General features: G+C 33.4%; 2 protein-coding genes and 1 long non-coding RNA gene across 3 annotated transcripts; all 3 read right to left on the bottom strand.

The window, feature by feature from the left end:
* Nucleotides 1–21,867: 21,867 nt before the first annotated feature.
* LOC137837530 (receptor-like protein EIX2) lies at nucleotides 21,868–24,393 on the bottom strand. The gene has a single exon (XM_068646548.2). It carries the CDS (start codon nucleotides 24,289–24,291, stop codon nucleotides 21,958–21,960), a length of 2,334 nt encoding a protein of 777 aa, XP_068502649.1. The 5' UTR covers nucleotides 24,292–24,393; the 3' UTR covers nucleotides 21,868–21,957.
* Nucleotides 24,394–35,715: 11,322 nt separating this feature from the next.
* On the bottom strand, nucleotides 35,716–51,164 carry LOC137838645 (uncharacterized). Its single transcript, XM_090301006.1, is given in 29 exon segments — nucleotides 35,716–37,376; nucleotides 37,455–38,672; nucleotides 38,759–39,687; nucleotides 39,786–40,224; nucleotides 40,324–40,377; nucleotides 40,453–40,599; nucleotides 40,719–40,808; nucleotides 41,035–41,223; nucleotides 41,484–41,672; nucleotides 41,782–41,856; nucleotides 41,977–42,144; nucleotides 42,802–42,888; nucleotides 42,963–43,007; nucleotides 44,416–44,446; nucleotides 44,570–44,657; nucleotides 46,302–46,405; nucleotides 46,500–46,862; nucleotides 46,944–47,090; nucleotides 48,680–48,844; nucleotides 48,920–48,997; nucleotides 49,099–49,278; nucleotides 49,363–49,483; nucleotides 49,683–49,837; nucleotides 49,914–50,046; nucleotides 50,119–50,203; nucleotides 50,286–50,407; nucleotides 50,480–50,576; nucleotides 50,731–50,911; nucleotides 51,006–51,164. Coding segments are annotated over 29 exon segments (7,500 nt in total).
* A 2,672-nt stretch (nucleotides 51,165–53,836) lies between these two features.
* On the bottom strand, nucleotides 53,837–54,265 carry LOC150028016 (uncharacterized). Its single transcript, XR_016520655.1, has 2 exons — nucleotides 54,219–54,265; nucleotides 53,837–54,090 (listed from the first exon to the last, which is right to left on the bottom strand). It is a non-coding gene; the product is annotated as an uncharacterized LOC150028016 (long non-coding RNA).
* Between the last annotated feature and the right edge of the window lie 17,824 nt (nucleotides 54,266–72,089).

The raw sequence follows: 72,089 nt of genomic DNA, 5'->3' as shown, positions 1-72,089 counted from the left end.
CCATGGTCTCATTAGCCACTGACACACTAACTAACCACTCTCTATCCACAAAAAACTTATTGACTTTGATCTATAATATTTTGTAGGACCCTCTTCAACCTTATAAATAAGATTTTTGCTACAATTTATATATGCACCCAACCAAGGATATAGGTTTTATACTTGTCCAAACACTAGGTTATCAGTATTAGGACTATGAAAGAAACATTACAACCTTTTGGCCACTTACATATGTCATGAAAATAAAAATTAATTGAGTTTTTTTTAAGATTGTCCGGAATTTTTTAATAAAATAAAAATTATATTCATCCGATCCTAGATTTTTACTACCTTCGCAATCCCAAACTTCTCCCCTCACCTCTTCCTCTGAACATATTTGTACTAAATTTTCATTCTCTTGTTTTGTGATCGTCTTGAAGTGCTCATTTTCTAATTTAACCTCAAACTGGACAATTTCTTTAAACACAACTAAGATCAAATGTACTATGAAGTTTTTTTCAAAAGGGGAGAATATACATTAGTACAAAAAGGTACATTAACGACGATTAAAAAGGATATATAAAGACGATTTCCGAACCGTCATTCGTTATAAATAAGTCATTTATAATGACGTTTCTCAATCGTAGTTATAAATGAATTATAATGACACGTGTAACCAACCGTCGTTACTTTGACTACTAAATAACTAAATTTTTTTAAAAAAATAAAGACAGTTCCTCTCTTAGAACCGTCGTTATAAGTGTGCCTTTTAAAAAAATGGATTTTTTAAGACAATTCCAGATGCAACCGTTGTTATATGTGGTTGTTTTTTTTAAAAGAAATATTTTATTTTATATATATACACCTCAAACCTACATAAAATATTCAACTTCCAAAAAATAAAATCATTTAAGATCATTATTTAAATATGAAAAATACATACAACAAATTATAACATTCTACAAAAAGTTTTTCTAATATATGAAAAAGTTATATGTCATTCTAATAATTTATCTATCCTAAGATTTTATACATGGTTACAAAATACTTTGACCATGTCGTCCTCATATACTCCAATGCTTTCGAATCTAGCAGTTATTGGTCATTGAAAAATTGTGATACCTCGGACTCAGAATCAACGCGTTCAATGTAGCTGAGGAGTCAGGCTACATTTCTACCCGATCAGATTTTCAAACAGAGTAAGTTCATTTTTACTCTAAAAAATTATTTTCTATGTTTTCTCTATGATTTAGTCATCAATCTTAGTGGGATCAGTTGAGAAAACTGTTTCTCTCAACTTGATTAAGCTCATACTAAAATTTGGTAATATTTGGATAACTTGCTTTTGGTTCCTAAACTTTGGACTGGTTCCCCTCTATTTGAGGTAGAATCTCCATCAATGAAATTTCATGTATGGGAAGATAACTTTAATTTTTGAATTAGCACCCAAGGCTAGAAGATTTGAATATGGAGGGGACGTGGTCCCAACTTTCAATTTCTCTTGCAGGGATGTTATTTGATAAAATTGTTTGATTTTATGTTGGGTGAACATGTATAAATATTTTATTTTGATAGTTTGGAAGTTAAATATTGTTTTTGATGTTGTAAAGGTTCTTAAATGTTATGGATTTTTAAATGTTATGTGATTGAATGATATAATCATATATGAATGATGAAAATTGTATGAAATTGATATCATACATTTGGGATAATGTATTAGTTGTTGGTTGATGGTACATTAAGTATGAAAGCCTATGTTTAACAGAGATCATCTAGCTCCACTGATTATCTAAGTTATATAGACTAAGATATCAGGTGGTGAGAAACTGAGGGAGTTCATACACATTGGGTCCCGCTGTAGACACTTGGTATTGGATGTTTGAACTTACCATGATCCTTTCTCTTGGATTCGCCGGTAATCTTTGGATCAGGTGTTAGTCTCTGGTAGGGGCATACTTAATGAGTCTTCCGGAAGACGATGGATTCATGTGTAGTCATTGAGATTGAAATGAAATTCAATGATTGTGATTGAAAATAGATCCATGTATGGTCTATATGATGAATGATGAAATTGGTATTGAAATTTTATATGACAACATTTAAATAAATGTTTATAAATGATTAGTTTGATTGGTTCTTTTTACATGAATTAGATATGTTATGGAATTTCTTTTCATTAACTTACCCTTTTTTTCTTGTTGGTTTGAATTGCGATGACTGTACTATGTACACAAGCAGATGATCATACAGATGTCGAGGGTCTGGAGGGCTTTATGATGTAGTTTTGAATTTTATATTGTTAATATTTGTGTTTCTATAAGTCATAATCTTGTAATAAAAGTATTTTGAAAATCTCAAAGTATGTCTAGAAATCGGTAGAACTTGTATCGTAACACTTAGATGTATTTTCTGAGATGTTACAATAAATAAAATACATAAATTATTTAAAATTATAAATAAATACAAATCCTAAATTATTGAATATCATACTTGAATAAAATTTTACAATACATAAAATTCCTAAATTATTTAAAATTATAAATAAATATAAATCTTAAATTATTGAATGTCATACTTAAATTTTTTATACAATAAATAAAATTATTAAATTATTCAAAATTTTAAACAAATACAAATCCTAAATTATTTAATGTGTTACTTAAATAAAATATCTGAAATAAATAAAATTTTTAAATTATTCAAAATATAAATAAATAATAATTCTAAATTATTTAATCTCCTACTCAAATAAAAATTTGAAATAAATAAAATTTCTAAAATATCCTAAATCCTAAATAAACACAAATCCTAACTTATTTTATGTCAAATAAAACTTAAAAGTTTTTAAAAATCGTAAATAAATACAAAAAATAATTTCATTCTTAAATAAAAAATTAAAAAATTTCTAAATTATTTAATTTAATTTTTAAATAAAAATATAAACTAAATAAAATTTCTATGTTTTTAAAAATCCTAAATTATTTTATTTCCTACTTAAATAATAATCTAAAATAAATAAAATTTATAAAATCCTAAGTACATACAAAACCTAAATTATTTAATGTTCAACTTAAATAAAAATCTAAAATAGAAACCCTAAATATTTAATGTCATACGTAAATAAAAATACAAAATAAGTAATTTTTTAAAATTATTCAAAATCTTAAATAAATACAAATCTAAAATATTTAGTGTCCTACACAAATAAAATCTGAAATAAATAAAGCAACAAAACATGAGCGGGATGGAAGAATTTTTGTATGTTAAATGACTTCAAAGAAAACGATAAGATTGTTTTTGAAGCAGGGGTTAACATATCAAATAATGAAATTCGAGTTATTCATCTTTCAGGATGAATTCATTTTTTACATAACTATTTATTGTTACTTACTTTCCTCAAAATTTGTGTCAGTTTGTTGATAGTTGAACAATTTATTTATTTACGTGTATTATTTATATTTATGCATTGTTTATATTAATTTTAGTATGTTTAGTTTTTCATTTATTTATTCGTATATGCAGATGTTTATTTCTTATATATTAATATTTGCTTTGTAACTAATTAACTTATTTTCTTATTTACATTTACATTCACACACACATATACATATACATATATATATATATAATTATATAAATTATATTTTTGTACAAGATAGTGAAAGAAAACGTGCCAAGTAAATGAATAAAACTTGGAGCGGGATAAAAGAATTTATGTATGTTAAATGACTTCAAACAAGGTGATAAAATTGTTTTTGAAGCAGAAGTTAACATATCAAATAATGAAATTCTAGTTATTTGCCTTTAAGGATGAATCATTTTTTCTACATAATTGTTTATTGTTACTTATTTTCCTCAAACTTTGTGTCAGTTTGTTGATACTTAAGCAATATATTTACTTATGTGTATTATTTATGTTTATGCATTGTTTATATTAATTTTAGTATCTTTAGTTTTTTATTTATTTAGATATGCAGATGTGTATTTATTATATATTAATATTTGTTTTGTAATTTTTTATTTAATTTCTTATTTACATTACACTTATATATATTATGTAAATTATATTTTTATACAAAATAGTGAAAGAAAACGTAACAAATAAATGTACAAAACTTGGAGCGGGATGGAAGAATTTGTGTATGTTAAATAACTTCAAAGAAGGCGATGAGATTATTTTTGAAGCATAGGTTAACATACAAAATAATAAAATTCGAGTTATTCATCTTTTAACATGAATATTTTTTTTACATAACTGTTTATTGTTATTTACTTTTCTCAAAATTTGTGTATGTTTAATACTTGAACAATTTATTTATTTACGTCTATTATTTATCTTTATACATTGTTTAGATTAATTTTAGTATGTTTAATGACTTCAAAGATGGAGATAAGACAGTTTTTGAAGAAGAGGTTAACATACCAATAATGTTTTTACATGATTGTTTATTATTACTTACTTTCCTCAAAATTTATGTTAGATTTTTTATATTTGAACAATTTATTTATTTACGAGTATTCTTTATCTTTATGCATTGTTTAAATTAATTTTAGTATGTTTAGTTCTTTTATTTATTAGTATATGCTGATGTTTATTTCTTATATATTAATATTTGCTTTGTAATTTTTTTTATTATTTACATTTATATATATATATATATATATGTATATATATATATAATTATATAGATTATATTTTTATACAAAATAGTGAAAGAAACGCGTCAAATAAATCAACAAAACTTTGAGCGAGATGGAAGAATTTCTGTAACTTAAATGACATCAAAGATAAGATTGTGTTAGTTTATTTATACTTGAACAATTTATTTATTTACGTGTATTATTTATGTTTATGCATTATTTATATTTATATTAATTTTATTATGTTTAGTTATTTAATTATTCGTATATGCTCATGTTTATTTCTTATATATCAACATTTGCTTTGTAATTCTTTTTATTCATTTTCTTATTTACATTTACATTTATATATATATATATATATAATTATATAAATTATATTTGTACACAGAAAAGTGAAAGAAAACACGTTAAATAAATCTACAAAACTTGGAACGGGATGGAAGAATTTCAATATGTTAAATAACTTCAAAGAAGACGATAAGATTGTTTTTGAAGCAAAAGTTAACATACCAAGTAATGAAATTCGAGTTATTCGGCTTTTAGGATGTGTTCTTTTTTTACATAACTGTTTATTGTTACTTACTTTCTTCAAAATAAAATTGGTGTCAGTTTGTTGATGCTTGAACAATTTATTTATTTATGTGTATTATTTATCTTTATGCATTGTTATATTAATTTTACTATGTTTTGTTTTTTTTATTTATTTCCATTTACTAATGTTTATTTCTTATATATTAATATTTGTTGTGTATTTTTTTTATTTTATCAATTAAATTTAAATATATATATATATATATAATTATATAAATTATATTTTTTATACAAAATAGTAAAACAAAACGTGTCAAATAAATAAATAAATAAAAACTTGGAGTGGGATGAAAAAATTTATGTAGGTTAAATGACTTCAAAGAAGACAATAAGATTGTTTTTGAAGCAGAGACTAACATACCAAATCATGAAATTCAAGTTATTCGGCTTTTACGATGAGTCATTTTTTATATAGTTGTTTATTGTTATTTTCTTTCCTCAAAATTTGTGTATTTTTGTTGATACTTGAACAATTTATTTATGTGTATTATTTATGTTCATGCATTGTTTATATTAATTTTAGTATGTTTAGTTTTTTATTTATTTATTCGCATATGTTAATGCTATTATATATTAATATTTGATTTGTAATATTTTTATTTATTTTCTCATTTAAATTTACGTATATATATATATATATATTTAATTATATAAATATATTTTTATACATAATAGTAAAACAAAACGTGCAAATTAAATCAACAAAACTTGGAGCGGGATGAAACCATTTTTGTATGTTAAATGACTTCAAAGAAGACGATAAAATTGTTTTTGAATCAGAGGTTAACATACCAAATAATGAAATTCAAGTTATTCGCCTTTTAGGATAAATCATTTTTTTAGATAACTGTTTATTGATACTTAATTTCCTCAAAAATTGTGTCAGTTTATTGATACTTGAATTATTTATTTATTTACGTGTATTATTTATATTTATACATTGTTGTATTAATTTTAGTATGTTTAATTTATTTATTTATTCATATATAATGATGTTTATTTCTTATATATTAATATTTACTTTGTAATTTATTTATTTATTAACATATTAATAATATTTCATAAATAATTAATAGCATGCATTCTCGTGCAAGGCACGAGTTTAAAAGTCTAGTATGTTAACAAAAACGGTACATAGGTAGTTTATACCTATTCATTAAAAACAGACTAAAAGGAACTTATTATACCAATGAAATGATTCTCTATGAATAAATCCTAAACTAGTCAACTTATCAGCATACACATTCCCTTCACGAAAAACATGAGTAAACCTAAATCTGATTTTGCCATAGTAATTAAGACAAATATTCTGTCGATTCCGAATCATCCATGGTACATTAGTCATAACAATAAATGCAGGACAAAGCAAGGCAGAATAACATTCAAGCCATACACTAGTAAGCCCCATCCTTTGAGCTTCCTCCATAGCATATATAACTCCATAAAACTCAGCAACCAAACCAGTCTGAACGTCAAGAAATGCAGAGAATCCACCAATAAACTCCCCCATACTCCTACAGAAAATACCGCCACAAGTAGCAAGACAAGGATATCCCCGAGCAGCCCTATTAGTGTTAATTTTAACTCAGCCTAGTGAAGGGAACTCCCATCTAACAGGAAGAGGACGAAGAACTTTACCAGTACGAGTATTAATGCCAAAAAACTTAATGACATTGAAATCCAACATATTATTCTTCATTGAAGTTTTAGACAAATTTTCCACAAGACAAGTTAAATCTTTAATCACTGAAATAGCCCTAGAAACATCAATCTTATCCAAAAGTCTAGCATAATTCCTCATACGCCATATCATCTAAATAGAAAAAGTTATCACAACAAGCTTAAGGAATTTAACCAAAGGAGAACCATAACTCTTAATAAAAGAAAGAAGATAATCCTTATTAGAGAATTGAGTAGTAAGAAAAATTTGTCAAACCCAACTCCAAATACGCAAAGCAGTAGAACATTAAAAAAATAAATGCTAAATAGATTCATCATGCTTTCTACAAAGTGTACACGTAGAGCATATATGCAAACCTTTATACTGAATATGTGATCTGTAGGAAGTCGCCCATGAAAAACTTTCCAAAGTACTAGAGTTTTGGAAGGCGGAATAGATGAAGACCAAATGAATTTACCCCAACCACAGGGAACTACTGGTTCCAAGAAAAAAGTCCTAGCAGATTTAAGAGTGAAATGACTAGACTCATCTAGAATCCATTTAGGAATATCCTGTTCCTCCCTAATTATGATATGATTAAACAAATGAGGCATCTATGGTAAAGACAAAGGAATATTCCAATCACAACCAGTCCAAAACTGGGAGACTGTATCTGGAATGCTAGCATCATCAGATAATCCTGCAATATTTTCTAAAAAAGTAGTAGAACACCATTTGTTATTCCAAGAATTAATAAAAGTACTTGTACTAACAATCCAAAAAGTATTATCAAGTATAGTAGAATAAAACTGCTTAATTTCAGGCCAAAGAGATGAGGATCTATAAACCATTTTAAGCTCGTATTTTGATTTAAGAACCCTTGCTTTCAAGAGAAAATACTGAGGCATGTTGCTATAAGCAAAGTTCAAAGCAAGCTTAAGAAGATACACATTATTTTCATGATGAAGGTTAATAATCTTCAAACCTCCATTCTCAAGAGGAGAACAAATTGTAGCCCAATTAACGATAGTTATGCCTTTTTTCAGAATATCACCAATCCAAATAAAATTCCGACATCATTCTTCAACTTGCTTAAGAAGTGAAACAGGCCATTTATACATATTAAAGCTATAAACTAGAAATCCAATAATCACCGTATTGACCAACTAATTCCGACCCATCATGCTAAAAGATTTAATTTTCAAGATGCTAGCTGTTTTTAAAAGAGGTGCAACACGAGGACTTCCCAGGAGGTCATTCATCCTAGTATTAGTCTTGTCCAAGCACACTTAACTAAGAACTTATTTTTTATGAGATTATTGACATAATTAACGTAGAAAATGTGAAGTTACATCAAAAACCATAATGTGTAACAATAAATCACCACTTTCATGATTTAATATTTTAGAGATATAATATTTTATAATAAATAAATAATGAAATACTTTAAATTTTTTCTATTTTTTTTTCAAAATATATTTTAATTTTTCACTTAGTTTAAATTCTATTTTAAACTCAAATAAATATGGTCTTACCTAGGTTTGCAAAGAAGTATTTATAATTACTTTTAATAATTACAAAGTTATCTTGCCGATTGACTCGCTCGCCGGTTGACTCTAACGAAGATCACACGCCTGCTTATCTCCGCCTAGGTTTGTGTTTTCCTTGGATCGAAACACTCTATACCTGCAAAGACAAAGGGGCGCCCTAGAGGCCGTTTTTACTCCAACGCTCAAGTCAATACTGGGGCCAAGAAACAAAATGTGTGTAATAGTTATAGTCTCAAGAACTGCATACCTTGTGGATTTTCTTACTACCCTTTATATAGTCTAGGGTTTCTTCTGTTTCCGTTACCCGCCTTTAGGATTTCTAGGGGAATGCCCTCGCGCCGCTATTACCTAATCTTAGTGCAATCTAGCGCGTAAGGCTCCCTTACTAGAGTGCAACCTCTAACGGAATGGCCACCTGGGTGCCAACTTGTGCACCAAATCTCTAGGGCCATCCGTTCTTGGGGTGTCCTAACTATCACGTGCCATGCATGCAACCTCCCTTGGAAACCCTAACCCTAACAGGCTTTCGTGGCTTCCAAGGCTCTTTACTTGTGCCACGCCCAATGGCGCAATCCACACCACATGCATGGGCCCCTTGTGACTTAGGCTTCCCCCTATTGATAACTGGTGTGTTTTCTGGGACCCACCTTTCATAGTCCAATTCTGCTATTTGAATCACCGATGCCCGATGTCACATCAACCTTACTCTGTTGCCGAAAACACGTTGGGACATCCTGGTGATCGACATCTGACCACTAATCGGCAGTCTCTGGCCCATGCCGCTTGTGGGACTCAGCTTACGTGGCCCACCATTATTAGCAGTCAACGATGTCCGAGGACCGGTCGGTATACAAGCCCCCCAGTCTCGAGCTGTTAACTTGTTTAGCGAAGAGACTAAGTCGTCGCCCTTGGCGACCTACGTGGCATTGGGTGAAGGGATGTGAACAGTGTACCGAAGTGACGTCTCTTTGTAGTTCGTTTTAATCTGCGCACACGTGGCTGGATCAACGACTAGAGCTTATTGTCGTTTGCGCTCCCTTGTTTACGTTAAACCCTTTCAAAAGCCCACGCTTCACCACTATTCCATCACTTCACTTACTCTTTCTTCGATCATTCGCTTTCTCTCGATCGCTCTTTCTTCTTTTTCATCACTCTCAACTTTCGAACTTCAACTCCTTAAAGGTATGATTTTTACTTCATGACTTGCCTTCGTTTCACGATTCCGCTGCCCATAACATGCGATAACAGCTCTGGGTTTGTTTAAGATCTCTGCACTTTAGGTTTTTTGCTTCTACACTGTTTGTGTTCTTCCTTTTGTTGAGTTTCTATTTTTGTGGTTCATCGAGTCACACTGCTTCTTCTGAACCTTCATTTTTCTTCCTTTCTCTTCTCCCTTTTTAGCTTCCTTCAAGATGGCCCGAACCAAAACCACCTCCAACCCTCCTCCATCCGTCAATTACAAAGCCCTCTACTCTTGGGCTTCTGCTGACCTTCTCGCCGAGACCTCCAAACTCACTTCTCTTGAGGATGTGAGGAAACATAGAGAGGATGAGGTTGAAGTTAAAGGTCGTGCGTTTGGGAGGGAGTTTGACGCTTACGTCTCCGTTCGACCCTGCGCGGAGGGCGAACCTGTATGCGTTGACGATTGCGCCAACGATGGGAAACCCTTCTTCTTCTTATATGCCAGCGTCTTCAAGCGGATCAAACTCCGTTTATCGCTCTTGGATTTCGAGTGGGCACTCCTAACTGAAATCAATGTGGCCCCTGCCCAACTGCACCCCAACAGCTGGGCCTTCGCGATCATGTGAAACCATCTTGAGCACCCTCCCTCCGTGGACGTCTTCCTTCACTTCTTTGAGGCAAAGAGTCCAGGAAAGAAGCTTTAGGTAAGCTTCAATGGGGTGGCGGGGAGAGTTCTCTTAACTCTCTTCCAACAATCTTACAAGGGCTTCAAAGGGAAGTTCTTTAGGGTATGCTGCAGCGCCTATGACCCCACCCTGCTAGATGGGTTCCCCCTCTATTGGGTGGAGAAACTAAAGTTAAAGAAGCCAGGGGGCTTGAGGAGCTGACCCCATGATCGTGACTTGTGCCAACTTCTCTCAAGCTTGGGGGTGGTGTTCAACATCGCTCAACTGATCAAGTATGAGTACAACGCCAAAGCCCTCAAAGGCTATATTGGTATTAGTCCCTGTCTTTTACCTTGTCTTTGCCTGCATTCTTGTTTTACTTCTTCCTAAATGTCCTTGTTGTTGATTGCGTATTGTGTAATATTATCTTCTTATGCTCATTGTCTTGGTGCAGATATGGTGCTCAATGAGGAGAAGAGGAATAAATTAGCTGAGTTGATTGTGTGCCGCCAAGTGGCACTTACCGGTGCGGGTGGCTCAGCCCCCACTGGTCCCCTTCCCATTGTCGCTCCTTCTCAAGACTCGCTCGGTCCAGCCCTTGGTGATAAGCGAAAAGGGGTGGTAAGGGCGATCGAATCTGAAGACGAGAACACCGATACAGGCCTTGTCTTCAAGAGGCCAAGGGTGGGTGTCACGACGACCTCACTCTCTGCTACCGATGGCCATGCCCATTCGTTTAGAGATAATCCCCCCCAACGCCTCCTCTCCTCGCGGACTTCTCACGCTTGAAGGCGGTGGGGAGAGCACTCCTGGGGGTGACCAAGTTCCTCCGGCCCCTGAGCTCCCTGCCATCCTCCAACACGCCCTCAGATGCTTCAAAGAGAAGGAGGCAGTGGTGGCCTTGGGCGGAGATCTAATGAAGGATCACATGGGCCAGAGCCTTGGGGAGTTCCTTGTCAACTCCCTCACCTTCGTGAGCCAGGCGGAGGCAAGGATGAAGGGGGAAGTTGCCCTCCAAGCTCAGACCTTCGCCAACCGTGAAACGACCCTGAACCAAGAGCTGAACAACCTTCGTCAATTGGAGAAAGAGACCAAGAAACTGCTCTTTGACAAGGGTCAGGAGGCCTTTTAGCTGGAGGCGAAGATCCTGCCTCTGCGAAATAAGGTGATCGACCTGGAAGAGCAGGCAGAAGGGGCAAAGGCCAAGATGGCCAAGTTGGAGGAGCGGGCCACCCAACAAGAGGTTCAGCTGGGTCGTGTGGAGGATGAGCTCGCCCAAAAGATCAAGCTTTCAGCAAAATTGAGGTGGAGCTCACCGAAGACGCTGTTGACACGTATGGAGCAGGGTTCGAGGATGCCCTCGCTCAGATTGCCTGTGTGCACCCTGAGACAGACCTCTCTCCCTTCGCGATGACAAAGCGTGTCATTGATTGGCAGCTCGCGCCCAGGGAGTAGCTCTTTTTTGTTGTAACTTAAGTCGTTGATGAACAATTCGTACCTTGTATATATACTTTATTTTTGTTTGTGGATCTGTCTGCTTTAAGTTGCTTTCTTTATCTTGGTTGTTAACTGTCGTGTTTCGCACTAACATTGCTAACAACGCGTCTGACGAACATTCATACTCTAGGTAGTGCGCTTGTCCACCACCTGCTCGAGCTTACCTTCTTCGATTTAGTGGCTTAAGGTAGAGGTGATGTGCACACAAACCCTTAATTGGGCTTATCTTGGTTACACCAAGATAAGGGTATTCTTCATTGCTCTTCGATCTTGCCTTACAAGACAAGAGAAAGAAAGAGAGATCCACTAACTGACCTCGCTCTTACTTTACTGAGTAAGGAGATGTCTTCCTGATGTCGTTGGTGAACCATGTTGTCTTCGCCTTGGCATTCTCACTCAAGAGGGAGGCGTTCTCTGCGTTATCCTGACTTTGAGTCTTCTAACCCAAGGAGAAGTGCGTACCTGACCTCAATTTAACCCCGCTAGGGTAGACGAGGGTTCAACCATTGGACCATACTGTCTCCACCTTGACGCTCTCACTCAAGAGGGAGGCGTTCTCTATGAACCACCCTACTCAGCCTCAAGACTTATAGCCCAAGGAGAAACTCGTAACTGACCCCGCACTTACCCCATAAGGACGAATGAGGGTTTAATTGGCGAACCAGATTGTTCAACCCTGGCGTTCTCACACAAGAGGGAGGTGTTCTCTACAAACCGTCCTGCCCACTCTTGAGACCTCTAACCCATGGGGAAGGTTCATAACTGACCTCGTCCTTGTTGTATGAAGTCAAGGGAGGGTTTTACTGGTGAACTCTATTGTTCAACCTTGGTATTTTCACTCGAGGATGGGGGAGGTGTCCTCTGCGAACCTACCTTCCCCGGTCCCGAGACCTCTAACCCAAGCGAACGGTTCGTAGCGGACCTCATCCTCGCGCAAGGGCAAGGGAGGAGGTGTTCTCTGCGAACCTACCTTTCCTGATCTAGAGACTTCTAATCCAGGTGAATGGTTCGTAACTGCATTGTGTTAGAATAGATGGCTAAAACAAGAGGGAGGGAGAATTGTTTCTAAAACCTTTTCGCAAATATATGATTAAGAATGAAACTTAATCAATCAATCACAGATAAGCAATTCAGAGAGTCAATTAAACAAAGATTCAGAAAACAGTTTCAATATTTTAATCGGTTAAAAACACGATATAACCGGTTGTTTATGTTACAGATACAAAAGCAATTTGTAAGGCAAGAATTTCAACCGGTTGAAAATACGAAATAACTTGTTGTTTATGACAACATATCAAACAGTTATGAAGAGAAGAGATAGAGAGATTTACACACAAGGTTTATACTGGTTCACTCAATCCTAAAGCTACATCCAGTCCTCAGTCAAACCACTGAGTATTTCACTATGTAATCAATCACAGATTACAACAATACACACCACAAAGAGGTGACTTTGGATCCCACAAAGCCTATTCACCCCCTTTGCACCAACACACACCTCAAGCCAAGAATCACACTGACTTTATAGGATTTTACAACAACGTTTACAGAAAGTAATTTGAACAATTACAAGAAACTAAGAAAGGGTAGAAAACATCTGGATTACAAAAGACCAGAAACCCTACGATCAGTTCTTGAATCACAGCAAAGCTTAAAAGCAATCTTGCTAAACTTGGAAAACTTCTTTTCACAAACAGTTGGTAATCTCTCAAATCAATCTCAAATCAGAGTATAAAACTTCTCTCTTTTTCATCATCCAAACATTCAAAGGAAGACTATACTTATAACCTTTGAAAAGCTACCGTTGAAGGTAGATTTGAACAATTGAATAAGTTAAAAAAAGGTTTTCAAAATACTGTTATGGAAACTAACATTTAATCGGTTAAAATTGCGATTTAACCGATTGAATGATTTTGACAGTTATACAGCTGATTCAAAAAACAGTTTCAAAAACTCTTTTGCCAGCTAATTGACAAACAACCGATTGTCTCGAAACTTTAATCGGTTGTTTTTCCCTTTGCATGGAAAAACACTTTAATCTTTAAAACATATTAAAACAGGCTTTGTTTGAGAATCAAGATTGATCTTACATAAATTCTAAACACTCTAAACTACACCCAAACCAAAAGCAACAAGGCTTCAAGCTTCATCTTGAATTTGATACATCAAAGCTTCTATCTTCAACACATTGTACAAAATATTTGAGAATATACTTCAACCGAAACTTTATTGGGTGACCTCGTTAAAAACCCTTGGAAGGGAAAAAGAGTGTCCCCTAAACACTGCGTACAATGCTATAACTCAACTGAAGTAAAATTTGAGGTTGATCGCGTTCCATGTACGAGGAATCGCGCCGCCCTCTAATGTCTCAAGCCTATATGCCCCATTCCCAAGGGCCTCTGTCACCCTGAAAGGACCAATCCACTTGGGGGACAACTTGTTCTCTAGCTGGTATGGGTGAGCCTTTCGCATCACCAGGTCGACGACCTGAAACTGGCAAGGTCTCAGCTTGGAGTTGTATTTGTACTCCACCTTTCTCTTCAAGGCTTCAACTTTGATTCTTGCTTCCTCCCTTACTTCATCCAGTAGGTCCAGGTTCACCTTTCTCTCTTCATTGGACTCTTCAGCTACGAAGTTCTGGAAGCGTGGAGAGTTCTCCTAGATCACTACGGGAATCATCACGTTCGAACCATACACCAAGTTGAAGGGTTTTTCTCTGGTGGTGGACTGGGCAGTGGTGTGGTAAGCCCACACAATTCTAGGGACTTCTTCTGCCTAGGTCCCTTTGGTCTTCTCCAGCCTTCTCTTCATACCCCTCAGCAGAACTCGGTTGGCAGACTCAACCTGCCCATTCGTCAGGGGGTGCTCGACTGATGCGAACACCTGCTTTAATTCAATTTTTGTACACGGCTTTCCCAACTCTTGGCTTGCGAACTGGGTGCCATTATCAGACATCAACCGTTTCAGTACTCCAAAGCAGCATAGTATGTTCTTCCACACGAAGTGCTGAATCTTGTGGGTCGTGATGTACGCCACTGGCTCTGTCTCTATCCACTCGTGAAATATTCTATGGCTACCACGAGGTACTTCATTTGCCGTATCGGTAAAGGGAAAGGTCCCAGTATATCAATTCCCCAGGTATGGAACGACCAAGGGTTGTAAATCGATCTAAGCTCTTCTGGTGGTGCCTTGTGCCAGTCAGCGTGTTGCTGACATTGCTTGCACTGTTGTGCGTACCTCGTGCAGTCTTCCCTTATGGTCAGCCAATAGTATCCCACACGAATGGCCTTCGATGCTAGAGATCGACCACCAATGTGACTCCCGCATATCCCTTCATGGAGTTCTGCCATTATTCGTGCGCATTGCTCGCCACTTACACATACCAAAATAGGATGGGTGAACCCGTGTCTGAACAACTCTCCGTCAATGAGGGTGTACATGGTCAAATTTTTCTTTATTTTCCTGGCCTCTGTGGGTTCCAAAGGGAGTATCCCATCAGCCAGGTAACGCTTGTAGGGCGTCATCCAGGTTTCTCCTTCTTCAACCAGGCAGACCTGCAATGACTCTTCCCCAAGAACTGGGTATGTGCTTATCTTGGGCGTTTTCAATGTCTCCTTGGTGGGATCATATTCATATATAATAGTAGAATCCCGTCTCCTTAAATGAAAGGAGCGATCTCACTCCTCTTCCTCCCTTCCGACGTGCTAACTTGATGGATTGTCCGCAGTGAAGGTTCGAGGTGTCTTTAGGGTTTCCTGGATGACTGTCCTCTCTCTACCCCCCTTGCCTGAATTGGCGAGCTTTGCTAGCAAGTCAGCTCTGGCATTCTGCTTTCTAGGGACATGTACCAACTCAAACACCGCGAATGAATTCTTCAAAACTTGGACATATTCTAGATAGGCGGCCATCTGCGGGTCCTTGGCCTAGTATTCTTCTGTTACTTGGCCTGTAACCAGTAGAGAGTCACTCTTCGCCAGCAAACTTTACGCACCCATCCCCTTGGCTAACAGTATTTCAGCGATCAGAGCTTCATACTCTGCCTGGTTGTGCTGGCCTTGAAGGCGAATCGCAAGGCCTGCTCGATCAATAGTCCATTCGGCCGTTCTAGGATGACGCCAGCTCCGCTGCCTTGTTGGTTAGAAGAACCATCTTCAGAGAGCACCCAGCAGAAGTCGGATTCTCCGTGGTGCGCGTCTGCCGAGGAGAGCTCTACCACGAAGTCAACATAAACCTGGCCTTTGATAGGGCCTCTGGGCTCGTACTGCACGTCGAATTCTGATAACTCTACCACCCAACGCACCATTCTTCCTACAACGTCTGGCTTCTGCAAGACCTTACGAATGGGAAGGTCTGTCATCACCACCACGATAAAGCTCTGGAAGTAGTGGCGGAGTCTCCTCGCTGAGAACACCACTGCCAGGGTTGCCTTCTCTAGGGCCTGGTACCTCACCTCGGGCCCCTGCAATACTTTGCTCACAAAGTATATTGGCTTTGCGAACTGGTCGCCCAATCGGTGACCGCAAATTATAGGCGAAGCAGTGTACCCAGCTACAGTTTGCATATCACTGGGGGACTAGCCAAGTACTCCTTCAGCTTGAGGAACGCCTCTTCACACTCTCTGATCCAGATGAACCTACTGTTCCTCCTTAGGCATTGGAAATAGGGGTGGCCCTTGCCCCCTCCAGCTGATACGAATCTGGACAGAGCAACCATCCGCCCTAGCAACAGCTGCACCTCCTCGACTGAGATCGGGCTCCACATTGTGAGGATTGTGGCGCACTTCTCAAGGTTCGCCTCTATCCCACGCTAGGGGAGTAGGAAGCTTAAGAACTTACCCGCTTCCATCCCGAACACACATTTCTCAGGGTTCAGCTTCAGTCTATATTTGGTTATTGTGGTAAACAGTTCTTCTAAATCAGCGATGTGTTGATCCTTCACCTACGAGGTCACCACCATATCATCCACATAGGCTTGTACGTTCCGTCCTATCATGGGCACGAGTACCCTTTCCATCAGCCCGTGGTAGGTGGCACCTGCGTTTTTCAGCCCAAAGGGCATCACTGTGTAACAATAGCAAGACAACTCTGTCATGAACGCTGTCTTGCACTCGTCCTTGGGATGCATCTTGATCTGGTTGTACCTAGAAAAAGGCATCCAGGAAGCTGAGCAACCTGCAACCCGAGGCGTTGTCTACCAAAGCATCGATGCTTGGCAGGGGGTAGGAGTCCTTCGGGCAGGCCTTGTTAAGGTCGGTGAAGTCTACGCACATCCTCCACTTCCCGTTGGCTTTCTTCACTAGCACCATGTTTGCCAGCCACTTGGGGTACTAAATCTCCCTGATGTGGCCGGCGCTCAGCAACTTTCATGTTTCTTCTTTGATGATCTGTCGCCTTTCCTCGTTGAACTTTCTCCTCCTCTGTCGAACAGGTCAAACATGGGGGTTCATCGTAAGACGATGGCATAGGAAGTTGGGGTCTATGTCGGACATGTCCGAGACGGACCATACGAAGGCATCTAGGTGTCGTGCTATCACTTTGGCAATTTGGTCCTGCGTCCCCTGGCTTAGAGACTTGCCCAGCTTGAACATTCTACCACCGATCTCCCTCTCCAGGACGTCTCCAGCTGGTTCAGGTCGCCTTTCCTGGGCGACGCGGGCGACCCCTTCTTCACTTGGGGCTCGGGTGGTGACAGTGAACACCCCTCTCTTTGTTTTGAGGTTATTCTCGTAGCACCTCTTAACCTCCTTCTGATCTGATATGATGGTGATCATTGTCCACCCCAAGGAAGGTAGTTTCATCTTCACATGCCTTGTCGATGCTACCGCCCTCAGCCTGTTCAGGGCAGGTCTGCCCAAAAGTATGTTGTAAGCTGAGGGAGTGTTAACAACAAGGTATTTGATGTTCTCTGTGCGGGAAGCTACACCGTCTGTGAAGGTGGTCCTCAACTCTATGTGTCCATACACCTCTACCTGGTCTCCAGCAAATCCATACAGGCAGCCAGTGTAAGGCCTCAACTGGCCGGGAGACAACTGTAATTTGTTAAAGGTCGACCAGAACATCACGTCTGGCGAACTTCCTTGGTCCACCAGGACACGGTGCACCTTCCTCCCTGTGGTCACTACCGAGATCACCACTGGGTCATTGTCGTGGAGAATGACATCTCGGAGGTTGGCCTTGGGGAAGACAAGGTCGATGTCAAGGGCCTGGTCTGCCTCTTGCACCTCTACCGTCATCACCGCTCGTGCATACTTCTTCCGCTGAGAAGCGGTGCATCCTCCACCTGAGAAGCCCCCTGAAATGGTGTGAATTTCACCATGAACGGGCATCTCGTGCCCCTGATCACCCCGTGGTGCTGCCAACATCTGGACCCCCTGTGGCTCCTGCAAATAGTCCTTCAGGAAACTGTTCTTCACCAATTCGTCAAACTGGTGCCCTAGTGATAAAAAGTTGCGTATAGGGTGGCCATACGCTTGGTGAAACACCAAGCATTCTTGTGGGAACTTAATCTCTTGTCAGTTTTCGTAGGCTTCTTCAGTCTCTCCGCTATGTTGGGAATAGCAATCAACTTCTTCAATTCCACCAGGAAGTTGTGCCTTGGGGGCACATCCTTCCTCGCACGCCCCCTGGTTTGGGGCTTCCTGGGCTCGTAGGGCTATTGCTTTGCTGGGGCCTTCTTCTTTATCGTCACCTCATGTACTCTCATGGGCTGAGGTCGACTTGGCCCTCGCGGGCGGATGTGGACAATGCTTCCACGCTTCTCGGTGAGTTCCCCTTCTGCGACGATATGGGTTACCGCTCGACGACTAATCTCGCATAAGGTTTTGGGGCGACACCTGATGATTGACTCAATGAAGGGTCCTGGCATGATTCCCTTTCTGAAAGGGTGCACCATCATATTCTCATCCTTGGTGTGCAGCCTTACCACCTGTGCTCCAAAACGGTTGAGGAAGTCCTTCAAGGACTCTTCCTGATACTGTCTTACATCGAAAATATCGTAAGAGACTAGCGGGGGAGGCCGATTGGCTATGTATTTCTCCCTGAACAGCGTAGAAAACTGCACAAATGATGTTACATGCCCGTCAAGGAAGCTGACGAACCAGTCTAGTGTTGTACCTGTCAGCGTGCTCATGATTAGCTTGCAATGCACTGCAATAGAGCCCCCATATAGCATCATCTGGGTGTGGAAGGCCGTGAGATGAGCCTCTGGGTCCTCTACACCTGTAAAGGTGGCCTTAGGACCTATGAAAGTGGTTGGTATTACAACATCCATGATCGCCTACGAGAATGGCATTGGGAAAGCCTTGGGTGCTGCAAATTCCTGCGCAATTCCTGCGCAGCTCTTCGTTCCTTTCTTGCTACGCAACCAGATCAATCTGGATGCGTTCCTGATCCATCCTGGATGCCGCCACCATTTATTGAAGGGCGCGCATCGTCTCCATGATCTATTGCATGGTGATGTTTTCCCCTCCGTTTGGTGCGACGGATCCTTGTCTCGTGTTTCTCATATTTTTGGATTTGTGCTTTATTCCCGTGAATGGGACCAAATTTTAATCGGGCCCCACGGTGACTCGCTCACTGGTTGACTCTAACAACGATCACACGCCCGATTATCTCCGCCTAGGTTTGTACTTTCCTTGGATCGAAACACTTTGTACCTGCAAAGACAAAGGGGCACCCTAGAGGCCGTTTGCACTCTGACGCTCAACTCAATACTGGGGCCAAGAAAGAAAATGTGTGTAATAGTTCTAGTCTCAAGAACTACGTACCTTGTGGGTTTTCTTACTACCCTTTATATAGTTTAGGGTTTCTTTTGTTTCCGTTACCCGCATTTAGGGTTTCTGGGGGAATGCCCTCGCGCCACTATTTCCCAATCTTAGTGCAATCTAGCGCGTAAAGCTCCCTTACTGGAGTGCAACCTCTAATGGAATGACCACCTGGGTACCAACTTGTGCACCAAATCTCTGGGACCATCCGTTCTGGGGGTGTCCTAACTATCACGTGCCACGCATGCAGCCTCCCTTGGAAACCCTAACCCTAACGGGCATTTGCGGCTTCCAAGGCTCTTTACTCATGTCGTGCCCAATGGCGCAATCCACACCACATGCATGGGCACCTTGTGACTTAGGCTTTCCCCTACTGATAACTGGTGTGTTGTCTGGGACCCACCTTTCGTGGTCCAATTCTGCTATTTGAATCACCAATGTCTGATGTCACATCGGCCTTACTCTGTTGCCAAAGACACGTCAGGACATCTTGATGATCGACATCCGACCACTAATCAGAAGTCTCTGGCCCATGCCGCTTGTGGGACCCAACTTACGTGACCCACCATTACTAGCAGTCAACGATGTCCGAGGACTGGTCGGTACACAAAGCAAAAGGAGGACTCTATATTTAAAACAATCTACATATTTTGCCAAAAATCATGGAAAAATAAACTTAATTTGCCTTTATATAAAACTGCTACAAATAGTAACAATTATAAAGGCTTCTTCAATTGTTTAGCTTTCCAAATTGGATGTGATTGCATTTCTGTCCCATTTAAATGCAGAAATAATTTTTATAAAATGAAAAAACAGATAAGGCCATTAACTAGAAACAAGTGGGTATCTTCAATCATAATGCGAAAACTAGCAAAAGTGTGGTTGAAAATAAAATATAAAATGATCACATTAAGATCTTACAATTCTAAGGTATTGAATCAGAACGAAACAACGTTACAAAATGTATTATGCAAAATAACTGAATCAAATCATAGTCTGGAAACAAGATTTTGAAAGACATTACTTACTATAAAATACTAAATAACTATCCTTCGTATGGCAACCAATGATGCTTTCATTCATCCAGATCAATCAGAAGTGCGTAGCACAAATAACCTGCAATTTTTGTACAACCATTCATGTGGTTTATTTTTGTGGTGCCTAGGTTTTGGAGTTTGGGTATGTTATGAAAAACTTGCGTGCAATACTAAGCCTTTTGGTACATTTGTTTGGTTTATTTAGGTGCAGCTTTTGTAAGCCGTTTTTGTAGGAGTACACTATAGCCTTAGTTTTGTTCTATTTTACAATTAGCTAAGGAGCCGACGATTCTCTACTTTTCTGTTTTTGTGATTTGTATATGTTAGAGATGAACTGTCTATAAGGTTGTGATACCACAAAAAGAAATTCACTTGATTTATTTTATTACAAGATAAAGAAAGACGGAATTATATCTTTCTTGTGAAATTGTAAAAATGAATGTAATTAGACTATACTTCTCCGAATACAACACATAATTAAACTCAAACTGTTTCAATAAATTATAGTAAGCATTACCTTCGAGGGTAGAATTCATGTAAGATAAATCATATCTCTATATTCCATTAATATCGCTAGTTTTTAACGTAATTTGCTCGTTAAGTTAAGAATTAAAATCAGCAATTTCTTATTATCTTTCTTATTAAGTTATGTTTTATAATAATAATAGTGAAACTATAAAAATTACGTTTAAATTATTAAAAAATAAGAGAAATATATCATATCGCGGCCATCACATATGGGATGAGATCTTAATACCAAAAAACTAATATTAAATGACTTTATATATGTATAAAAGAACATTAAAAAAAACTTAATATCTTCACACTATATATTGTAAAATAAGAATAATTATATTATAAAAAAATTGTCAATAGATGGATAATATTCATTTTACAATCAAACATAATATGAGAATTTATTTTTTCAAATTAAAATAAAATATTTTTCTAAAAAATTATATTATTTTTACTAAATCATTTAATATGATGCTAAATTAAAGTTTTAATAATATTTTTACTAAACAAATAAAATTTAATCATTTTTAAAATCATAATTACGAAAAAATCATCACTCTTCTTTTAACGTAAAAAATATTACCTGTTAAAAGTTACATGATTTAATACAAATAACTATTTCATCATTAGATTATAAACTTAAACACAGTTCAGTCATGTAAACTTTTTTTTCCTCAAGTTACACTGCAAGTGAAGCAATAAGTATTATAGTAAGGGATGATTACTAAATCTGTTTTAGCTAGGATGAACAAAATTCAATACTACTCCTAACAATTGGATCACATTTAGTTGCAGCTTTCTGTTCAAAATATGTATTCCACTTTATTTGTGAAGCAAATATTGATATATTTGACTAACATACTTTTTCGTGCAATCAACAACACTTGCCACATTGTTCATAAATACAGTCTGTGAATCTGTTTAGAAAGGTGAGATAAGCATTTCTGGAAGAACGTGAAAGTAGTATTGGCCCTAATAATCCCCAAAATCCAGTGAAGTATCCTATCCCCATGCTCATGTACAATGCCTCATACCAATCACTCTCTTCATCACCATTCATTGCTTCACCTTCTCCAACCTTTTCTCTTCTTTCATCTCCATCTCCATCTCCAGGACAACTTCTATTCACCTGCTCACCACAAAGATCATTGTTTCCTTCAAAACTAGAGATATCAAAGGTCTCAAAATGTCTTCCTGATGGGATTCTTCCCGAAAGAGAGTTGTGTGACAAATCTAGTTTACCAAGAAAATCAATTTGAGAAAGTGATAAAGGAATTCCTCCACTGATATGATTTCTTGATAAGTCAAGGGACTCTAGTGAACTTAAACTCCCAATCCCAGAAGGAATTTTTCCTCTCAGATTATTTCTAGATAAATTCAAGGAAACTAACCCAACCAAATATCCAATCTCTTTTGGTATTTCACCCGTTAACTTATTATTTGAAAGATCGATGCTCTTAAGCTTCAACTCTGGATCCTCGAACCCCTGTTCTACACCTTTCCACATCAAGCTTATGTTAAGGGTGTAACCTCCGGTATAAAAACCACCATAAATTTCAAAATAAGTACGATTTCGAGTGTCACTTCTGTTGATACTCTTTTGAGACATTGCAGTCAAATTCTGTAAGCACGATGGAATTCCTTTTGATAACATATTCCTCGTAAGATCCATGAACTGAATATGCTTCAAATAACAGAGTTGAATAGGAAGATTTTCAGAAAAGTGATTCTCTCGCATGATTAGAATTATCAACTTTTGCATACTTTCTCCGATCCATGGTGGTATTGGACCAGACAACACATTTTCACCCACATCCAACATAATTAAATTGATGCACTTCTTCAAAGAGGAAGCTAATTCACCCACTAGGTTATTGTTTCGTAAGACCAAGACTTCCAATTCAACAAGGCTGCCCATGGACACAGGAATCTTCCCTGACAATTTATTGTTGCTTAAATCAAGAAACATTAATAGATCTACAGACTTCCAGCAGTCTGGAAGGTGTCCCTTCAATTGATTATTTGATAAATCTAAAATGGCCATTGGAGAGGTTATTTGGTCACATATGAATGAAAAAAGATCTGAAAATTTGTTGTTAGAAAGCCTCAGCTCTAAAGCTTGTAGTAAAAATGATGGAATTTTGCCTTCAAAGTGACTTGAATTCAGAATTATAGACGGACTATGGAGAAGCTTCACTGAAATATTAGGCATTGCACCACTGAGATTGTTGTAAGACATATTCAACATTCCCATATTTTGCAATATGTTCCAAAACGATTCTGGTACTGACCCATTAAGCCCATTATCTGAAATGTCGAGTTCATATAACCAACTTTGAGTCTGGAGCCAAGGAAAAGTGGGGCCCAACTTGCAAGATCTTAGTTTAATTTTTATTATTTGAAAAGGAGGAACCCAGTTAGGGACTATTTTTAGAGACAAAGAGTTCTCTGACAAATATAAGTACCTTAATTTGGAAAAATTGGAAAGATGGGATTCAGTGATGTCACCCTCCAAATGATTTCCATCCAAGTACACATCCTCCAACTCAGATAACAATCCAATGCTTGCAGGTAGCATGCCGGTAATCTGGTTATCAGATAAATCCAAACTCCGAAACACGTGTCTGTTGCACCATGAAGAATTTTGAAAGAAGTTAGAAATTTCTCCACTCAACTTGTTATTTGAAAGGTGTAACAACTGCAATGTGCACATGTTTCCAAAGAAAGATGGAATCTCGCCTTGTAGTTTGTTAGCAGAGAGGTCAAGAACTTCAAGAGAGTTCATTACTTTTCCAAATCCATCTAGAATGGGACCTTCTAACACGTTATCATTAAGGTAAAGCGCACGAAGATTGGTAGTGGAGTTGAAGAGCCAGTAAAATATGGATGATGATTTGAATAAATTTGAGGAGATGTCAAGGGAGACAAGAGAAGGTGAAGAATTTGTGATTGAAAAAGCTGACATGAGAAAACTATCATCCCTAAGACTACAATTTTGCAAATAAAGATTTTGAAGTTTTGAACTGAAGTTGAAACTACCTTGAAAGACAAATGATGTCATATTATTATAAGAAAGATCAAGGGCCACAAGAGAAGGAAGATTTGAGTGGAGAGGAGATGACAAAAGAATGTTATTATGAGAAAGATAAAGTTGTTGAAGATTAAGGCTAAAGTTTGACAATAATTGAAATGTTGAAGATGTAAGCATATTATAAGAAACATCAAGGATGGTAAGAGAAGTTGAGAAATTGGAATATGAATAAAACAAAGATTGAGATGTCTTAAGATGGTAAGTGAGCCCATGAGTTGTGGTAAGTGAGCCCAGAGAACTGCATAAAGATAATAAGAAGGCATTCAGTGGCTGACATGAAACAATTGCTCAATTATTGATGACAAAACCAACTTATTGAATTTATATATATACAGCTCATAATATGGCTAATGGACATACCTGTTAGGTGAGACATATATTCTAACACCCTTTGCTTTCTATAAAATGTAAATATAAATATCGTATACGAAATCTTCTTATGTTCGTAAACTAGTAGGTTGACCAACGCACGTGACTTTTTCGAAATTTTTATATTTAAATATTAATATTAAAAATAATAAATTTATTTAGATATATATAAATTATTAATTTGATGAAATGAAATTAAATATATTGCAATAGTATAAATTTATATAATTTTAGTATATTAATGAATTTAATATAATGTAACATAATTAAAAATTCATGAATATATTTTGGCCATAATAAATACATTACAATATCAATACAATAAAATATTGTAGTCCTCTCATTTTGAAGTCCTCTTCACCAACCTCATGCTATCTTCAACCTGTAATTTAATCTGCAAAAAAACTCTCCAAAAAATCTTTGCAATTAAAAAATAGAATAAACTCTCCAAAAAATGTTTACAATTAAAAAATAGAATTCAGGAGATTATACCAAGTACAATTATTACAAAAAAACTCTCAGTAAATGTGTGTTTCTTCAAGAAACAGATTGTAGGCAAAATCATATTAAATTATGAATTCACCTTTTATGATCTAAATTAAATTAAAATGTAATGTAATATAATAAAACTAAAACATAATGAAATACTATTATATAAATAACTAAAGATCTTAAAAACCATACAACAATAATAAACATATATACATCATCATGTTTCTATATAAAAAAAAAAGCAACAATTAATACTTGAATGACTAATTAATAATAGACAATATACAAAGAATAAAACGAATATAAGCATTCTCTAATATTAACACAAAATATATATAATAAAAAATATGATAAAAGATTTTTCTGACTTTAATATACTGGCAATTGTTATAGTGTTAAGCATATGTAATAATGTCAACCTATTATAAATATACCAGATAATGAAACAAATTTATAAATAAACAGATGAACAAATAGAATATGAACAATACTAAACAGAAACATATAGTGAATATAATATAAACATAAAGAGTACCTAACTGTTCAGTTTTCCAAAAAAGTCCAAGCAGAAACATAAATATGTATGAGCTTTCTTAGTCTTTGGTAACTATTATGCTATGAGAATAATAACCGAAATTATGCAGGATAACTTAAATTGTGAATAGAAGTAAGTAACAAAACCCTGATATGAGAAGAAGGATTTCTCGTATTGTCTCCTTCACGAAAAGAATGAAGACTACAGAAATTCTTCCACCCTTTTCCAAGTTTAATCCGTCTAAAAGGAGGCTTCCCTTTCAAGATCTTGCATTCCACATTCATTAGTAGACCATGCAGAGTAACCTTGTTTAATCTCCCTTGTCGAATATATTGTGAAAATTTAGCAGGAAGATCCTACAACAATATCGAAATAATAAGAAAATAGAAATGAAGTAGAATAAAATACAGAGCATTTTGAAATAAATCAATTTTATACTAACCAGATAACTGAGTTGGATACTTAATCGAGACAACTTTATTGAAAAATGATCAAAGGGACCAATGCTTAAGGGTTCCTTCCCTTCAATTTCTTCCAAATAACGATCTACTCCACTCTGAGGGACGTCATCCATATAAACAGTTATATGGAAGGCGTTGTGACCCACATAACGGAATAAAATGTAGTTATCATCTATGAAACCATAAAAATCAAATAAATTAAACCATCCACTCAATATTTCCGGCGACAATAAATTTTCGTTATATTCCACTATATGGACGTTTCCTTCTGAATCAGCCAGTGTCCACTCCTTTCCCAGTTCTTTTTGAAACTCGATGGCGAAAGCCCGATCTACATAACCAAGCTATTTTTTATGAAATAAAGAAAAAAAAAGGTCAGGAAATGAAGACAATGTTGAAAAGAAGAAATTTTGGAAAAAAAAATAAATATACATACTTCACCACGGCTGTTCATGCACCAAAAGACTCCTCTTGTTTGAAGTCTAATGATTTCTTCAGCAGTGGGCGCCATTAAATGAGTAGTGGAGAAAACACCAAGAACTCAGTAGAAGAGAAAAAGAATAATAGAGAAACCACCAGAAACAAAGTAGTAGAGCACCAGAAAAAAAGTAGGGTTAAGGATATTTTATAGAAGATTTGGTAGAAATGAATACGGTTGTTGGGAAGCGAAATATTTAATGTTTAATGTTGAAATGATTATCTATATCTACCAAATCTGATAGGGAAGAGGAATCAATATTTTGAGAAATGTGTAAGAGAGATTGCATTAGCCACGTGTATCTGTAAAAATACAAAATCAAGGAAGTCAGACTAAATTAAAAAAAGTACAATCTGAAAAATTGTGAGTTGATTGCTATCAGATACATGGAAAGCACGCATGTATCAATAAATAAAGCCTTTAAATATTTTTTTTGATTTTAAAAAATTGTTTGATTTAATAAATATTTTTGAATAATGAATTTGTTCATTTTTAAGAAGTTTGATGATGAGAAATATAACATAAAAAGAATTCGTCCCAAAAAAAAATCAATTCTCACAACATATAATGATTTCACATAAATAATAATAATAATAATAATAATAATAATAATAATAAGCATGTAAATCCAACGGTTAAAATTTAAATAATTTATAAAATAAATGATTGTTTAAAAAAATAAATTTTGAAATCCTTAAATTTGGAAATTGGGATGAAATGATTACCTGCTTCACGAACTCTGCATAGGAAAAAGCAATTAAATTTCGAAAAAAGTTCTGCACAGGAAAAAGCAAATAAATTTCGAAAAAAGTGTATCAGGAAAATAAAAAGGGTACACTCTATCTCAAAAAGAATAAAATAAATTATTGACTTAATTAGTCTGATACCTATTTAATGCAACCATTTATCAATAAACAAAAAGCTTGAAAATAAGAAATGATCTACCTTTTATCTTGTTGACCATAATGTTGATATAATATGAGCACACTAACTTATATAATCATTTAAGGTATAAGTTATGATTTAAGATATAATTTGAGCACAGTAACACATTACACAAAGAAATTAAAAGTGTCCAAATAGTAAAAACGCTAAAAATTAATAAAACACATAGTTATTACTAATAAAACAAACTATTAAAATGTACACAAAAATGATGACAATACCTGTAAAGGTTCTTGAAACAAATAACTCACCTGAAATATTCTAGATAAAAAAAATTTATATCAGTTATAAAAAAAAATACTGATTAAAATAAGATAATAATAAAAATTTATATATATAATATATAAACGTATTCACTACAAAAAAAAGTGTATATTGTGGCGGTTTTTTTCGTATAAAGTGGCGTTTATAACCGCCACAATATACATTTGTGGCGGTTTCCCAAACCGCCATAGAACTGGCCGCCACAAAGTTTAATGTGGCGGTTTTATGTTACCCGCCGCAACACCCGTCACTTTAAACATAGTGTAAGTAGTGGCGGTTTTTATATGTAACTAGTGTCAGTTATAACTGTCGCAATTTACATTCACTGAAGAAGATTCTGGCGCCATAATATACGTAAATAGTGTCAGTTATAACTGTCGCAATTTACATTCACTGAAGAAGATTCTGACGCCATAATATACGTAAATAGTGTCAGTTATAACTGTTGCAATTTACATTCATTGAAGAAGATTCTAACGCCATAATATATGTAAGTAGTGACGTTTTTAACTGACGAAATTTTAATTCTGAATAAATAAAATTTAACCACCACTTTTTTACATTTTTTTTTTATAATCGCATTTATACAATTATAAAATTTAACTACCACTTTTTCATAATAAAATAAAATAATGTATAAAGTTATAATCATCCATTCATTTTATTGAAAATTAAAGCACACATAATAATGTTCAAAAGTTTATATGTAATTGAAAATTAAAACACATAAAAAGTTCATACATCCCTAATAAGTTTAAAATTAAACACACATCCCTAATCAGTTTTGTTTCCAGCACTTGATCTTATTACTAGATTCTATTATTTTATTAAGTGATGAAGCACCACTTCGAGTATCTGATGCCTGAAATGAAAAGATCTGAATGAGTTCCTATCTATGAACTTGGGCCCAGACTAAACCAGCCTACTTCGTAATTTCAGGATAATCTTGAGAAGCCACAACCTGCAGTTTTAACACACCATTATTATTTAAATAGCTAAAGAAAATGTCGATATTTCTCCCAAACACTTTTACATTAATTTTCAATGCAACATTTGCAAGGTACTGCTTGCTCATTTTAAACACATGCTTAGTCAAACAACATTGTGAAACTAGTCCAAGATCTGTCTAATATACATTTAAGGTCACCTACACAAAAAATAATACAAAATTAAGATATTTTCACATATACGTGTGCATAAAAAAAAACAAGTTACAACGATCACAGTCAATGCACCAACCATAGAGAGATCCATTATTGGCAAAATAACAATGAGAAAATCAAGCTCCCCTTCCCTGAAGCTTATTCTTTGCATCATGATAACAGGTTTTCAGATCTTTCTCCGATGGGACAATTGGCTCGGGATTAAATGTCTGATCACATGAAACAAATGAGTCAAGCAATCAAGAAATCAAGAAAGCTGCATGCAAAACAAATTGATTAAAGATATATAGCACATCTGAGCAAGTTCATAGCAAAAGCCACAGGAAACACTATCTTGAACACTCTTTGAAAAATTTATGCAGAACCAGTTGTTAACCGTACCCCATCCTCCATTTTCTGAAAGAAATAGAAAATTATTATTCATAAAAACAAAGTTAAGAAATAATCTAATTGCAAAAAACCAAACCTAATAAAGTCATTCAAAAGACAAACACCTTGTAACCATGCATGTAGTACCACATGACGCAATTTATTAGAATTTCACTCAAACTTAAAAACTAATGAACCTAATACGGTTCACATCTTTAAACCATTAAAGATAAAAAAAAAACTCACGTTTTATATTATTATCATATAATGTACACAAGTACCTTGTTCATCATGTTCGATTGCCCAACTTGAGGAAGACAATCCTTCTCTCTACCCGTTGAGCTGAAAGAAACATAAAATCAATGGTATTATGAATAATTTATATTCATCTCTTTTTCAATGGAGTATACATGATAAAATAAGAGAGGATAAGGTGCAAAGGGGAATAATTTACTCTAAACTAAAACTATACTAAAATTAAAGTTGCTTCTAGATATTATTGATGAAGAACTAACCAGTTTCCAACTACAATGCTCTTTATAGACTTATTAAGAAAGATGGATAATGAGATTTTGTCATGTTTCTCGAGGGCCATCAAATGATTGTGTCTTTCTCAAATTCCAATGGAGGCCTTCATGAATGCTGCGCAAGAAGTCATTAGTGGAATCATCCAAACAAATTATTTCTAATATAAAAATTCTTTCTCCTTATATTTCTATCATAAAATAAATAATTTTAAGTTAATAATTTTCAATATTTATAATTATAAAATAAAAGACACTAATAAACATAAAATAAAAGACAATGAAAGATATATCAAATTGAAATTTACAATTACAAGGGAATACCTTGTTGCAGATGATAAAAGACCAAGAAATGCAGAAACAGCCTCATGTTCACTCTGTTCTTCGTATGCCATAAATGTTTCACTAATACGGTTGTCTCTCCTTCTCACTTTTTCTCCCAGAAGACTTGCATCATCCACTTCTTTTCTATCGCTCAACCATCAATTAGAAATAACAGTTGACTCCAAAATTCCCATCAACTTCTTTAAAAATAGACACAAACTTTATTATTTATATCTTTATTTATTCCCATTTGATATATAATTTGGAAGAATGTCTCCCTAGAACAATTAAACTAGGAATTAATATTGTAAGCAACGTGTCAAAATTAGACTTACCAAGCTACATCACCACCTACCTATTCCCTTACCCACCCTTCTTCTTCAATTGGTTACATATAATAGCTACTATATATTCTTGTTTCTCACGCTCACTATAATTTATGTTACAATACTTCAAAACATTCATAATCTTTAGAGAGGAAGGTACTTAATGTAACTTTTTACTAAATTAGTTACATGATGAAAGAAATATATATTAATATCATGATTTCTCATACTTGTTCAAGGTATAGTCAAATTAAAAATTGATCTATATGTATTTTATTTTAAATCGGTGTCCTTCTGAAAGAAATTTGCATTTTTTGAGTGCTTATACAAAAAATGTTAATTAACATTTTAGAAAAAATACTAACCTTATCTTATGTGTATATCTATAATGCAATATGTCATATTTAAGTCATTGAATATTGGAAATCCAAACATTAGACAGGTAAGCATTGTCCTAACAAAGTTGTATGGCTCTAGACTGAAAATTTAAAGTGTAAGGTATGTTATAAATAATATTTTGGGTAGGATTGTATGCAGTAGAGAATATTATAGGTTGATTAAAAAAAGAAAATAATATGAAGAAGGTTATATTCAAAATATCTAAGAATATGTGCTTAAGCATGATTGTTTTGTATATTCAATTAGGTAGGGCATTAAGAAGAAAGTGAAAAACTGTGTGCAGGGACATTGTGGGTAAAGTTGATGAAGGGACCCATGTTCTTCCCTCCATTGTGTCCACTCTCTGAGTCAAAGACATAGTCCTACAAAAAGATTCCCATCGTATTAAAAAAATGTTTGGTTATTCCTTTTAGTTATTTTCATCGAATCCAACATGAATTATTAGACTTTGTTCTTATCTGCACGAGGAAACCGCATCTTTAGTTACTGTGGATCAAGCAGTGTTTTCAAGTATATTTTTTCACAAAATTTTGTTAATTCTTCTAAGTTCAAACATCCAATATATAGTACTACCTGATGTATGACCTCGTACTGCTTCCCCTACAGCCCCAAGCAACAACTTATCATGTGATATAGAAGTCTTGCGTCCCTATTCCTGGTACAGCTCTATAGCAATATGCCCATGCGACAACCATTCAACAGAAGCTACATTAACAGCCTCAACGCAACTGAAACCGCAGTTGAACCCAGAGTGGGAGCCTCGAGGAAATGTCAGAACAAAAGTCCCCAGGGTTTTGGACACACTTATAAACTGGTACTCCTTTAGACTTAAAGATAGAAGGAGAAAGCTGAGTGACCTGCAACAAGTTAGAAATACAAGCAACAATCCAAAGAAATAAACAAGATCATCACTAGTTACCTACTTAATAATAGAAATATGGACAAGTGGGTAGAAGAGAGAGTTTAACTGTTTTGAAAAACTGTTTATCATTTATCATAAACAGACATGACTACGCATCCAATATCCAATAGGTTTAGAATAAACCATGAGTACATTTAGCAAAAACACTTAAATAAATTGTCAAAGTCTTTCCTAATGCTAACGGATAACAGGTAAAAGTAAGCTACTAGACCTTCTTTTAACAACTTCACCAGCCACAAGCAATCTAATGACATTCACATCGCAAATAACGACCAACTAGCAGCAACCAAATTGAAACAAATGCCAGAGACGAAAGAAAGAATCTCACATCACCAATCTATCTTCTGAAAGAGATGGAAGAATACGTTTAACAGCGACTGGTGTTCCACGCCAATGGGCTTTTAAAATCTCACCAAAAGACCCCTTCATGAAACATAAAGATGATATACACGAAAAGAAATTATACCATTGTCTTGCTATTTTTGGTATAGATCATATATATCCTTCAACAAATAAAATCTTGATCAATCCAGGTAAGATTACTATGGACGATAAAGCTCTCCTCCTAGTATTTAATGTATCTTTATACTGAGGACTCTAATTCGAGAGAACTAGATAAGCTGAAACAACCCCATGCCAATTAATCTGTTTTCTTAGGAGAATATATTATCCCTCTCTTTTTCTAATTAATTTTAAAAGCAGTTTTCCTTTTTTTAAAATTTGTTTGTCTGTTGAGCACATTGGAGAGAGTTTGTCTCTTGAGCATTTTTTCCTTCTAAAACCTTATCCTCTGACTGAACACATAAACAGTGCATTTAAAGAAAACAAAGAGAAGACGATGAAAAAACACTTTTCAGTTGTTGCTGTTATTGGATTTTTTACAACAGCTGTTTTGAAAAAAAAAATCAGTACTTAATTTATTTCATATGAGAAACTGATTGATCTTTAGTGTAAAATTGTTTTAGAAAACAGCTTTTAACACAATAAGTCTGAGAGGAATGAAACAGAACAAAAATTTGTTTCCTTTTTTCCAGAATCATCCATAAAAAAGCTTGAAATGCGACGATCGTACTTGGATGATGATTACGCAGCAAACACTTCAGTCCACTATCAAACTTGCCACTATAGGGACTAAAGCATAGCACAACATCAACAAATAGCCACTCAACACAACAAATAGTTCTGTTGTGGTTTAGCAAACAAATCTGGGCAAAAAGATGATACCTATACTATGTGTCCCCTTAGTCTCACACAAATGCACATCCTTACGTCCTTTCCATCCTGAAAAAGCATTTCGAAGACAAAAAAAAAAACACATGTAAATATATTACAGATATATTTCAGGAGATCTGATACAAATTTGATTTAGTTGACTTTATTTCTATTTATATCAGATTTTATTTGTATTACGCAGACAACCTATTTTGGGAATATTTGCTGTAAATTATTTTGACAAGAACCATGGAAGAACTCCACCACCAAAAAAGCTAGCTGCAGTAGTAGTTGAAGAGTCGAAGACCTTATAAACCTCACACTAGAATCTCATACTACCTTATCTACTGTAGTATTCTTCAATTAAAATTAAGTTTTCACCATCACCTCAATCAATTTTTATTCACGAACTATTAAGACAAAACTACTTCATGGCATTCTTCCTAAATTAAATTTTGTTGTTAAGTTGCACATGCAAATGTGGTGATTAAAGAGTTAAAAGATGTACTTACTCTGTTTCACTTTCTCTCTTTCTCTCCTGCGGAGAATAAGAACATTAGAAAGTTGGGACAACTGCATATTTATGATCACAACTCTTATTGTATGTGGCATTGGGAGTGTCTAGTTTTTTCAATTAGAAATGAAGTATTTTTTTCAATCTTTTTCTTTGGTCTCAAGCATTGTAAACACAAATTGTGATGAATTCAATGAAATACATGCTAGAAAATAAGGAAACTATGTAGTTCTTACCCAACAAAAGGAGGAAAAGCACATTCCAATGTACAACCATGGCACTAAAACACTAGATATATCACTGATTTCATAAGAGAGAAGAGATCCAGGAAGCCTTGCAAAGTTATTTAAATTCCAGCCAGACTTTATGTACTGGTCATGTGAAGCAGAACCTATTTGACTAGATTTCCTAGGGAAACCACTCCCAAAAAATCCAGTTTCCAGATCAGCTCCATAAAGCACCTAGAAGTGATAGAAAATTAAATGTAAGTAGAGTAGCATATAAGGGCAACAAATAGATAATAGTTTCGTGCAACCAAAAATTATTGAGTTTCTACAGAATGTGACCTCAATTTCTTCAGTAGGAAATGTTGAGTATTAATTGTATTCAAAATCAAGATATAAATCAATATGACACGGACTTGATCAAGCCACCCACAGTCAGAGTCTTCATCTGAATGGTCCTCATATTGTCCATAATTAATCCATGGTCTTCGACGAAGGGATCTAGGAACCTTTGCAGTTTCACGAACTTGAACATCATTTTCCACCTTAGATGTAAAACAATAGCACTCTAAATACACACTAGAACGCAAATTAAATTTAAAGGACCATACACTAAAATTTGTTCATAATAGATTTCACAAATTAAGAACCAGCACATGACAAAGGAAATCAAGCAATAGATTTCGAAGACAAGTTTATAGAGCACAAACCTGAACAAAGGTGGACAGAAGTTTGAAATCCTTACGAGGAGGAGGCAATGGCGGACAGTGAAGGGCACGAGATTGAGGATTAGGTTTAGGGCGCGAGAGTGAGGGTTAGGTTTTGGGGACGCGAGAGTGAGAAGACATTGAAAGGAAGAGTGAGTGAAGGCTAGAGTGAAGAGTGACATTGAAGGGAAGAGTGTTTCGTGAAGAGGTGAAAAAAGGGATTCGTTCATGAAGATGAAGAGAGGGTTTGTGAAGTGTTTGCAGAGGGAGAGAGGGAAAAGTCTAGTTTCTGAAGTTAAGTGTATTCGGTTTCTAAAGAGTGAAAGAAGGTTTTCAAAAAAAATTGGGAATATAATGAGAAATGGAATGGAGGGGTTTTCATTTTGAATGGATAATTGTGGCAGTTCAACTCAAGGATAATTGTGGCGGTTCAAACTAACATATTTTGAAGGATAATTGTGGCTGTTACTGAAATGTCGTATTATACAGAAATTTGTGGCGGTTATTAATAACTGCCATATTAAAACCGCCACTTCATACATGATTTTTTGTAGTGATTGAAATTTAAGAAATTGTTTTAACTCTAATATTAACAGTACCTGAAACATTGTGTCCTGTGGTGAGACCAAAACATTATACAAAGAAATGTGCAATAGTAATTCTACAAATCATCAAAATATAGTGTGAATATAAATTAAATAATAAGCAGAGAGTAACGAATATACTGCAAAACTGTCCAAGCAGTGCTAATACTACATCAAATTTCTTCATTAAAATTACTTCCTTTTGAATCAATGTTGATATTTGTCCTTAATATCTTGAATGAGATATGATCATCCAGTACGCAACCCTCAATAGAATTTGACTCCATAAATCAAGAATTTCACATTGCCTTTCAAGAGCCTGAATAAAAGATTAAGTACACAAATAGGTACACGAAATTTGTAATAGTAATAATAAATTATGTAATTAATAATTTAAGTAAACATACGTCATCAAGTGCTTTACAGATTCATCATTTCTGAACTTTAATTTTACAAAACCGTTACTTCTTATAAGTAATTCCTGTAAAACATTAATTAAATTAAGCAACCTTGACAAAGATATGTCAAAATAAAAGATACGTACCATACTTTCAAGATGACCATGAATAATTGTGTCAAACAAAAGCATTGATCAAAACCTATAAGAGATAGTGTATATCAGTTCTTAAATTGTTGTTCATATATTACAAAAAAATATGATAAATAAAAATATATTTCAAATAAATAAAGAAATTTCATACCTCATATGTAATGCTGTAAGTTAATACTTCAAACATTTTCGAATATTTCTTTGTAAACCACGTTAGTAGTGAAATTTGTGGGAATACCATTATCATCCAAAATCAATATCTTCAACCCTTTCTTAGATTTTACTCTTGAAAGAGCAACATATAATTGTCCGTGTGTAAAGACTGGACGGGATAGATATAGACCAACTTTATTCAGAGTTTGACCTTGACTTTTATTTATTGTCATGGCAAAACACAAAGATATTGGAAATTGCCTTCTTTGAAACATAAATGGCAAACCTGTTTCCGAAGGAGTCAAGTTCATTCTGGGAATAAATATTTGATCACCTATATTTTTCCCAGTAATAACTTTGGCACCAATAACATTTTTCCCCAAGTGAGTTACATGTAATCTTGTTCCATTGCAAAGTCCATTGGCTTGATCAATATTTCTTAGAAGCATTATTGGAACTCCGACTTTTAATTTAACACAGTGATTGGGAATTCCAGAGCATTTGATCTCATTGAAAAATTCAGTTGTAAACCACTCAGCTTGAGCATTTTCTTGTTCTTCACATTCGCAAGGACTGTCTGAACTTAAATAAGAAACTTCAGATCCTGGTATTAATGATAAAATGAATTCATTCACTTGATCCACACATTCTTTTGTTGGACATAATATTGCACCATCATCAAAAGAATCATCAGATGTCACATTGTTTATGTAGGAGGGATAAACAAACTCAACCAACTGCAGTAAAGGTTGTTCAACATCTAAAATTAAATTCTCTTCCGGTATTTCAATCATTCCTTGTCCCAACTCATTTAACTCCATATCTCCATCTCCAATGTGAAGTATCCAATCAGCAAACTCTTTTATTTCTGTTTTACTTTGAATTGATGTATCACTCTTTAATCTCATATTCTCTGTAAGTTTTAAGATTTTGCAATGTTTCCATAAGTCAGAGTAATTTACTGTTTCCTTCACAATGTCATACTTTGATCCATTTTTGACAACAGGTAATATCTGACGAAAGTCTCCTCCCAATACAATTACTTTACCACCAAAAGGTTTAAGAGCATTTTCTTCACTTACAGCTCTCATGACATCCCTTAAAGTTCTATCTAGGGCTTCAAAACATAACCTATTAATCATTGGGGCTTCATCCCATATAATTAATTTCGTTTTGATCAACAATTTGGCCCTAAGACTTCCTTGAGGAATATTGCATGTTGACTCTTCATTTATTACAAAAGGAATGCAAAAGGTAGAATGAGCTGTTTTTCCCCCTGGAAGTAACAAAGAAGCTATACCGCTAGAAGCTACATTTAAAACAATAAACCCTTTTGATCTAAGACCAGTGGACAAAGTTTTCCACATGAAAGTTTTTCCAGTTCCCCCATAACCATATAAGAAAAAAAATCCACCAAGGTCTGACAGGACTGCTGTCATTATATTCTCATAAACTTCCACTTGCTCAGGAGTAAGAGTTTGAAGAAGAGAACAATGCATTTCAGACATTTGTATTTTGTCATAATTCAATTCATCAATAATGAATCTATTTTAATAAATAAAGGAATCAGAATGAATAGGTTCTGGCAGACTTGGAAAATCTTTCAAACACTTACCATTTGAAATTAATAACTCTTCTACTTGTAGAAGACAAAGGTTTTGAATTTGAGCATCTTCAATTCTAAGACCTAGGAAAGAAATTATATGTCATATAGCAATTATAAAATTATAAATTATAAATTTCAAATAAAATAATAAAATTATACCTGGTAGGACAAACTCCTTTCTTTTTTGGTATAAAATATCATCTGATAACAACTTCCATGTTTTGTTCCACACTTCATCTGGTCTACACATAGTATTCATCATTAAAAGGGTAACAAAGAGTCTTCTCAACTGATTTCCTGAAGCAAGGACACTGCACTCTATAATTGCATCAATAAACTCTTTATCATCTGCCAATAGCCCCATTGCATAGCATGCCTCTTTATATGTTTTGTGAATGAAACCATTAACAGTTTTGATATTATCATAGCTACAACAACCCTTTTGATAATTCAACAATAACCTCAGATAATATAATTCCCCTGACCCTGCAGGAATATATGTTAACCTTCCAATACTAAGACCATTTTTTCTTGGCTTCCACTCTCTTCTGTCTGCCATCCAAACATAAAATCTAGGGTATTCACAGTAAGTCAAATTTTTTCCCAGTGGATAAATTTTATTAGCTTCAAACCAAGCTAAAAACATTGTTGTTTTATGTTGATTGAAGTTCAATATTTCATCAATGTCTTCATTGTCTTTAAAAACAATTGGTTGCTCATACAATAGATGAAAAGTTAATCGTTGAACTGGAGGCCATCTATGATGGATATCAAAGGCAAATATTCTCCACACAGCTTCACATGGAGATATGTATCTACAATCATAATACTGTTTAATTTCATCAATAACTGGGGTCTCTGTAGAGTCTTTATCAGCAGTAGTAATTTTCAAATTGGCTCTATCTGGACCCTTGTTCACATATTTAAACAAATACTTGATTGAATTTGATTTGTTGCAATATTCTGTGTTAACATGGGCTTGATACCTCAGTAGTAGCAAAGGGCAATATGGCACAACATTTCTATTGTCCAACTTAATTCCATTTTTAAGAATGAATGTTCCATTATCTTGACGTTTATAACATGCATATCCATCCTCATCAATAGTAGTCAACAGTTTAAATTTCTTTGGGTAAAATTTTGAACATCTACCATTAATCATGCAAGGTGAACTTATTCGACTTACCCCGCAAGGGCCATGTATCATGTAGGTTGTCACTGCCTTTGACAATTTAGGATATAAAAATGCATCGGGTAATTCTGCAGAAATGACTCCATCAATATCTGTTGGATTTCTTAACTTATTCTCTCCATCCAACCACAGTAGTATGTGGGCATGAGGTAAACCCCTTTTTTGAAATTCCACAGTGTACATACCTGAAAGAATATGAAAAAAATTCTTCAAAATGTAATACATAATAATAAATCAAACAAACTGTTAAATATGGGTTAATGTGGATTACCTGCATTAACTTTGCCAAAATAGTCATTTTTTTTGAAGTCAATCATCATTTGATCTAATTTCATCTTGAAAACTCTACAAACAATGTCTGGCCTATCAGCAGCAGTTAATCCTTTTGAGGTAACAAAGTCACGTATTTCTGACCAATTTACGTTGCAGGTAATAGTGATAAATAAATCCGGATATCCAAATGTTTTGCAAATGGCCATAGCATCTTGGCAATTGTTGAACATATATCTCATTCCTCCTGTAAAAGATGAAGGTAAAACTATCCGCTTTCCAATTGCAGAAGAATTTGTTTCTCCTCGATTCATTGCTTCTTGTACGCCTTGCAAAATATCACAACGGATTGTTTTTTGGTTTAGCCTTATAAAAGACAATCTTTGAGCTTCAACCATTGTATATGCATCAACCAAAAATTGTTGAAACAATCGACGTGAATGGACTATATTCCCAAACTCCACATTTCTTTCTTGAATTCTAAATGCAATAAATTCCCTTAATGAAATACGACTTCTCTTACGTTCTTTGCTGTTACTTCCAGAATTCCGTATTGGAATATGTTCTTGATACCCATCCTCTCCAAAGGGGAATATTAATCGATATTGTAATGGAATAAAGGCTGTATGTGTTTCATGGAGTCTATACATTTGTCCTGAATATTTTTTCACTATGATATCTCGCCCTACTTCCATGTTGCTCATATCACCCACAATTAATGCAGCTATCTCATCTGTTGTAGGGGTATTGTACACTCTTGGATCTTTGCATCGGTGTCTAAATAACCTCAATGCAAAATCTGAATTTACATCATCATGTAGAAATTCTCTTACTCTTCTAAAAGTTTTGGCCAAAACATTGTTGTCATCAATCATCTTGGTAAGATCTTCAATTAAGGATTTGTCAAACGTCACATTTTTCACTTTTGACCTACATGCAATTTTTAAAAATATATCATTAAAAATAATCTTTGAATTAATCCAGTGAATAGAAAGTAAGTCATTAAAGTAACTAAAAATAACACATACCCAAAGTGAGATAATCTATTTGACACTTCATTTTGAGTGTCATATATGTAAAGTTGTGCAAACTTAGGAGATGATCCACTATTGGGGAGCAAGCTTCCAATCCTATGATAGTTTTGTCCATGCAGAATAAATTGAGGAGGGCCAGATCCATCATTTATCGAAGAGTGAATATTCCCTCCAATTGAAGTAAATGAAAACATACTATTGTAACTTCTAATATTTTGTAGATAGTGTTGACTTCGACTATCTTTCCCATTTAATAAATCTAACAGCAATTTAGGAGGTTTTTGTAAGAAAGGGAGTTGTACTTTTCCCTTTTGACAACAAATAGAAAAATCAACCTTAACATAAATCTTAGATTTCTGAGATCTTTCTTCATACCAAACCTCGCCCACGCAGTATTCACATTGAATAGTAGGTTGTCCAAATTCAACAGTAGCTATTTTCAGAAAATTAAGAAAGGTGATCTATTACTTTTTTGATATAAATTGATTTAGTTTGATGAAGAAGTGAAGAAGTTATAGTTAAAGATATGCACCTTCATTTTCAGCTTTTGAATATAATTCAGAACTAAAAACTTGTCTGGTGTCATCTGAAACAAAAAATAATAAAAGAAAGTGGTTGTTACAAAATTAAAAAAAAATTATAAATTAACAATTTTTAGTACCATTATTTTCTTCATTTTGGATATCTTCGTCAAAATTCAATCTCTGAGTCACTGATTCAATGATTTCAACACTGTGTGTACCGGACTTGTTATGTAAGTTTAGTGTGTTACTAAATACATACCCTAAACTCCCTGCAACTGAATTACCTGGAGAAAATATGTTCCAAAGCAACAAATAATTAGTACTAAAACATGAGTATGATTTTGAAATTTAATTGACAAAAAAGATAAACGAAAAATCATTTACATTGGTTTCCTGAACTAACCTTGAAATTTAGGGGTAGTACAAATTGTTTGTAAACATGACAATGATTGAGAAGTTGCATTCATCACGTTCACATGACTCTTAGGGGTCACTAATTGCAAAACACAATGATTTTTGTTAAAAAAGTGTTTTTCATTAAATGAATTTTCATTCAGTCTATATTTCTACTACCTCTAGCTTGATCACCCTTTTGCAGCTTTACCCAAATGTGCACAAAATCAAAGATTTTTTTTTTCAAAAAATAAAGAAATAAAATTATAATGTGCCATTGCTAGATATTTTAATCAAATATAACGAATCATTGGTCGTAAACTAACCATGAGGAAGTTGAGTGAGGGTAATGTCTCCATGAGTAATTGTTTGCATTGATGACATTGCTTTGGTAGTAGAATTCATCATGTTTAAGTGATTTCTAGGAGTAAGCTGATGAGAAGAAAGGAAATTTGAGCCTGTAATTCCAGATGTCTGAGAATCAAAATCCTGAATTGATTTAAGAGTACTTTGACCTAAAACAAAAACTTTCAATGAGTGATCGAATAAGATAAATCAATTAACATCAGTATATAAGAACTTATAAATTATTTTACATTAAACTTAATCTTAGAAAAATGATTTGAAGAACTTTAGCATTTGAGTGTGTTTGAACCATATATATATGATAGTTATTACTACTTAATGATTTCAGTTGATTTAGAAAAAATATAGTAAAACATAAATTAGTACTATAATTGTAATGAAAACAGTTGAATTATCCATTAAAACTAACCATGAAGTTGCACCGTTAGACCAAATTCTTCATTACTAACTGTACTCATTGATGATAATACTTTTGGAATTGAATGCATGGTGTTGAATTCATTGTCAGGAGTCAGTTTTGCACAGATAGAATCATTTATGCTTGTATTTTGAGAACTTTGACACAAAAATTTCTTACTTGAGTTCACAATAGTTTGACCTACAAAAAAATAAATTAGGCATAAGATTTGACTTTAGTAATATAATTACAAATTTCATTGAATGACATATTGCGAGAGTTAAATGAAATAAAATGTCATTGTTATTACCTCTTGTTGGATTAACCTTTTCTCGCTGACCATAAATGAAGTTTCCCTCTTCTACCTTTGCAGATTTGGCAACATCTGATTAATAATAAAAAAAAATGATTCCACAAAAACAGTATATATAAAAATTCAAATGTTTATTGATGTAGTATTAGTTTAAATTGTTATGAATAAAATTTATAATACGTTTTCACTAACCTTGAAGCAATTCTAAATTCCTAACAGTACTCATTGATGACAATACTTTGGTTGCTAAATGCATTAATTGATTGTTGGGAGTAAACTTCTCATAAACTGGGATATTTGTTATCATAATTCCTGATGTTGGAGAACCAAGATCTTCACATGAGTTAGGAGTACTTCCACCTACAACAATAAGTCATAATTGGTGATAAATAAGGTAAAGGGATGACAAATAATGCTAATTATATTTTAAATCTAAATTTAAATCTAAATGTATATAAAAATAAGGTATTTAGGTTTCACTACCTGTTGTTTTAACTTTTTTGCTGCGCAGTTCATATAATATATTTCTTCTTTTTCTTCTGTTATATTTTCCATTATCAGCATCGAGAACTAAAATAAAAAAAAAATTACAACGAAAATCATATATAAATAGGATTAAGTACTTTGAAAGTAAAGAATATTCTTAAAGTTATACTTACCATTGTTCGAATCAGATATGCATGTTGTGTTTGGATTTTGATTCTCTGGAGAATAAAACCCATGTAAAATAATAAGCTGTTAAAAACTATAACATGCAATCTATTTTTTATATATTTTTACCATAAATTGTGTTGAGAGTTGATTCACTCTTACATCATAAGTGATTATTAACTTCTTTTATGAACCTAATTTTTAAATATATATAATAAAAAAATTAGATAACAGTAAAGTTAAGTTCATAGAATTATGAGTTAAGTGTATTGCATTTGGATTAACTTGTTTAAAAATAAAAATACATGGATAAATTTTGACATTTAGTATTATTAATGATAAAAAAAAGGTAATTATGTTGACTACCTGTTGTTTTGACATTCTCTCTTCGCAATTCATACAATATATTTTTTCTTTTTCTTCTGGCATCTTTTCCATTATCAGCTGCTAGCACTAAAAAAAAAAAAATTACAGTGAAAATGATAAATAAAAATGCGGGATTCAGATATGCTTAAACTTATGCTTACCATTGCGGGATTCAGATATGCATGTTGTGTTTGGATTTTGATTCTCTGGAAAATAAAAATCATTTAAAAAAATAGGTCAAATCATAAACAAACAATAAATCTATTAAGAACTATAACATACCATTTATTTTTTTATATATTTTTACCATAAATTGGCGTGACAGTTGATTATATATAGATCATAATAGACTATGAAATTGTTTTCTAAAAATAATTTTGAAATATATATCTATATCTATATGTATGTATATATGACACTTAAAAATATAAATATACATTGTAGTTGGTATACCTGATGCATTAGAATTTGTTTGAGAAAGGCTAAGAATGCTATTTCTTCTATTAATATTTTCCTTCAGTTTCTCCATAACTATTGAAAGTTGAATGACTGAACTTCAGGGAGTATTGTAGTAAGAACAAATATTTTCAGCCATAAAAGTATGTACTGTTTTCAGCAGTAAGTATGTAAAATATATTGTTCACAGTAGCTTTGTTTTGGCGCCAATTTTGACGGTATATGGTCACGCACGGGACTCCCTTTTATGTTATTACTTTGACATAATAAATTTATTAATTAACTATTAAAATATTGAAAAAAATGTGTAATATTTTTATATAATAATCATATCTATTTATATAATTATATAATAATTATATTTAATACTTAAAAATGTTAAACCAAAAATTTACCTTCCAAAAGGGATAACACTTGCACATTTTTTCTATATTTTGCATAATAAACAATCAAACTTCGAAATGTAAGAAGAATAAAAAATTTAAAAATTTAGGTAGTATCAATGTTCGATGAAGAAATGCATGTGTAGAAGTTGTTGTGAAAAAAGGGGAACTTAACTTTTAAGATATGAAAACAAATTCCTATTCCAGTGCAAAAGAACAACGTTCTACTTTAAGCATTCTCATTAATGAATTGTTGGTTGACTTTTGAAAGAGGAAACCTGCAGGGAATAAATTTATCAGATTGTATATATAATAATATATATAGTAAATAATAAATATAGTAATATATCTGGACGGACATTTATCTAGGAACAATCATCTCTTAAAACACAGATGAACGAAGCAACCTCCAAAAACAGAAACATAAAGTACATCAATATACCCTGATCCGACAACCCTATTAAGCAAAAAAAAAGGAACTTTGGCTAACTTTCTTTTGCACCATTCTAGAACAGCTTTTCTGTTTAACAAAAAAAAGGAATTCTTCCATTGGATATATCTGAAATAATACACAACATGCAAAAATATGTAGTATATGTATACTGCCAAAAAAAAGTGACTAAAACAGATATTCTCATTTTGTATTTACTAATTTCACTAAAACAGAACTTAAAATAATTATTATACCTTAAATCTGTGAACTTAAAACATTTAAAAATGGAAACTTTAATCAATATTTAGGGTTAGGATGAAAAAAGATCCAAACTTTAATTACCTTTTCCATTCCATGGATACCTCTGCAGTGCCTATTTTTACCAAGTTCTATACTGGGAAATCAAAGAAGAAGAGAAAGAGTTTTTATGTCTTAAATGCATGCACCTTTAATTAATATTTATGGTCGGAATGAAAAAAATCAAAGCTTTAATTACCTTTTCCGTTCTAAAGCGTTTGAGTTGTACCTCCCAGAACCAAGCAGAAACATAGTACACCATGGAGAGCAGATCTGGTATCTGATATCTAATATAATGAACAAAAAGAAGATGTTGAGACAAAGATTGTTTCTAAAATGTAAAAAATAGATATCAGTTGGCTTATGAATGTCGAAGAAGATGAAGATGATAAGGGACAAATGAGTTTGAACTAATAGAACCAACTTTATGTGCTTCCCCAGAAACTTCTTCATTCATTTTGTTAATGATTTACACTGAAAATTCTGTTCTTAAGTTATTTTGAATCTGCACTAATATTATATTTATTTTAATTTGTTTTTTATTTATTTTTTAATTTAACTTCGAAATTTGTAGTCAGTGGAACTAATGATTACTTGAAAGTTATGGAATTCTTAAATAATACTTTATACAACTTTTTATTATTTTAAAATAAGATATATTTCCTTTCTTCGGATTTTTTAATTTTTCTTAATAATATTTTTATGCTATATAACATTTTAACTGTTTTTTTATTGAACTTTAACATTATAATAAGTCTGGTTAAATGTAAAAATTCTGAAAGTGAGGAATATATAAATATAGAAATATAGAAATATAGAAATAGTGAAATTCAGAAGTTTAAATTTAATTTAATTAAATTAAATATAATACACATAAAAATTAACATTAAAATTACATAATTTTACAATGACTTGTAAATTACAATACATTACAATTTAAACTAATTTAAATTAAATAAAACGATTTCTTATACTATGTTCCCATAAGATATATATACATAAAAAATAAAGTATTAAAGACCAACTTCCTTCGTTAAGTTGAACCTGCAAAAAAAATACTGCAAAATAATTATTGCAAGTAAAAGTATAATTCATTACATTATATCAAATGAAGTCCTTGTAAATAAAAAAATGTGTGTTTCTTCCAATAGAAACGGATTGTAGGCAAATTCATATTGAACTATGAAGTCACCTCCAGAAATGAATAAGAAATATTTTGAAAATGAAATAGTATTCATAAAAATTTTAAAAAATTAGAAAAATAATACCGAAAAACAAACAAATGTACATCAAAAGGTTTCGAGATAAAAAAAAATAGTTAATACAGCAATAACTAATAACATAATAATTAATAATTAATAATAAAAAATATAAACATAAACATTGTATAGAAAATCCAATTAATATGCATGCATTCAAAAATATAAAACAGGCTTATGATTTTTTTAATATACTGGCAATTCTTATAGCATTGAGCATATTTAGAAATGCCAACGCATTATTAATATGCCAGATAAGAAATGAAAAATTAAAAGCATATATATATACATATTGAAACGAAAGAAACACTAAACAATAAATACAAAGAAATAAGATGAGCTAATTAAACAGAACCACAATGAAATAAAAATAAAGAGTAAACAAAATAAACTGTTCTTGTTTCCTCAAAGTGGAAACTGGATACTTCCCAACAAAAAGAAGCAATACTTGCAAAAATAAATTAACTTAAACAAACTAATATAGTTCAAAACAATAACTGATTATCCTAAGCACTAAGTCTTTTGTAGTGACACGTCTTCAGTAGTAGAACCCTGATATCAGAAGAGGGCTTCTTGTTACATTCAAATATAATTTTGTCATCTTCACGAATAGAATGAAGACGACAAAATTGTTTCCACCCGTTACAGAGTGTAACGCTTCTGGAAGGAAACCTGGACTTGAAAATGGTGCATTCAACAGCTTCTAGCCATCCATGTAGATTAACCTTCTTGAACTTCCCTCTACGAATATATTCAGAAAAAGGAGAAGGCAGATCCTTAAACAATAACGAAAATACTAGTTAATAATTAGTTAATAAAAGAAATAGAATATATTAATATCCATTTAAAAAGAAAGGATGGTAAACTTACCACATATCCTCCAAAGACCTGTTTTGAACTCAACTTTAAGCCAAAATGTATAAAGGGGCCACTGTTGAGCGGCAACCTCCCTTCAACTTCCTTCAGAAATTTTGTCAAAATCATTTCACATAACTCCCCCATAAAAACAGTTATATGGAAGGAGTTATTACCCACGTAACGGAACAATATATTGTGGTCACCTTTAAACCCATAAAAATCACTCAGACGGGACCATCCATACACAATTTGGGGACAAAGTATATCTTTGTTATAATATACTATATGAATATTGCCTTGACTGTCGCTGAGGGTCCATTCCTCCTCCAGTTCATTTTCAAACTCGATGGCGAATGCACGATCCACGTGTCCATTCTATCCATTTTAAAACCATAAAAATACTTTAAGAACTGAAAAAACTATGAAAAGTAAGGAATTTAAGAACCAAAAACATACCTCCCCACGAATGTTAACTGTTGTAAATAAACCTTTCCCACAAAGTTTTACGATCTCTTCAGGAATGACAGCCATAACAACGAGAAAAAGAAAGATCAAGATAATGGAAGTAGGGAAGAAGTATAAAAGACTAATAGCAATAGGTTTCTGAGTAATAGAAAGCCCTACGTTACTTATATATAGCAATCATACCTTTTCAATCTCAAATCTGCGCTAAATTTCCTATGAAGCAACATGTCTTTTCAGTTACTAAATTAAATAATTAAAAAAATAATTAAAATCAAATAATGATAGTAAAATAAATTAAGAAAAAGTATTCATAATTAATAATGAAATAATATTAAAGTAAAAAAAAAAATGAATATGAAAAGACAAAACTTTAAAAAGCATAGTAGGTTAGGTGTTAGGTGTTAGCTGTAATTATTCTTTGACGTTTCCATTTTACATTGCCTTATACAACAGTGTTTTTTCAGTTTAAATAAGTTATTAACAAAATAAAAAATTAATAAAAATACAACTATTTCAATAGATAAATAAAATGAATATTAATGACACGTATAATTAATAATTAATTAGCATTATATAATAATAAATTAAAATAGTTAACATAAAACTGTATTATATATAAATAAATAAATAAATAATAAATAAATAAATATATACATAAGTATAAAATAAATATAATATAAAATATATTAAACATATTAAATATTATTAATATATCATATTATATATATACATATAATTAAATTAAATACTTAAACCCTAACGTCTAACATTAAATAACATACATGTAATTAAAATTTAAAACTGAAAATATAATTTCATATTGAATTTAAAATATAATATTTTTAACTTTTGTAATTATTACTTCTATCCATAATTTTTAATAAATTAGTCTTGGAAGATGAAATGAATACTTTGAAAAAAGTGTAAAAGATATAGAAGAGACAGTTTATGCAAAAATAAAAAATAAAAAATGAAGTGATGCATTAATTGCTCTGACACGTAGTTAATGCTATCCTCTATATCCGTTTGAATTCTTAGAGGTTGAGTGTAAGGTGAATTTTTTTTAAAAAAAATTCTTTCTCGTAAGGACAAACATATCATTACACAAAGATTTATTTTTTATCACATACTAAGATATTATGTATAAAAAATGAATTGACGAAAAAAAGAATAACTCTAATAAAGGAAAACAATACCTGTAATAAAGGAAAAAATTCCTTGGGAAAGGAAAAGAATATTTCAATAACCTTCACAAAAAAAACACAAATTATAATTATTAAAATATTATATAATTCTATATAAATTTATGAATTAAAGAAAAAGTAAAAGTTGAGGCACTTACCATTACGATTCTGATATTTAATGAAAGAACCATTGTTACAAAATAGAGTTACAAAAAGTATGGAATAATATGAATTACACAAAAACAAACTCATTAAATAAATTAAAATGTAGACATAAAATTGAAAAAAAACAAAAATATAACAACTTCAAAATGAACTATAAAATCAATACGTACCTCAAAGATAATGTCAACATATGAAACTAACAATATTACATAAACAGTTTTAAAAATAGAATTGTACTGATACATCATAACATGTTCTACATAGAAATTAAAGAAAGCCCACAATACATGAAAATAGATCATTCAAGTTACAAAACGTTAGAGAAATAGTATGAAATTATAGTACTCCCTTTTCGATCTTGATATTTTTCCTTAATACCCTAAGCGGGATATCATCATCAGGTGTGTGAGCAGGTGAAGCAAAATCTCTTGTAACCCGTGGAGCAACAAATTCAGTAACAGTACCTAACACACTATCACTGCCTAAATCAATAGTTTTAGATTGCAATTCAGCAGCTTCAGTGGAGAATTTATTAAATAAATCCTGCGATGATAGCAAAACATATTAGTAAGAGTAAATTATTCACTTTTTTAACTTAATACTTTAAATGATAATTACCTGAGAAAGTGGTACAGAAGACTCATCCTGTTGGACATCTTTAATAGTACACAGTCGTTTCTTCTGAGAATGAAGTTCCTTCACAAAATGATAAGTAAATTAAATTAAGCAAAAACAGTATAAATAACGAATTTAAGGGTAAAATGCAAGTAAGAATACACTCAAATTAGGAAACATACCACATTTTCAACACGACCTTCACAAAACCTTTGTATAGTACTATCATCAATACAAACTTTTTTGACACGAAATGATTGATCAAACCTAAGAGATTGATCTTTAACACAGCCAACTTTAAACAACACAACTTTGTCAATCAAAAGATCAAAGTCTTTTGGTAGTACACCAGAATCACCATTCTAAATATTAAAAAAAAATATCAATTAATATAATAACCTTTTCTTAAATGCATAAATAAACAAATGCATGGTTCGATAATTTACGTTATCATGACTTTCAAATAATTTGACGCAAGATTTATTGATCAGTGTAGTGGCATCCCTGTCAAATAGAACGAAAGTCGTAGAATCCGTTTCATCAATCACTCGCAGCTTCAGCTTATACCTGAAATATAAAATACAGAAAGGTTTACAAATTATATCTATAATATCTATAATTTAACGAAAATAATTAATAGTTAATTATTAACAAATTATTAATTAAAATAAGTAAAAATAATTAATATAATAATATAATAAGTAATAAGCATTAAGAAATATGTAATATGTAATTAAAAATAAATTCATGCAAGTACAAACACTACCTCTGTTGGACTTTGATAACATGTTTGTTACATTTCTCACAAAAAAACATTTTGGAATCAGGGTAAACAGCTTTACCGCATAAGCAAGCTGTGTACCACCAATCGTCATCAGACACAATATGTTTTATTGTAGCTAAGATAACAAAAGTGCTTTCCTGTAAAAAGAAAAAAAAATGATCTTCAAATATTAATAATCGATTTCAATACACTGTTAAAAAACATTAGTAATACCTCTTTGCAATCTTTCAGGCCTTGAATAGTATTTCTATGAATGAAGGTGATGAATTCATCCTCAACATTCTGTTTTCCAGAGTCACACAATTGACTGAGTTCCCGTGTAGGAGAATCCGTACTTTCAATCATCCTACAGATGTAAAAGTTGTAGTTAGAAAGGTTCATACATTTTAATTATCGAAAAATAATATATTAAACTAACCTTTTCTTGAGTTCGGTTGCATCTTTGGACTTATCATTATATATTATTTTCGTACATTCCAAGCAATTTTGTATAAAAACCTTGTCTACATTAAAATTAAAATATAATGTAAATAAAATAATAAAATAAAAAATATAAATAAATTAGAAATTCAACACTTGACATACCCTGGAAAATTTTGACTTTAGCAAAATGCTCACTGATGACAATATTTTCCAGCTCTCCAGATGACAGAAATGCATTGAGCTCATCAACATAGTTACCAAATAAAGTACACTCAATGCGGTAGCTGTTGTAAATTAAAATTACAATTGTAAGAACAAATATTTTGGATTAGTTATGGTACAAAATATTAGCTTACCCATCAGCTTCAATAGAAATTGCATTTAACTTAGTTGTTGACCCTGATCTATTCAGCTCTCTTTCAGTTCCCACACCAGTTAATATTCCAATAACATCTGTAAAAACATATTCATTTAAAAACATGTTCAAACAAATCTGTTGAAGTAAAAGAATATTACTAACCGACTAAGTAGTTCGTATCAAATCCAGGCGCCTTTAACACAGAAATTGGTGTGTAATGAGGTTTTGGACATGAGACCAGATCATTACCAATAGAGCTTACTTTGGTTCCAAACTGAAAATTGATTTTGTATTGGTGACAGGTAGTGCGATAAGATCCTGAATTAGTAGACACACTAAAGAAATTGAAGGAATAAACTTTATCCTCAAAAATATCATTTTGAAATTTATAAATTAGAGTTCTTCTAACGGAAACATGAATTCTATCACCCTGAAAGATAGCAACAAACATTAAGCATGATTAATAAAAATGAAATTAAACTGTAATAAAAAAAAATATGGAAGAAAATGATAAAGTATTTTACATCTTTGTCTTGTATGACCATTTCCATGGAGAATGGAAACTTTGTTTTCATGAAATCAGAAACAAACCACAAACGTATAACCCTTGCTATCAGGATCCAATTTTCACTTTGTGGATTAACATCTTTCACACAATTTGTATTTTGTCTTGACACAGACATTGTAAGGGTGACCTTTGAGTAAAAGGAAAATGTAGTATGCAATGGTCAATGTGAAACACAAAACATACCCATATATATACTGAGGAGGTGGTAAGGAATTATTTTCAAAAATATCAAAAGAACAAATTTACAATTTCAATGAATGACAAAAAGAAAGTTAAGCATGTCAGGTTTCATACAGAAGAGATTAAGCCTATAAAAAATCGAAACTGTAAAAAGGGCAAACATTTAAACTTCAAGGATTGCGATTAATGAAATTGTGGTTTGAATTTGAAAAGTAAGGTTGAAAGTACACAATTTTTTAAATTGCCAGCATGATCGGAAAACCCTACTTTGTAAAGAAATGGAATTTTAGGTACGTTTTGAAAGGAGATTTGAAAAAGAGGATTCTTGTTTAGCACAAAAAAACCCTTACTTTGAAATTTCTGAAATAATACACAGATAGACAGAAAGTGGAAACCCTAACAGAGAAATCTTACCAATTTCATATAACCATAGACTCTTGCTTTTGCATGCGGACGAAAGAAGGAAAAAATCTTTCCTTGGTGCTTGATATACTGGGGAATCAATTTGAAAACATGAAAATCAAGAAACAAACCTATAAAAGTAGCGGTGCCGTTGACAGATTACTGAAACCCTAAACAACTGAAAGAGGAGAAAAAGTGAGATAATGGCTTAACATAATCAGGTAATAAAAACAAAAGAACCAAATCAGATCTCTGCAAAATGATATTTGAAAAAATGAAAACTTTTTAATACTTACTTAGCAAAACAGGAAAATGAAGATACAAACCTCTGAAAGTAGCTGTGGGGTTGACAGATTCATGAAAAAGGAAAGGAAATCAAAGAAGAGAAAAGGTTGGATACAAAGAGCACAGAACAACATTAATGACTTAAGCCAAGAAGGTAATAGAAACAAAAAAACCAATACAACGCATGCGGGTAAAGGTTTAAAATCAGATCTAAGTTTACTGAAAGTATGGTTTCATGCAGCTCGGTGAGAGTATTCTTGCTGTGTTTTGGAGGAACAAACCAATTCCCCTTGATGATAAAGATGACTTCAAGGAATGAAAATATTTGACTATTATTATGTACCCCTAATTTTTATGTGGGAACATGTTAGATTAAGGATTTAGGATGAAAATGGGAGTGTCAGATCTTAAAAGTTTAGAAAAGTTTTGAACCAAATGGAATATGTTTGACTTGAATCTATCTATAATACAAATAATAATTAATGTTGGAATTTGTAATAATAATTATAATCTTGGAATCCCAAATATTGTGTGGCAGAAGATATGAATAAAAAAAAGGTAATTAATGTTAATAATGTTGTTGAAATTTTTAAATTTTAAATTTTAAATTTGAAAATCTGAAAAATTAAATATTTGAAGTTTATTAGTAATAATAATAATCTTGGAATTATAAGTGTGCAGAAAAGTCAGAAAAAGAAGATACAAATAAAAAAGTAATTAATGATTTTGGAATTGTATAATTTGAAAATATGAAAAATTAAATATTTGAAAAAAAATAATAATAATAATAATAATAATCTGGGAATTGGAAATAAGTTTGCAGATGCAGAGAAGTCAGAAAAAGAAGATATGAATCAGAGAGGTAATTAATGATCTTTGGAATTGTAAAATTTGAAAATTTGAATAATCAAATTTTTTTAAGATTATTAATAATAATAATCTGGGAATTGAAAATAAGTGTGCAAAAGCAGAGAAATCAGAAAAAGAAGATTTGAATCAGAAAGGTAATTAATGATCTTGGAATTGTAAAATTTGAAAATATGAATATATAAATGGGGCAAAAGCAGAGAAGTCAGAAAAAGAATATATGAATAAAAAGGTAATTAATAATCTGGGAATTGGAAATAACTGTGCAGAAGCAGAGAAGTCAGAAAAAGAAGATATGAATCAGAGAGGTAATTAATGATCTTTGGAATTGTAAAATTTGAAAATATGAATAATTAAATATTTGAAGATTATCTGGGAATGGAAAATAGGTGGGAAGTCAGAAAAAAGAATATATGAATCAAAAAGGTAATTAATGATCTTGGAATTAAACAATTTGAAAATATCAAAAATTAAATATTTGCAGATTAATAATAATAATAATAATAATAATAATAATAATAATAATCTTGGAATTCGAAAAAAAGTGTGCGGCAGCAGCAAAATAAGTCAGAAAAAGAAGATATGATTCAGAAGAAGATATGAATCAAAAAGGTAATTAATGATCTTGGACTTTTAAATGTATTTATAGATTTGAAGATTATCTGGGAATTGAAAATAAGTGGGAAGTCAGAAAAAAGAATATATGAATCAAAAAGGTAATTAATGATCTTGGAATTAAACAATTTGAAAATATCAAAAATTAAATATTTTGCAGATTAATAATAATAATAATAATAATAATAATAATAATCTTGGAATTCGAAAAAAAAGTGTGCGGCAGCAGCAAAATAAGTCAGAAAAAGAAGATATGATTCAGAAGAAGATATGAATCAAAAAGGTAATTAATGATGTTGGACTTTTAAATGTATTTATATATTTGAATTTGAATTTCGAATTTGAATTTGAATTTTGAAGAATAATATGATGCGAATAATCTTAAGGTTAAAGTTTGTCTGAAGAGTACATTAATGCGAATAAAAAGTTAAAACAAAATTGATAACCAAAATAAAGTAAAGAATTAATTTTCTATACTCGACATTACAACAATTTGGAAATTACATCTATCTATAAATAAATTATGAATACAATATTGAATTTTGAAGCACTAACAACACCATCATATGAATTGGGGTTAGTCCACTTTCAAAGATCAGTTTGTGGTCTTCACACAGTACTTGTATCTGACAAAATTTCCTCCATCCACAACCAAATTTAACAGAAGCTTTTTTGGCCTTAAGATAAAGATCCTAAAAGAAAATAAACACATGTATGAGATTTATGAAATAAACACAAAAAAACACCATTAAAGATTTTATCAGCCAAAAAAATAAACAATGAAAACAACAATGAGAACTAAGGAAGGAAAAGATTTCACCTTGATGCTGAAAAAAAATGGATATCAACGAAAATCCCATTCTACTTACACTACCGGTTGCTGAAGAAATTGAAATGTATATGGAAAAACTCCAGAAAAGATTAAATCAACAGCAAAGTGAAAAATGAAAAAAAAAATGAGGACAGACAAACACAGGAAGGAAAAGATCTCACCTTGGTGCTTGAAAATCCATTCCACTTCCACTACCGGTTGCTGCAAAAACTGAAATGTAGATGAATATCATTTTGATGCTGTCAAAAGTAACAAAAAAACACAGAATCAACCATGTGAACAACAAAGAAACAAATAAACGGTCGAAAAATGAAAACAACGAAATTTGATAAGAAAAACAAAAAAAGATTTAATTTTTATGCGGTGGAAAAAAGAAATCGTAAATGAGATGAACAAAATCCACCTTGGTGCTTGAACATGGTTGATATGAACGAAAATCGCATTCGACTTCCACTACCGGTTGGTGCAGAAACTGAAATGTAGATGGAAAAACTCCAGAAAAGATTAAATCAACAGCAAAGTGAAAAATGAAAAAAAAAATGATGACAGACAAACCGAGGAAGGAAAAGATCTCACCTTGGTGCTTGAAAATCCATTCCACTTCCACTACCGGTTGCTGCAGAAACTGAAATGTAGATGAATATCATTTTGATGCTGTCAAAAGTAACAAAAAACACAGAATCAACCATGTGAACAACAAAGAGGCAAATAAACGGTAGAAATATGAAAATAACGAAACTTTGATAAGAAAAACCCAAAAAAGAAGAAATAATAACCTGGAGAAATAGGAGAGAACCGCAGGAAACCCAAAGAAGAAGAAAAATCATCAGAAACATGAAAAAAACGAAACTTTGATAAGAAAAACCAAAAAATATTTCATTTTTATGCTGTGGAACAAAGAAATCGTAAATGAGAAAACACAGAATCAAGCATGTGAACAACAAAGAGGAAAATAAACGGTAGAAACATGAAAAGAACGAAACTTTGATAAGAAAAACCCAAAAAGAAGAAATAATAACCTAGAGAAATAGGAGAGAACCGCAGGAAACCCAGAGAAGATCGGTGCAGGAAACCCAAAGAAGAAAAAAGTTCATCCTAAACATGAAAAGAACGAAACTTTGATAAGAAAAACAAAATAAGTTTTCATGTTTATGCGGTGGAACAAAGAAATCGTAAATGAGATGAAGAAATAGTCACCTGGAGAAGGAGAAGGCTGAAATGAAGAACCCAGAAATGAAGAATAAAGGAAACGCAGAGAAGAAGAAACCAAATGCAAGGGAAAACGAAGAGAGATCGGAGAAATTGAGTAATAGGAGAGAGAAAGGCTGAAAGGGTATATAAAGAAAGATAGTATTTAAAGAAATGAGATTTTGTACACGTGTAAGTCATATAGAGTGTCACTTGTCACTCCCAGAATGAGTTTCAGCTTGCTATTTTTAGTTAAAATTTGAATTTTTTTCTTTTTGAATTTTTTTTAAAACTTACCCTGGAAGTGCCTTCTATTTGTTATATTTATAGATACTGTTGATGGCTCCATCTTTCTTACTGAACAATGAATACAAAACTTTTATCACACTTTTTGATATTTGTTTAGGCTATATTTGAACGATATTTTTATAAGTTATTTCGGAAAAAAATAAGAAGAAAAATAAATTTGATTTTTGTATAAGTATAAATTAATTTATATACAAAATAAAAAGTTAAAAAACATCTATAAAATTAACTCATGAATTATTTAATGAAATAAATTAATTTTAATTTTATGGAAGAAACTAATTTTAATGTTTGTAATAAAAAAAATTAATTTTAGCATGTAAGAGGTTCTTTTTTTTTGGGTATATAGTTGTGGTATTCTATACCAATTTAAATTTCCTTTTCTTACATATTTTTTGAAATACAATTTAAATTATTTTGTGTTTCTTTTTTTTCCACTTTTAGTTTCCGAATTATATATATATCAAAAACAGAAAATGTAAAGTTAATTCAAAACTATAAAAGATAAAAAGAAAATGTTGTATTATTTTCTTAATGATTCTTAAAAATAAAATAACATTACTTCTTGTCACTTGAACATTAAGAAATATTACTAAATGTGTATTTTACATAATATATTAATTTAATTAATATATAATTGCTCTTGTTTTTGCAGAGTCATACACAAACTATTATTATAACTTTTATAAAAGAAATTAATATTGATTGAACTTTTGCATGTTATGGAACCTTGTCTCAATCATTTTAACTGGGAGAATGTTGCGGTACACAGTAAATTTAATTTTTTTTCGTAATACTTTCTTAAAAAAATTCAAATATTAAACCTTTTTTTTTCTTCTTAATTCCTTTTCACTCTTCCAAACTCATGTTAGTTGTATAACAAAAAGACGAAACTATATTGACAAAAAGTCTACATAAAATCATGACATTTTACCAAATGCATGAAAAAACAGAAGTTTAATTTGTCTTTATATTGTGAAGACTTGTAATTTCAAAGTCTATGCAATTGTTTCATATTCTAAATTTGAAATGTCATTGTACACATAAATTTCTAACCCATTAAAAGGGTTGGAAACAAATATAAGATAGGCCATAATATCTACTATACTTTATTATAGTTTTTGATATTTAAAAATACTAATATATTTTGATTATAATCTTTGCTAGGTTTCAGTTGAATTATGTCTAAAACACTTAACATTTATTTTTTATATTTAAATTGGTGTTTTAAGTTAATGGTTTGTATGATGACTATTAATTTTTATAGAATTTTTTTTTTTAGCATAGATTTAAATTTTATGAACATAAGATAGATTTGTTATATATATACGGGTTAAAGTATCCTTAAAATATCTCATATTTATTAATTTATTTTTTTCTGATAAAAAAATTAATATATTTTGAAAAATGTAATTTTATAAAAAATTATAATGTATGAGACAATGGTATAAAAATATCAAAATATTTATCTAACTTAACTTATTTTTAAATTAAAATAAAAATATTTCATTATTCACTCAGGTAATCATTATAAATATAAAAAAAATCATAATTTATTATTATGATATCATATGTATCACAATACTGTTGAAAAAATCACAGACAATAAGGAAAAAAATCAGATTAATTCTTTTTTATATAAATAACAGAAAAGTATCAAGTAACAAAATATAATAATAGACAAGATAACGGATGTACTAAAAAAAATAAAAACTAACAAACGCTTAATGTAAACCAATTAGTCCAATATAAGCATCCAGTAATAAAAATTAATAAGTACACTACAAATTTGTCTTTAACATATAAGAATCAATATAAAAAAATTTATCTTCTCTGATAGGATGGATAATAACAAAAACACTAAATAATAGAGAGAATAAAACACAGATAATAATTGGCACAACTAACTCTTCTGTATCGGGCACACTGATTATTGTCTTCTCTTTTTCTCTCTTGATAACTTCTTTCGTTTTGTCACGAAAAGCACAATCCTTCTCTTTATATTTTCCTTAAAAATCTTATGCAAATAATGTATTTTTAAAATGCATAATGAATTAATAGTCCATAAAGAAAAACACTTTCCTTTTCTTTTTCTTTAATTAAGTCAGTATCGATCTAGTAAATTAGTAAATCACCTAAATAATACCTGTAATAATATTATAAGTAAATAGATACACTTTGAACTATAAATTATATTATATTATAGTTTTAGTTTTATAATAAATAAATATATTTTAATGTATTATTGTAAAAATGTTTAAATATGTTGTGTAACACCCTAGAAATATACTTATTTACAATACAAGTTCTACACGGTTCTGTACAAGTTTAGAATCTTTGAAGTGTTCCTAATACATTATTATGATTTATATAAATACAAATAATTACATTTCAAAGCTCAAATTAAAACTCTAAGGTCTTCCAGACACTCCTGCACCTACATCAACTTTTGTTCGTGTACGTAGTATAATCATCGCAATTCACAACACAACAAGAAAATAAACCTAGTGAAAATATAAATTTTATTCATACTGATTGCTCATAGATCCATTTGCATCATAGTACCTTGATTTTTTTTCATTCTCCAATATTTTTTATTTCATTTTAATCATAATGATTGCATATGGATCTATCATCTTCCGGAAGACTTATTAAGTATGCGCCTACCAGAGACTAACATCTAATTCACACCTCTAGGACCAGGGTAAGTCCAAACATCCAATATCTGGTGTCTCTACAGGTCATGGTGTGTATGAACTCTCTATTTAGCTTATATTTGAATGAAATTTGTATAAGTTCTTTTGGTAAAAAATAAATTTGATTTTCTTATAAGCTAAAATTAATTGTTCTATAAAATAAAAGTTAAAACAGTTATATAAAATTGTACCGGTCGGTGTCGGACGAGTCATGTCACTCGACCTGGGTGACCAACCGACCAGGTTAACACATATTTAAAGCAATTATACTAAATAGCAATTGTTGAGACTCTCTCATAATCAGGGTCACATCGCACTAAAATCGGGTCACATCCCACTAAAATGGGGTCACATCCCACTAAAATCGGGTAATGTCCCGGGAAATCAAGAAACCTCCCTAATAATCAATTAACACTGATATTTGATAGATTCGGTCCATCACAATAGAGGGCCCACGACCAACACTATAAATAAAACATTTGCAAAGAAATAAGGTACGCTTTTAATCAGTTCTTATTATACACTCCGAATACTGAATACTTTTAATCAGTTACTTGATCATCAGAGTACCTTTTTCAGGTCAACCCCAACTGAGCACCAGCGAATTAAGGAAGAAGTCTTAGAGTATTGAAGAGTAAGGGAGATACCAAATGACTAACACCTCAATACTTGTACAACCAGTTTTAGGTACTATCTAGGCCTACTTTGTCTATACAAGTACAATTGGCGTCCATCATGGGACCAAGATATAATTAAAAGCAATCATGGGTTCAACAAGACACACTACAAACAACGAACGAATCTCTGAATATGAGATGCCTATGTTTCAAACTCTACAAAAACATATGGAAGAGATACATAAGAAAAAGCAGAGAAGATCGTCAGAAGAATGAAAAGGAGGTACACCTCCTTAAAGAGAAAAATGAAGCATTGAGACGACAATTAAATAAGTCTCCACATGGACAACAATTTCCTTCAAGTGAACATACCCAGAGCCCAGAAAAGACAGTCACTGTTCAGACTCAAACTCAGTACGCATCTAGACCACATACCAAACGAACTCATGTCATTGAAGATGACAATGAGCCAAAAGGACATCCCTTCACTAACGAAGTTATGGACGCACAACTTTCCCCTAAATGGAAGAGTCTCAACATTGAGCTCTATGATGGTTCGACAAACCTGGACGAAGACATAAATGTCTACAAAACACAAATGAACCTCTACACTACAAACAAGGCGGTATGGTGCAAGGTTTTTCCTACCTCTCTCAAAGAAGGGACACTCAGTTGGTATACTCAACATCCATTCGATTTAGTGGATAGCTTCAAAAATTTGTCAGTCAAATTTAGTACTCGATTTGCAAGTAGCCAACCGCACCACATATCATCTCTAGCTCTTTTCAATGTCAGACAAGAGAAAGGAGAACCCTTACGAGCATTCATGAAAAGATTTAACAAATTGTCTCTAAGCATCAGAATCCTCATGCTAGAGATAGCCATGCATCATTCAATGTCAACTCTCTGACCTGGACAATTCACTGATAGTCTAATTAAAAAACCAGCAAAAATCTTAGATGAATTGAGAAATCAGGCAACTAAATTCATGCAAATTGAGGAACTACATGATTATTACAAGAATGCTCAAGCGAACAATGGATGAGACAAAGAAAAGGTGAAAGACTGAGGTAGCGACACATACCCGGTTGGTCTAATAAGTTCAGAGATAACTGAGGTCCTCAGTTTCATGCTTATACCCCATTAAATGCTGATCAGGGGAAAATTATGGATGAAGCATTGCATGTCGACCTGATCCCGTCATTGAAAAAGTTACACAGTCCAAGAGATGTCGACATGTCTAAATAATGTCGGTACCACCGTAATTTTGGCCATACGACCAAAGAGTGTCAAGCATTGAAGGATAACATTGTAGAACTTGTCCAAGTTGGCCACTTGTGAAAATTTGTACAAAAGGCAAACAAAAGCTCATACCGATCTCCACAAAGAGAAAGATATCCATCTAGAGATGAATGAAGGGAACCATACTCTCGGTGTAGTCAAGAGGAAGAATGATCACGGCGCCATGAGGACGATCGACGTTCTATAAAATAACAAAGAAGGAGCGAAAGCCCCAGGTGGGGTGATCGTTCAAGAAGGAGCAAAAGTCTCAGGTGTGACGGTCGCTCCAGAGGAGGCGTTCGTGAAGTCATAAACACGATCACTAGGGGATTCGTGCTCGATGGTCGTGGTCGAAAGGAGGAATGATGAGGTCATTATAAAGATGATTGACGTTCTTTAAAACAACAAAGGAGTTAAAGTCCCAAGCATGGCTATTTTTTCAGGACATGGTGTTCGTGAGGTAATCAATACGATCGTTGGAGGCTTTGCGTGCAAAAGATGTTCAAGTTCAGCCTACAAAAAAAATTTAAGGGCTATCTAGTCAGTCCATTCAACCATGATCAAAGACCAACCGAGAATCCCACCAATTCTCTTCACAAATGATGATTTTACAGCTATTAATCCAGCTCAGGGTGATCCCATGGTGATTACAGTGGAAATTGAAAAATTTGTTATCACCAAGGTTTTGGTAGATCAAGGTAGCTCGATCGATATTTTATACTGGAAAACTTTCAATAAAATGAGAATTGCAAAATCAGAAATCCAACCTTATGAATGGACACTCGAGGGTATATTGACTTATATACTACATTCGACGAAGGTAGATATCTCTGCAATACCATTAAAGTTAGGTATCTTCTTGTTAATGCCAATACTTCATATAACATCTTGCTCGGACGGTCATCCATCAACTGCCTTAGAGAAATAGTGTCAACTCTGCATGTCACAATGAAGTTTCCATCTACTTCAGGTGACATAGTCATCGTTCATGTCGATCAAAAGGTAGCTCGAGTATTACATTGCAAGCCTGAAATTTGAATCAAACAATCGACTATGTTACGGAGAATCACTGCGTGGGAAATTGAGAGAATGTAGAAGAGGACGTTCTCCAAAGTCTAGAGGACTGACCAGAGGTCACTCTTGGGAAACAAGATCTCCCATAAGAGAACATATAGTCGCATTGGTCGATCTCGACCCTTGACTGAATGACACTCGTTTTGAGGCGGGTGAGGATCTCCGTCCGCTACCCCTACTTGATGAAGAACATACAATACAATAAGGACTTCATTAAAGTCGGCCGACAACAACGTAGTAAGTCAGACACTAAGTGACAATGCTGATTTATTTGCCTAGATGATAAGTGCCTAATTTCAGTAATATTTCATATTAAAATATAGGCACTTATGAGTATTAATTGATAATTTACATATAAAATAATCCCTAATTTATGAATTTATACCTTTTTACATTTTTTATGATCTTTAATTGAATGAGAGCATTTTATTCCCAATTTTGGTGTTAATTGCAAGTTTCTAGGGAAGAATGGAGATTTGGACTAAAGAAGAATGATATATGCTAAAAGCAGAAAACTGGAAGACCCATAACGCACAAAAGAGAGAGAAAAAAGTCCAACTCAGTAACAAGAATGTGTTAGATTAATTGGACTATTTTTATGTTTTTATCATTAATCCCATAAGTGTGATGCAGAAAGTCACCTAACCCTAGCAAATTAGGTTAAATAGAGGGCTAGAGGCACAACCTTAGTGTTCCAGATTGAGAAGAAAACACCATTGCGTAAATTGTAACTAATTGGAAGAATGGAAGGTGCTAGAAGTATCTGTGGCTAATTCTACCCTTTAAGATTGGGAGTAATCTGTTCAAACTCTTATGTATTGAGGTGATATTTAATTATGATATAATGTTTTGTTCTTAATTGATTATAGGTATTGTTGTTTTTTCTTTTAAATATCTGTGACATGTTTGAGGATCTTAAATTTGACTGGGAAGTATTTTTAGGGTTTTAACCTAAACAACAATACTTAACATATTTAAGTGTTAGGAATAGACTTGAAATTTGAGTTGCTATTAACGTCTGAGCTTGATTATAAGTTGTTCTTATAATTATGTCAGAGATCGATATTTAGGGAACATTCTTAAGAATTTGATATGCGAGGAATCGATATAAATGACTTTTATACGGGCATCAATTTCAATCAAAGAACATAATGTTAACATGCTAATCAAAATATGTAAGAGTGAGACAAATGAAACCTAATCCCTATTTTTCCAACTTGAAGCAACTAATTCTTTGTCTATTTTCTCATTGATCATCACCAACACAACTACTTTCAACACACTTTTTATTGTTCTGTTTTATATTTAGCGATTATTGTACTTGATAATTCACTGCTTGTTTTGAAATCGATCGGGAGAAATTATTACTTTTGACAATGCGCTGCACTTGCTGTAGAAATTCATTACTAGACGACCTTTGATATGCCAAGAGTAAGTCCATATGTTATCACACATCGCCTTTCGGTGTACAAAGAAGCAAGACTGATTGCCTAGAAGAAGAGAAAAATGGGTGAAGAGAAGCGCAATGCAGCGCGCAAGGAAAATGACAAGCTCGTGAAAGCCAACTTCATTAAAAAAGCACACTACAGCACATGGCTGACAAATGTGGTCATGGTCAAGAAGCCTAATGGTAAATGGTGGATGTGCACGGCTACACTGACATCAACAAGGCTTGTTCAAAAGATGTTTATCCTCTATCCAGTATCGACCGACCAATGATCTTCAGGTGCTAAACCGCAGGCCAACATTATTTTTTAACTGCACGTCCCTATCTTTTAGGATTAACAACAACTATCAACAGGCATTAATACGTAATTAACATGCAACAAATAACAAAAACAAACATGTAACAAGTAACAAACACACATATATCATAACTACTTGCGCACACTTATTATAAGCATATACAATGGGGCCCTCTCAAATGGCAACCCCATTATATCTTATGGGCTCATTAATTAAATTGGGTCAAACTCGTAACCCTTACCCAAGGTCCAATAACTGAGTTGACCTCAGTCCAAACGGAGAATCGAGCTACTTCCAGCCCAAAACCAAGGGCCGAACTCCTGCCCAGTATACTTTAAGTTTCCTGGATGCATAAGCTGGATACAATCAAATCCAAATGCATCCAAGAGACAAGGAGAAAAAAACTTTTATGACTGACTGCGACAATTTCTATTATGAAGTCATGCAGTTTGGTCTAAAAAATGTTGGTGCAACTTACTAGAGATTGATGGATCAGATTTTTAAAGGAATGCTCGACCAAAATGTTGAAGTTTAAGTTGACGACATAGTAGTCAAATATTATTCATGTTTATAGCACATTCAAGATCTCAAAGAAGTATTCAAAGCTCTCAGAGATCATGGTATGCTACTTAACCCCAACAAGTGTGCGTTCGGGGTAGAAGGTGGAAAATTTCTAGGTTTCATGCTCACCCATCGTGGTATTGAAGCAAATGCAGAAAAAGTGTAGGGCTATCATTGAAATGAGAAGCCCCAAAAATGTAAAAGAAATTCAGAAGCTAATCGATCGAATGACAGTCCTATCCAAATTTGTGCCGAAGCTAGCAGAAAAAATCAAGTTTATCGTCCAACTTTTCCGAAAAGCGGCTAAATTTACTTAGACACCCGAATGTGAAGAAATATTTCTTCACTTAAAAGCATTTTTGGCAATCCCTCCAATCATACAAAAATCGGATGCTCAACAACCAATCATAATATACCTTGTAGTATTAGAGGAAGCGGTCAATGCAATTCTAGTACAAGAATTGGAAAAAGAAAAACGACAGGTCTATTTCATTAGCCGAGTCCTACATGGTGCATAGGTCTGCTATCAGATGATTGAAAAGGTAGCTCCAACACTTGTTGTCACCGCATGAAGAATGCAGATGTATTTCTAAAATCATCGAATTATAGTGAAGACTGACTATCCTATTATGAATATTCTAGCTAAACCTGATTTGGTGGACGAATGATTTGATGGGAAGTTGAATTATTTGAATTTCACATCTAGTATCAACCAAGGGGGGGCAATTAAGTCTCAAACTTTAGCCGATTTCATGGCTGAACTTAGCCCTTGGCCAACCGAGGACAAGGATCTCCAATGGACCTTACATGTGGATGGTTCATCGAATGATAAGTCATGCGCAGTAGAATTAGTTCTTGAAGGTCCGAGTGACATTCTCCTAGAACAATCATTGAAGTTTGATTTCAAAACGTCAAATAATGAAGTAGAATATGAGGCCATCCTGGTCGGGCTCACTTTAGCATATGACATGGAAGTCCAACAAGTTATTTGTAGGAGTGACTCTTAACTAGTAGTCGAAAAAATTAAAGGCAAATTCGAGGTAAAAGAGTCTTTATTACAAAAATATTATCACCTCGTTCGGAATTTGATGTCTAAATTCAAAAATGTTCAAATTGAACACATTTAATGTGAGCATAATGCTAGAGTTGACATGCTTTCAAGGTTGGCTACTACTAAAAGAAAAGGGCTCCACCGTTTGGTTATTATGTGATCCTAAAAAATCCCAATGTCAGCACGGACAAGTGCATGACCATTGTTGAAAAAGAAACCTGGATGACACCTATCAAATGATTTTTAGAAAATGGTGAATGTAAGGCACAAAAGGAGAAGACGATGAGGCAACAGACCGCTTATTTTGTCCTCATTGATTCCAATCTCTATCAACGAGGATAAATCTACCATTCTTATCTAAACTTATATTTATTATGTCCTATCTATATATTATTTTTTAAAATATCTTACTCAATTGATCATTGCCGACACAGGACCACTATCCTCTAGCTTTGATTCTGATTCTAATTATGACACCGAAGATTAGAACACTTTGGAAATAATAACTGTCTGAAAACAGTAGTTCAAATTTGCCCACATCTTTTGGAGTACATGCATTTATAGACAAATTTTCTTATAAGTTATTTTTGAAAAAATAATTTAAAATTAACTAATTACAAGTTAGAAGTTTTTCTCTTATTATTCTTTACTGCTCTTTATTTTCCTAAAAAAATTATAATCATTTGTTCAAGAGAAAAAGGAACATATATTAGTCAGATATAAAGATATGAACAATATTTACACCTAGAATATTATAGTGTTCAATTGTTATCTGCAATCGTAATTGCAGTTATTGTTAATGCAAAGTTTCCCTAATTACGAACTCTTTAATTGATGCATTCACAATAAAGATGAACATAACTGCAACATAGTTTTCCTTCTCTTTCTTCTTCACAATAACTTATCTTCCTACTTTAGATAGATATTTCTTGCCATAGTTGTTTTCATTATTTTGTTGTGGAGATATTTTTAGACTTGTCTCATGAGAATTATGCAAAGACAATTTTGGTCTTTAAATTTTAGAATAAATAATATATAGTCACTGATAATGTAAAAATTAAAGTTATGAAAGTGTTATCTAATCGTACAATGTTATGTATTGTAAGTTTTTTATTGTTATATAAGATGGTTTTGAATTGGTGGTTACACTAGTGCAGAAAGGCTAAACAAGGGCAATTATAGAGCCGCATTTGACCAGCACACATTCGTAAATCGAAGAGATACAAGTTCGGTTATATAGCCGCATTTGAAATACTATTTATAAGGGCGGCTATTTCTGGTAGCCGAACTTGTATATGCTTCTGAATTAGAGTTTGAGGGTTTAGGGGTAATGCATTTACAAGTGCGGCTATTACCATAGTTGCACTCATAAATCCTGCACTGGATTTATAAGTGCGGCTTTGGTAAATAATCGCTCTTATAAATAGTGGGTTTTTTTAAGAGCAATCTGTTTCGTGCTAATTCCCATATAAATTAACTTGTTCAATTATATATACCCAGTCAGACAAATACATACATTCAGAGAATCAAATATATATTGATCAAAATGTACATTACAAACACTAATCAAATTACATATAATCCCTACACTATTGATCAATTATCCTAGAGTTATAAAAATTTATGAAATATATGGACCAAGAATGTCTCACATATGCTATGGCTTTCGATCTCATTGGTACTTCTTCCGTGAAGAACTGCATTTCAAAATATAGTTGACATAAATTAGTTTTAAGATACATATATGTTCAAGAATTACAAAAATAATTTAACATATCATGTTACCTCTTTCCAACCACTTTTAATGCCTAGTCTTACAATGGTAATCATCCATTGCATAACGTAACAGCCTCACTCACAGCTTTCTGGTTGTTTATTACACTATAATTCAATCAAAAGTAAAAGTTAGTATATTGATAAACAATGAAAAGAGAAAGAAAAAAATTACAAACCTTTATTCTTATCTAGTTCAAATTATTTGAAATGGATTGACCTTTTAGGATGTTATATCCATGCCATGAACTGGTTAATACAAAAAAACCTCGTTAGTAGATGGTTAATTAGTAACATACAAAGTTAAGTTTATAGTGTACTTACGTATCAATGATATTCTTAAGATTTGAGGGTATCTTCTTGTATAGGGAACAAAACCACACAACAGTCTTATCAACCTTTGATAAGACAAGTAACTGTCAATGACGGCTATATCATTCATGAAAAGAGTTAGTTAATATTTAAAACATTAAATAATAATAATTGACGACATATAATTAAACTTACTCATTAATATAAGAGCATAAATAATTTTTTTCCCCTCTTTTTCCAGGGTGTTAGTGATGTATGATTGGGTCTCACTTGCCTTTGCTCCAGTGGGATTAGTATATGCAGGATCTAAGAATCCATACACATTTTCCTTCTCCTCAGTGAGACAGACTCCATGCAAAAACCTACAAGTGATTAGTTAAAGCATAATCAATAATAATTTAACATAAAGTAAAGTGAATATAGGTAAAAATACTTACATCATAAAAAATTCAATTATATTTATATTGAGCTCCTGATCCCCAACTACAAATTCTAATAAATCTGTCATGTACATGTACAGTGGCAGTTCAGTGTTTATTTGAAAAAACGTATCATCCCAGGGAACTTCAAAAGGATCATGACCAATCTGTCTAGCATATAGAGCTAAGGAAGCTATATCGTCAACCGGAACCTCATGCTTCTTTTCTGGACTTGGTTTCCGACGATGTTTCTACAAAATAAAGAATATTTGTATTAAATTATATGTAATATATAAATATAAATATAAATTATTATAATGAAATGAAATTATTACATGAGGTTTTGGCATAATTCGAATGAGGTGTCTGGGCCAGGCAACGAATGTATGAAATGCATCGGCCATAGTGGTTACCTTATCTGAAGGTAGGGGAACACGATCATTAGGTACTCGTACTTTTTCAACTGTTACTTTCGCCACATCAGGGGAGAGAGGAACGTTATATAAGGTGGGTGGCCTCTTCATAAACTTTTCCAATGGCCACCACCCGAGGAAGCTTGCCGCCCCCTACCAGTAGCTCACGTTCCCTCGTCTTCTTAATGATATCCTCCCCTGATGTTGCAGGAGCCACACAACTCCCCTTTGTGCTCTTGGGAGTGGGACTAACAAGGGGTTGAATCGGCTCAACACAAAGTTGTTGCGATAGAAACTTTTGTCACATCTGCTCATTCTCTTTTCTCATCTCTAGCCGCATCCGATCAGTCTCCTTTCTCATCTCCTCCATTAATTCTTCACGTATCTTAGTCTTCATTTCTGTTTTGCTCTCTTTGGAGGAGGAGGATGACTGTCGTTGTGAAACTCCAAAATATAGTTTAATTTCAACCCCTTGTCCAGTTGAACAAACACGACCACAATGCTTAGGTCGTCCAATTGCTTCAACTAGGATAACGTGACGACCTTCAGGAACAAAATTACCTTGGGATTCCAAGGAATCCTGCAAGAGACAAAAATCATATCAGTTTTTAATATAATTAATGCTTTAAAATAAATGAAAAAAAAGCTAAAAATAACTTACAGTTTTTTCTATGATAACCTCGGATTGCTCAGAACTTGGTGCACCCGACTTTTTAATTCGGACCCTCTTCCATTTCCATATTCTCAGACGACGTTCCCTGTCTAGATTGCTCTTTTTCCACCATCAGTGATTGCTCAAGCTTTCGATACCCCGAACGAGATAGTACGTGCGGGGTAACATTCTTCAAAGCTATCTCTTGAGCTTTCTTCCGACAATCCTATCATAGTTGAAATAAACAAAGTGAATTAAATAAGATAAACTTATTAATGTTATTTAAAAAAATAGTTAAGTAACTTCACTTACCATCCAAGCCTCATTTTCACAGATTTCTTTAAAAAGACGCCATGTCTCTTCATCAATATGTTTGTACTTTAAACATGGATTTTCGTCTTTAAGGTCGCCAAAAACATATTTTGAAGTCAGTCTTGACTTAAAATGACGAAATTTAAGTCCGTCCATTTATTGCCTTCAAATTCATCAATCTTAACACCGTCGACAACCGTGTGAAGGTAGTTGATCCAGGATACAATGGAGTCTTGGCATCGCTTGACGTACTTCCATATCCATGCGCTTCTATAAAAGACTCAGCTCCCACATCACAAATCATGTCCATCATAATGTACTACATCATCTATGGTGGACTCCACGTACTCTTCAATTACGGAAACACGTGGTAAATTTAACAATTCGCCATGCCATGTCCAAGTTTTATAAGATCGAAGAAACCCATCACATAGAAGGTGCTCCCTCATTATCTTAACATCGAGTATCCTTCCATTTAAACAGTTAACGCACATACACCTGATCTTTATTCCATCATGACCACTATTAATTGCGTTACGTTGTGCAAATTGTATAAATTCTTCTACTCATCTTTCGTACTCATCACTTATGCGAAGTGAATTAATCCAATTTCGATCCATTCTATTATCAAATAGTCATGCAGGGGATTTTTAATCAGTGTTCTACCTAACACGTTTGCCGAGGGTCGAACACCCCCGGACACAATACTAGCACGTATCAATTGCCGAGGGTGGAACACCCTCAGACTCAATACAAACACGATAATTATATTCTAAACTAACAACTAAAATAATATAAATTAAAATTAAAATTAAAATAAACACTAAATAATATAAAGAACCTATGAAGGCAATGCAACAGTATGAATAGTACCAATAATGTTGTATGAACGAAAAATACATTGGTCAAGAAGAAAGAGAGCTCACAAACTTACCACGAAGGCAAGAACGCTTCAAGAAGAGAGGAACCTGAAGCGCAAATGAGAGCATAGTGCAAACGCGAAACGCTTCTGGAGAAAGAAAGAGTAGTGAATGGCGCGCTTCTGAAGTGAAGTTAGGGAAAAATGATTTATGAGGGCAACTATTTGTAACAGCCGCACTCGTATATCAAGCACTTTGACTTACAAGGGCGACTGTTACAAATAGCCGCCCTTGTAAATCAAAGCGCTTGATTTACAAGTGCGGCTGTTACAAATAGTCGCATTTGTAAATGAAATTAATTTCCAAAATGCCATTGCATTTTTTACGGGTGCGTCTGTTCGTAAAACCGCACTTAATAAGGTGCTCTTGTTTGTTCTTTTTGCACTAGTGTTAGTGTAAAAGCTTTTACACTCTTGACTGAAGTTCAATGTTAATGGGAATTGAAATTGAAATTGTAAACATTCCCTCTATCTTTTTTAATACAACTTCAGTGACAATGGTTATGGATATTCGAATGGCAAGGAGAAGCATGTAGAGGTTCATACAAAATCAAAGAGTCCGATCACCACTTATTGCGACAATCTTAAAACAGAATAAAGGTAATTTTTGTTATATAATTGTAAATTTCCCCTTATCATTGACTAATCAATTTATTAACAGGATACTAATTATGGGAAATCTGAACACTATCTCTCCACTTTCTTTCTGTTTAGATGGAGTAATCAAATTTTAATAAATCTTCATAATCTTCCTTTGACATAAGCAAGAGGGTGTGTTGCATTGTTTGACTATGATAATTCATATTTGTTCCTCTCGGTTGACTCGATTGCCTTCGTACGTCTACGACGATCACACGCCCAACTATCTCTGCCTTCATTCGTGCCTTTCTTCGATCAAACACCTGAAATTGCAAAGACAAAGGGTGCCCTAGAGGCCGTTTGCACTCTGACGCTCAAGTCAGTATAGGGCTAGGAAACACCAAAACTAAGCTGTAAAAAGCCCTCTGTATAATCTGTGTGTGTATTAGCGTAAAACTTGCGTACCTTATTAGGTTTAATACCACCCTTTATATACTCTAGGGTTTCTACTGTTTCTGCCAACCGCAATTAGGGTTACTGAGGGTGTGCCTTAGCGTCGCTATTACCCACTCTTAGGGCAATCTAGCGCGTAAGGCTCCCTTACTGGAGTGCAACCTCTGACGGGATGACCACCTGGGTACCAACTTGTGCACCTAATCTCTAGGGCCATCCGTCCTGGGAGTGCCCTAGTTGTTCACATGTCATGCATGCAGCTTACCCCTGGAACATGACCCTCATGGGCCGTATCTCTTCCCGTGGCTCTTTACTTGTGTTACGCCTGAACGCGTCATCCACACCACACGCATGGACCCCTCGTGATCTAGGCTTATCCCTAACTGATAACTGGTGTGTGGTCTGGGTCCACCTCTCGTGCCCAGCTCTACTGTTTGAGTCACCGATGTTCGATGTCACATTGCCCTCACTCTGTTACTGAGGATACATCAGCACATCCTAATGATCGACACCTGACCACTCTTCGGGACCTTGACTCACGTGCCTTTCGAGACACTGGCCCACGCCGCTCGTGGGACCCAGCTTACGTGGCCTCACCATCACTAGCGATCAACAACGTTAGAGGACTGGTCGGTACACAAACCCTAGTCTCGAGCTGTAACTTGTTCAGCGAAGAGACTAAGTCCTCGCCCCTGGCGACCTACGTGGCTCTGTGTGACAGGACGTGAACAGTGCACCGAAGTGACACTTCTCTGTGCCCGTTTTAATCTACGCACACTTGTTTTGATCGACAGCCAGGACTTAACGTCGCTTGCGCTTCTTAGTTTACGTTAAGCATTCAAAAACGTGTGCTTCGATGTCTGTTTCATCACTTTCAGAAACTCTTGCGAACGCTTCACCTTCTTCTTCAAACGCTCTCACCTCTCTCTTGCGAAAAACCAGAACTTTCAACTCTCATCAAGCAAAGGTATGATTTTTATCCATTGATCGCCCTTGTTTTTTTATTTCGCACTTTGATAACTACATGGGACTGTTTAAATTCCTGCATTTTAGGTTTTCTCTCCTTTCCCCCCCCATTCCTCTGTTTTTCTAGTTTTTGCTAAGTTACGCCATAACCTTCTTCTAAACTTCATTTTCTTCTTTCTTTTTCTTGCTTTTTTAGCTTTCTTCGAGATGGCTCGAACAAAAATCACTTCCAACCCTCCACCCAACGCAAATTACAGAGCTTTGTACCCCTGGGCCCCTGTTGAGCTTCTCGTTGAAATCTCTACTCTCAACTCTAGCGGGGACATGAGGAAACACCGGGAAGGTGAGCCCAACTGTAAAAGGCGCGTCTTTGGGCGAGAAAGCGACACCTATATCTCGGTTCGCCCCTGTGCTAAGGGTGAACCAGTGTGCGCCGACAATCGGGCCAATGAAGGAGAGCCCTTCTTCTTCCTTTACCAAACCGTCTTTAAACGGATCAAGCTGCGTCTCCCCCTCACCGGCTTCGAGAGGGTGTTGTTGA

This window comes from Phaseolus vulgaris, chromosome 4, assembly GCF_051622355.1.
Source record: "Phaseolus vulgaris cultivar YP4 chromosome 4, ASM5162235v1, whole genome shotgun sequence".
NCBI lineage: Eukaryota > Viridiplantae > Streptophyta > Magnoliopsida > Fabales > Fabaceae > Phaseolus > Phaseolus vulgaris.
This window is presented reverse-complemented; position numbering and strand designations above follow the sequence as displayed.

Coding starts and splice junctions, on each gene's coding strand:
- LOC137837530 (XM_068646548.2), bottom strand. CDS start 24,291: ATGCTTACATCTTCAACATTTCAATTATTGTCAAACTTTAGCCTTAAT.